Genomic DNA, 72089 nt, shown 5'->3' with positions numbered 1-72089 from the left:
TTCAGAATTTTAGGTTCTGATAGAATTCTCAAAGATTATTCTAAATTTCAGAGCTTTAGAATTTTTCATAAATCCTACTTAGAACCTGTCTAAATTTTATCCTTTGTAAAACAGACATAATTACCACCCCACTACATCAGTTATGTATTGTCACAGTAATATCACTTCATAAACAGCCGCAAAATTTAAGTTGCATACAAGTACAAACATTTACTTAGTTCACAAATAAGCAAGGATCAGCTGATCTTAGCTGAGCTTACTCATGCATCTGAGATGAGTTATGCGTTTGCAAGGTGATTCTACTGACCTTGGCTGGGTCTCCTCACATATCAGTTGCTGCCTGGCTGTTGACCGATTTGGATGGCCTTGAGTAGGGCTATGGGAGTATTAATTCTGCTGTGTGTGTGTGTGTGTGTGCACGTGTGAGCGTGTGTGTGTCTGTGTCTGTGTGACTGTGTATGTGTGTGAAAAAGAGAGTGTGTGTTTTAGAACTTAATATTTTTAGAGCTGTTTTAGGTTCACAGCAAAATTAAAAGGAAAATACAGAGATTTCCTATATATCCTTATATCCCACACATGCACAGCCATCCCATTATCAATACCACTCACCAGAGAGTACATTTTTTACCTATATTGGCTCATCATAATGACTCATAGACCATAGTTTACCTAAGAGTTCATACTTGGTTTTATACATTCTATAAGCTTGGGCACATATATAATGACATATATCCATTATTATAATACCATAGAGAGTTTTGCCATGCCCTAAAAATCCTCTGTGATCTGCCTATTCATCTTCCCCACCATCCTGACCCCTGGCAATCACTGATATTTTTGTTGTCCCTGTAGTTTTGCCTCTTTCAGAATGTCATATAGCTGGAATCATATTGTTGTAACTACTTGGATTCATTTAGTAATATGCATTTAAGTTTCCTTCATGTATTTTCATGCTTGAGAGATTATTTCTTTTTGGTGCTGAATAATCTTCCATTGTCTAGGCATACCAATATTTCTTTCTTCATTCATGTACTGAAAAGCACTTTGATTTCTTCCACGCTTTGGCAATTAAGAATAAAGCATCTGTAAACATCTGTGTGGAGATAAATTTTCAACTTCTTTGGGTAAATACCAAGAACAATTGCCAGATCATATGTGAGAGTATGTTTAGTTCTATATGAAACTGCTGAACCGTCCTCGAAACTGGCTATACATTTTGCATTCCCACCAACAATGAATGAGAGTTCCTGCTGCTCCACATCCTTACCAGCATTTGGTATTATCAGTAGTCCAGATTGTAGCTGCTCTAATAGGTATGTGGTGGTATCTTATTGTTGTTTTAATTTGCATTTCCCTTATGACCTATGATGTAGAGCATCTTTTCATAGTCTTATTTGCCATATGTATACCTTCTTTGGTGAGTTAACTGTTCAGGTCTCTGGCCGACTTTTCTAATTTGATCATTTGTTTACTTTTGTTGAATTTTAAGAGTTCCAACTCTTGATCTTGAGGTAGTGAGTTCAAGGCAATGTTGGGTGTAAAGATGACTTAAAAATAAATAAATAAATAAATAAATAAATAAATAAATAAACTTTAAGAGTTCTTTGTATATTCTGGATAACAATCCTTTTATCCTATGTGTCTTTGGCAAATATTTGCTTCCAGTCTGTGGCTTCTTTTTTCATTCCCTTAACATTGCCTTTCACAGAGCAGAATTGCTCTAAAGCTAGTTTATCTGCTATTTCACAAATAGTCACCTAGGTTTCTCTATTTTAGCTTCTAGGAGTGTTATAGTTTTGCCTTTATATTTAGGTCTGTGATCAATTTTGAGTTAACCTTTGTGAAGGGTGTAAAGTCTGTGTTTAGATTTATTTTTTTGCATGTGGATGTCCCATTGTTCCAGCATCATTTGTTGAAAAGACTATCTTTGCTCCATTGCATTGTCTTTACTCTTCTATCAAAGATCATTTGACCATATTTATGTGGACGTATTTCTGGGCTCTCTATTCTGTTCCATTGATCTGTTCATCCTGGTTTTTTTTTTTTTTTTCCACCAGTATATACTGGTTTGAATTACTGTAGCTTTATAGTAGGTATCGAGGTCAGATAGTGTCAGTCCTTCAGCTTTGTTCTTCTCCTATAATATTGTGTTCATAATTCTGTGACTTTTACTTCTCCATGTAAACTTTATAATTAATTTGCTTGTATTTTGATTAGGAATGCATTTAATTTGTAGATCAGTTTTGAAAGAGCTGATGTCTTAACAGTACTGAGTCTTTTTATCCCTCGACATGGACTGTCTATTTATTTAGTTCTTTTTTGATTTATCAGCTTTATGTTTGTTTGTTTGTTTGTTTGTTTGTTTTTCAACAGGCTACCTCCATCATGTTCTCATGGTAACACTGAGGGATAAACACTAAGTGTAAACATTCAAGTATTTTTCAAGTTTCTGCTTGTGTCACAATTGCCAACATACCATTGGCCAAAGTAAACCACATGGCTGACCTCAGAATAAGGGTCGGTGGAATGAACTTCCAATTCTTGCTGTAAGGAGCTTCAAAGTCATGGCAATGGGTGTGGATACAGGGGGAACTGAAGAACTCTCATTAGGGTGACCTGTATGGGACCATATGCAATCAATCTACCACACCAACTTCTTACATTGGACCTTCGTAAAGATGAAATGATGTACTCGAAAGCCCTCAGTAAAAATTATAATACATTTTGTACATCCTGTTACAGAGATTCTCATTATCATCATGACATTTGTAATACAGCTGCCTTGACGGACATAACTTTAGAACAAGGGTCAGCAAACTTTGGCTCTTGGGCCACATTTGTCATATGGCGTCTCTTTATATAACTCACAGACTAAATATGTGTTTATATTTTTAAATGGCTGAAAAAGATAGAATTTTAAAAATAATATTTTATGTAATGTTAAAATTATATAACATTCAAATTTCAATGTCTCTAAAGAAAGTTTTATTGGAATACAGCCAAGCTCATTTATTTTATATATTGTCTATTGCTGCATTTGCACTACAATGGCAGAGTTGAGCAGCTGAAACAGAAATCATGTGGACCCCAGAACCTAAAATATTTATTATCTCACTCTTTACAGAGATGTTTGCTCACCCCCTGTTGTAGAATACTTAAATGGATCTTACATTTTTTTAACAGACATTTCTAAAGACGTCTAGCATGGTGATGTGGGTCACTCCTCTAAGATTCCTCAGTGAAAATTTGGAAGGTTGAAGAGTGATATTATACGATTTTGACTGGCAGTACTAATGTACCTTCTTTGTCAGCTTATCTTCTACATGTTTTTTTTTTTTTCTTCCCTCACTGCTCTTTTGCTTTATTTAATCTTTCAACATCACATTAGCTGGCTATCCCTCTGCAGTGTCCTTGCAGCTCAGGTTTGGGCAATTAACTGATGTGAGTCTCAGTGACCAGTTGTTCCCTGCAAAGTTCATCTCAAGGAGAAGTCCAGTTCTGGAAGCACCCTGCCAATATTCCCATCTGTCAGAAGTAGCAAGAACTAGAACCCCCCCAGCTGGAGCCTGCTGGCTCTGACCTAACATTTTAGGCTCCAACAAGGCAGAACCCCTCAGACATAAGTGTATATTTAGTAAAAGAAATAGCTTGATGGAGAATTCAAATATTCTGACTCTAAATATTAGAATAGTGCTATATTGTGCTATAGTCATGGTTCCTTAGATGTTTAGCTCATAATTACATTTTCTACTTTATGTTTATTTAACAATTTAAATATATAATGTTGTTGTTAAATAATTCCACGTCAGAATTAAAACCCCACACGTAAACATAACACCATGCTTATATATACTGTTTCCGTTTTTAACTACGTAGACTTACCTATGTATTTGATTTTATGAATAGTCATTAAACTAGTGTGAATAATTTTATATAACTCTGCTTTTATCCTCATGCTGGATTTTAAAGTTCCTTTCTAACTCACTTCCATTTCTTACTTTGGGATTAGCTCATTTTCAATGCTAACATAAGGTTCTGAGTGTTTAGTGCATTTGGGGATCAAAATGCCATCAATTTTGCCCAGAGCTACCAGCCACAAGGCATGTCCTCTGCCTTCGGAGATTTCCTGGCTCAGGCAGCAGTTGTCTTAGCACTGCTTTGTCTCAGAATTTGCCTTCCCAGTCATTCTCTCTCAACTGATAAAATAAGAAATTTCCATCTTATTTCTTCTCTTGACAGCGAATGCCTTATCTATGACTACTTTCTCCAGTCATAAGGAATTGTCATTCCAACAACCTGAATCAGTTACTTGAACTCTATACACATCTTTCCTTTCAAATACTGAAAAAGAGAGATTATAGTCAGGTAACTACATCTTGCAGCAACAGCATTCAACTGGCATTTCACAACCAAATATGAGTGAATATTTTCCCCTTTACTCTAAACAAAGTAGGAGATGTCTTCCTTCTGCCTAGTACAGTTCAGTGAATTGTTCTGATAAGTGGAGCTTGAAATGTAAAAACCTAAGTCAGCATCTAATACTTTTTTAAATGGTCGTTTGAATCATATGTGCTGAAAACTGATAGCAGGCCAATTGGTAGAAGAGCAATATTAAGGCATCGGTGCCCTAGAAAGAACCAATATGGATGTTTCAGAAAGTATAAATTAGTCTACTTCATAAACCTCTTGAGAATGGTTTGTTCATCTGATCCTCATTCTCTTTTGTTTCAAAATCATTCTGATAGTTGTCTATGTCAAGTTTTTATTATTTTAAACCATTCTGAGTGTAGTTTAGTAATGTCGTCACAACCACTGTTCCCTCGTGCAGCACAAAGATAGTTCCTCGGTCATCGAGAGCAAGAGGAGAGCAAGTGGAGGGCACTGAAGAGTACTCTCACAGAGCCTTTTGCCAGTGCCAGAGAACCGCTCTACTGAGAGGCGTGAAGGCACCATTTGGAGACGGCTAATGACATAAAGTAGGAGGCATTCTCACGAAGAACACCAACTCGTACACCTAGGACTGAGGGGGAAAGAGTGTGTGGCACAGAAGCACTTTTCTGTGATTGTCCACATCCACTCTTCGCTCTTGTTCAGCTGGCATTAAAGTTGTCCACTTTGTCTTTTTTTAATTCTAAAGATGTCAAACAATTCAAAGGCTGAAAATATGTTGGGGAAAGCCCTATTAGCCAATTAAAGTGGTGAGTGATAAGTCTGGTACAGAAGGACAAAATACCCTCTGACCAAAGTCCTCGGGTCCTGTTGGGGAACTTTGAAGAGAAAACGTACTGTCCTAAATGCACAACATGAAAAGGGGACAAAGGCAGATGGGAAAAGAGGGCAGGGGACTGCTCTCCTTTTGTCATCGCCTGACTGTTTACCCTTTCATATTTATTCCTTTAGCTTGTGTTTGTGTGTTTGTTTGGGCCCCTTCCCTTTCTCCTTCCTTTCCTATTGAAGGTAAGAGCTATTGTAAACCTGCAGGAACTGAGGCTTCTGTTGTGTTCTCCTTTATGGGAACAAAAAGACATTGATGGTGTGAAGCATTCAGAACTTACTCTGGCCTGTTGACTTCAAAGCTGAGAGCATATTGTACCCTTTCCAATATTTTGAGTTATGTTAACTGCTGAAGAGAAACATGACTTTTGGTCATCAGGAAAAGTTCCCGTGAGGTTGCAGGGGCACAAAGCTCCAAAGTCATTCTTTTAATGAAAGTAATATATATGGACTAATCCCTTTGAAACCTGTTATTGACAGTGCAGGATGGAGGTGGTGGTGGAGGTGGGGGTGGGGGGGAAATAGTGTGTGACTTTTTCTGAGCAACACATGTTACAAAAGTCTTTGCCACGTATAACTTGTTTCCCTGTTTCTCCCATTTATACTCTATCAAGGTATTGCCATTCAGAGACTGTTTTCTTAGTACCTTCCTAGCAAAGGCAGAGACTAATAGGTTAATGGTGGCAATAGCTGCTCTAGTGCAAGAGTTCTAAAAAGGTAGTGCCTTTCAAAATCTCTGCTGATACAGAAGACCCAGAAATGACATCGAGAATATTGCTTTAGGAAAATACTCAGCCCGGCTGGCATACACTGAATGAAATAGGGGCAAGAATATCACACAGTCTGCAGTTGCCCTTAAAAATCCCTGTTCCTTGCCTCTTGGTTTTCAAGCTTTGCCTGTTATTTTTAGATAAGGGTGTTTTTCAGCTATGCGCAAATAATAATTAAAAATATAATCATTATTTTTAACATCTTATAGGTAAGTGTTTTATATGGTTATTGAATTGAAATGACGCTGAAAAAAATCATTGTAGGAATCAAAAGCAAAAATTGCAAAATGGTGATGTGCGGGCCATATTGAGACCGCAGATGTGTTTGGTTTGATCTACAGTGTTCTAGAAGAATGTGTGTCAACTTTTTAAATCTTTGAATTTCACATGAAAAAGTCAAGGTCTCAACTTCTCCCCAAACCCTGGAAGATTTTGCTCTACTAGGCTTACATTCTCAAATGGCAAAATTGGCTGGCTCCAAAGGGCAGCTCTGACCAGTTTTGCCAGAATTCCTGACACCAGTCCACATCCTTACACAATGTATGTGCCTCGGACCTGCACCCCTCACTCAGCACGCATGTGTGCTCTCTGCCCTGAAGGCTTCCGAGTGTGTGATCTTCGTTCTAAATTTTTTTTTAAGTTTATTTATTTATTTTGAGAGAGGGAGAGAGAGTGAGCACGAGTCAGGAAGAGGTAGAGAGAGAGAATCTCAAAGCAAGCTCTGCGCTCCCTCTGCAGAGTCTGATGCAGAGTCTCGAACCCACGAACAGTGAGGTCATGACCTGAACTGAAGTCAAGAGTCAGAAGCTTAACCAACTGAGACACCAGACACCCATGACCTTCATTCTAAAAAAAAAAAAAAAAAATCCAAATAAAAGTGTGTCTTTTCCCAAATATGAGTGGATAATAGTGCTAACATGCTTGTACTTTCTGAGTTATGTACACATAAATACTGTTTTATGATGACACTTTGTGCAGTTCTACTGCAAGCTTCCCCATAGTATCAGTACCAAAGGGTTGACAGTAGGCATGGGTCATCAGCAAATCAAAAGGAAGAAAAGCAGAAAGTTCTAAACTTACCAGAGTTTTAGTCAAAAACATCTAGAAATAAACGAGGCTAATTTTATCATACATGTGTATGTCATATTTTCCAGGTTACCGTTGTTTTTGTTTCAAATTACTATGGTAGTTCCCATAGTCATTTTAGTGCTACAGTCCATAAAGGATTTATTGAACTAATTCTAAGCAACTGGTTATCAAAGTTTCTTTTGTATCCTGGAGATAATTTTGGATGTCAGATTTATGTCATGTGGCTATGGAGTGAAGCTATTTTAACATCTAGCCAATTCTACTCACCTAATTGGCAAATCTTTGGTTGTCGCTTTTGAAAACTACTGTATTCCTATTCACTCTTTTCTCCTTTTTATCTCATTATCTTCTTTGCTTGATGACCGTGCATGTGCAAAAGGGTGAGTTCTGTCCAAAATTCACTCTCAAATGATGCCATTGGTTTTATAGTTTGTTTCTTTATTTGTTTATTGATTTATTTGAGAGAGAGAGAGAGAGAGAGAGAGAGAATATATGAGTGGGGGAGGGCTGGAGAGAGATGGACAGAAAGAATCCCAAGAAGGCTCCACTCTGTCAGTGTACAGCCTGATGCGGGGCTGGATCTCAGGGACTGTGAGATCATGACCTGAGCCCAAATCGAGTCGGATGCTTAACCGACTGAGCCACCCAGGTGCCCCTCAAATGACCCAGTTTTATCCCTTCAACATCTACTATTGAATAATCAAACTATCTGCCTTCATAATTTTAGCAACAATGTGTACTTTAGGGCACATTTTATGTAGGTTCAATAAACATTCAGAGGGAAGATATTTAAGGGATGGAGAAGGTAGAGAAGTACTTAGGAGGGACTTGAATAGAGCATTAGCAGTAAGTAAACTAGGCAAAAGGTATTCTAAACACAGACAACGAGAAAAACAAAGGCTCAGAGGAAAACAAAGGCTCAGAGATAGGGTGTGCTTTGAGATGTAGGGTATAGTATAAACAGATTGGTTGGCTAGACTAAAGTCTGCAAAAGAAGTTAAGGGCAGAATGTGGTGGCCCTTGAATTCCAAGGTTAAGAGCGCAAAGTTTATTCTGTATGGATAAGAAATAACCACAGAAAACTCAGACGAGGGAATGATGCCATAGCTCTTAGGCAGCTAATTGGAAACGGTGTTTATTCATGTAACATTTATTAGGTATATGTTATGTACTTAAATGTGCACATGTGTATACACACACAGTATTAAAATATATAAGCAAGAACAGAGATTAAAATATAGAATTAATCTTAGAAGAAGCAAGATAAACACAGGAAGACTAGTTAGGATATTACTATAATATGCAAAGCTGCTACTTGTGCAGACGATCCCCAACTTATGATGGTTGAACTTTATGATGGTGCAAAAGCAATACATATTCAGTAGAAACCATACTTCGAATTTTGACTTGTGAGCTTTTCCCAGGCTAGCCATATGTTTGCCATACTCTCATGATGCTGGGCGGTGGCAACACAAGGAGCTAGTGACCCCAGTCAACCCTGTGATCACAGAGGTAGACAACCGATACACTTACAACCATTCTGTACCTGTACAACTATTCTGCTTTTCATTTTCAGTACGGTACTCAATTGCCTGAGCTTCTCAACACTTTACTATAAAATAAGCTTTGTGTTAGATGATCTTGCCCAACTGTAGGCTAATGTAAGTGTTCTGGGCACATTTAAGGGAAGCTAGGCTAAACTACGCTGTTTGGTGAGTTAGGTGTATTAGATGCACATTCAGTTTCCAATATTTTCAACTTGCGATGGCTTTATTGAGACATAGCCCTATTATGAGGTGAAGTAAATGGCCTTTTCCATTTCAGACACACATAAACACTCACGTGTACGCGCGCGCGCACACACACACACACACACACACACAATTTCAGTCATACTGAAATGTTCTGACAGCCCCACTTCACCTTCTATGCAAGCAGTCAAGAACCTCTGTTCTAGTGCATCACTCTTACAGATGGTTACCATCTTATCCATCAGTTGTTGTAGGGGATGGAGAGCATGATAATAACCCCTGGATCAGGAGGTTTGGTTTTCAGGAATTTACTCAGTCACCACCAACAAAGGAACCAGGACCCGGATCCGGAGATTCTCTACACTTCACTATCACATTATGACTCCTTAAAGCCAACACTTACACTGTGCTTATTCTAAGCCAGACCTTATTTTCGATGCTTGATCTTAAATTTATATCAGTTTTTAATACCTCTTCAAATATTCTTTTTTGGTCTCCAGGATCAAAATGGATTTTATTTAATCGCCATGGTAGATATAGGATGTAGGTACTAGTATCATCTTTATTTTGTAAATGATAAAATTAAGGCATATTTGGAACGTTGCAGATTATTAGAGCTACACACCATTTTAATGGTGAGTTTCAGCGTATTACTGCCCCACTACTCTCTATCACTGAATCTAGGCTGGATTCTTTCATCTGCACGATTACTTAAATTGTAGCAGCAACAACATAAGAACAATCGTTTATTGGGTGCCTGCCATGCGTTTCCATACCATGTGTTGAATATTAGGTGGTTCTAAACATATACTCACTTTTTCTACTTCATGGCTGTCCCACCTGTCATTCTGCCACTCTGATCTTCCTTGTCCCTAGGCCTGGATGGCACCCACAGTATTTCTTTGTCTTGTCTTTCTCAAGGATGACAGGGAGTGTACATAAGGTGGCTGATTGACTGTTCTATGGGTGCATATTATACACTTACGAGTTCTCACTACTCCCAAAAGGCATTCTACTCATCTCCGGTAATTCTCTTTTGCACTCTACTGAACAGCTATTCTCAGGTTTTACCCTCCCAGAAGCCCCCGGTTTCTGCCCCTGCATGCTTCATTCTCAGCTGACAGCCATGGAAAAGGTGAGTTTCCTCAGCTTTACTTTTCTCACGCTGACAAGTCCCTTTTTTATTCTCACCTAGCTCTTTCCTTTCCTTTGATCTTGTCTTAAAGGATGAGGTGTTCCCCTAGAGGAAGCTAATTGGTCTACTTTTGCTTCTAAGCCTGTGTCCTGCAATTCTTTCAGGACTTTGATCCTCAATGGGTTTTTTTTTTTCCTTAATTCTTTTTTTCTTTCTCTGGTCCCTGTCTCATATTCCTTGACCTTCAGATATGTTTAAAACATATCTTAGATTTTAGTAAACCAAGACTTTCTCTGGACCTTGATAACACTCTGCCTACTATCTTAAAATTTTAAATTATTTTGTCTTAATGACCCCCACCCTACAGTAGTCAATGCTTCATTTATTTATTCAACAAATAACTGTGGAGTGCCTACTATATGCTAAGAACTATCCCAAGCTGTAACAAATTAACAGTAAACAAAATAAAAGTTCTTATGGAGCATAGATTGTAGGAAGGAGACCGGTAATATGTAAGTAAGAAAATACTATACTATGTTTGAAAATAAGCGCTAAAAAGAACAGGGCAACTGGGTAAATCAGTCAGTCAAGCATCTGACTCCTGATTTCAGCTCATGATCTCACGGTTTGTGGGTTCGAGCCCTGCGTCAGGTTCTGCACAGAGCCTGCTTGGGATTCTCTCTCTCTCCCTCTCTCTCTGCCCCTCCTCCACTCATGCTCCCTCGCTCTCAAAATAAATAAATAAACTTAAAAAAAGAGCTAAGAAAAACAGTGAGTAGGCAAGGACAATGGGAAGTGGGTAGGGATTTTGTCATTTTAAATAGGGCAATGAGGGAGGGTGTGAGGAAACATTTGAGGAAAGTTGCGATGAAAATGAGAGAGCAAGGTTTATGGTTAGATCTGGGCAGGAAAGGAAGCAAGTGTAAAGACCCCAAGACTGAAGAGTATCTGGTGATTCAACAGATCTGGAAATTCAAGATTAGTCTGGCCAAAGCAGAGAGAGTGAGAGAGGGACAGTAGTGAGAAATGATGTCAGATGTATCAGATGATGTCACTTATCTGCTTCTACTATATTCCATCCTACCTTTTGCCTCTTTTGAATACTCATTACATATTTCTTTTATGTCAGGTATATCTATATACATGCCCCATGTCTTTTATTTGAACATCACCTTCTTTTAATTTTTTTTTGAAATAGTTTTATTTATTTTTGAAAGAGAGACAGAGCACGAGTGAAGGAGGGGCAGAGAGAGAGGGAGGCATGGAATCCAAAGCAGGTTCCAGAATCTGAGCTGTCAACACGGAGCTTGATGTGGGGCTTGAACCCACGAACCATGAGATCACGACTTGAGATGAAGTCGGATGCTTAACCGACTGAGCCACCCAGGGTCCCCTGAACATCACCTTCTTTAAACAGAGTTTAACGTTGTTTACCATTGGATCCCTCACAGACCGTAGTTTTGTTCCTTTGATACAATATATGTTCTTGATCAATATTTCTTTAATGGAATTAAGTGAAATAAGTGATGACTTTTAAAATAAGGCCTTTCTTTACGAACGTATTTTAAATTGTTTAAATTATTTTTTAGATGATGGCTGCTATAAGCCACATAGTTCATGGTAAAGACCATCTAATTCATACCCTTCTATTTTAGGCGTAATGATATCTAAATTTGGCTGTTACCAACTGACGTCAGAGCCTTCTCCCTTAAAGGTTAATAATCCTAGTCCTTTTTACCTTTTTTGAATTTATGAATTCTGTGCTTGCTTTTTTAAATCTAAAGGAGCACCAAATGCGACTTCAAATTCGTGGCCAAGATTAAAAATCCTTAAACAAAAATAAAAATCAATTAGATGTTTTATAGTCACACAGATTTAGATTCTCGTCCTTTGATTTCCAAATGCAAGAAGGAGAAATAATGTTCTGTAAATGCAAAACCTCTTAAGGGAAAAATATGGACTGTCAAGAGATGTGTTAATAAGTTGTGTCCTTGAGCTTAAGTGAATGCACATTCTAGTGTACTGTGAGGGAACACCATGAAACTGGAGATGTTCCTTGGCTTTCAGAAATAGAAAGCTTCCCCACTCCAACTGTGCTCATTAAAGGTCTCAGTAACACACATTGTAAAAAATAAAGTGCTGGTTTAAATGACCAGAACAACCTCTAACTGTGGTTATTACCTTCTTAAGTACGAGAGGCGGTTTTAAGCAGTTTTTATTTCCTATGTGGACGAGCATTATTTCCAGCCTCTTCCCTCCTACAGGCAGCTGCATTTCGATGGTGGCTGACATGACTTCTCTGTGGGTGAAAGCAATTACAGGCAAATAGTTTATCAAGCACTCTGAAAACTGTAGAAATAAAAAAAATATTTTACAGGGATACCAGATAGTATATTTTTTTGGAGGGCTTTGAACATCCTTCATTATACAAAATGGATAATTATGGATAAAAACTGTGGTAAGGCATACCTGAGCTCTTGACTGGGCCCAGCCACATGCCTGCTGTGACCTTGTCAGTTTACCTAACACGTCTGAACCTCAGTCTCCTCTTCTGTAAAAGGGGGGTAACAAGGGTCCCTGCTGTATGAAGACTGAGTAATGCATGTGAAGGCCGTAGCAGACACTCATGCCGTATATAAGAACTGCTCCTATCATCATCATCGACAATATCATCATTATTCATGTTAGCATCATGATCATTTCTGCTGCAGCCGTTTTTCATGGAGATTACAGCATCTTCCCCCACTGTTTCATTTTTGAAAACAGTTTTGGTTTCTTAACGTTTCTGTAGATTCAAAGGTGGACTTTAAATGATTTCCAAGGTTTGTTAATGTTGGCTAAGTCATCCTAAGGGCATCAAAGCCCTCCCTGAGCCCTCCTGTCTTTGGGTGATGGAATGCAAAAGATTTTTCATTTAGCAGAGCACTTTTCTGTGACTCAAAAGTGTACCTCTGTGGGCATACACAGCAGAGGCTTAACTGAAATATCAAAAACTTTGAAATGTAAAGTCTGACTTTCAAATCAAGTACATTTGTGTAGAGTGTGTTTTCTTTCCAATGTTCTAATTTTATGGCACCATGAATGCTCCAGCTGGAAGCACTGGCTGACAGTTGGTTTCGAGTGTGTTAACTTAATTTTTAATGCATTTTTAGGATTTTCCCTGTTTGGTACCCAGAATTCATTGATAAGAAGAACATTCACTGACTTCAACCCTAAATACCAACTTTTTGCTGGATGTGCTTAGCGAGGTTTTAGCTGTGTGAAGACTAATTTAAAATCTAAATCTAAAATGACCTGAGTTTGGTTTTGCTAGTCACTCATAATACAACACAGTCCATTTTATCAGTCCAAGGATCATAATGGGTACCATTCATTGGACAAATCCCTGAACACCAGTTTAGTGTATTTTCGCAATTTATACTATAACAAATTTACACCTGATGAGACACAAAAGAGTTAAGTCCAGGCATAATTTCCCTTTGAGGCATGAGGCAAACAACGTGAATCCACTTCATTGTTTCGATGATCTGAAAAGGCAAATGTTACATAATTCTACAGCCTTCCCACAAGTGAGAGGAGAGCTCAAGATTTATAAATCTTATCTGTTTGAGTAGGTCCCTAAAGATAATAAAATTGCCACTACACCCGTTAGTTACTCAAATTTGCTATTTTTAAAATACTTTTAAAATGTGCCACCTCTGACCTGTTTTCATTTAAACAGATATTGTCTTTAGTTTCTAGATAAAGAAACAAGCATAGAGAATGTGCCCATGGTTCTGGTACCACTCTGTTATTGAATAATCTATGTGACGTACATGTAAATTCTATAATACATACACCAATTTTGGGTGTTAGATTGCTTTGGGATAAATTACCTAAATGTTATGAGATGTTCATCAGTTTTTCTCTTGATTCTAGTATTATTTAATCATTTACGTATAGCTTTTCAGTTTGTAAGTAGAATGTATGATAATAGAAATGAAGTATGATTTATAAAAAAAATCCATAATGACAAGCTATTTAAAAGTACTAAGAATTTTAACTCATTTAATTTAGTTTTTTTTTCTATTTTAATTTTGTCAAAGCACAGATTTACAAAAATATGAAAACTTTTTTTGTTATGAGCTTTTTTCCCTTGAATGTATTTTTCTTTATCTCCAACTCTACTTCAAATCAGACTTTGACTAAGAGGCCGTGGGGGGGGGGGAAATATTTGTGTAGGTTTTTGGTATCTTTGTATACTCTGCCTGGCCAGAAAACCATTTTGTCTTCAGTCACCTATAAAGGCTAATTGGAGGTCATGATTTTCTGAAATCAATTGACTAATTCTCAAGCTCAAAACAGCAGAGAATCTGGAGAGGGGAACCGAGAAAAGTATTTCTCCCATTGCGTGGTTTCTCCTTCTGTCTCATGGAGCTGGAAAGAGAAACTCTAACTGCATGAGGCTGGGAATTTTTTTTTATTTAATCAAATATTTAAAAGTAATAATTCTTCCAAAAGACACATCTGAAATTTTGACCCTTACTTTCAATCTGAATCAAGGCATACAATTCATAAACAACAGCCTATAATTTCTGTGCAACCAAATGTTGCATTTCAATTCAGTGTTAACTCATGGGAGAAAAAATAATGTCCGTAATGTCTTTCCCTGAGATTTCAATAACTTAATTGCTTTTCTAATTGCCTTTTTTTTTGGTTGACCATATTAAAGTAAGAATAATGCTTTGTCATTACTTTTTATCTTTTAATTATGAAATCTATAAACACCTGACTACCCTAGAAATAAGTACATTTCTCTAGGGGAACAAAAATACAGAAAGCATTCTATGATTTAGTCAAAGTCAAACATAATTTCAGTGATTAGAGAGGCATAACAGGATATCCAAAACTATATTTTTACCTTGGAAAATATTATCTTAATATTTTTCAGAAAGCTCACCTATATTGTTTTTTGCTAATGTTATAGTTTTCACTGCAACCCTTTAAAATATATTTTAATAGCAGAAGTCATAAATCGATATTACCGTAAATTGGTATTTTACATCTTTACATTTTCCCATGTTAATAAAAAGCTTTCTTATATTCTTTTTTCTGTTCTTTCCCGAGAAACTCACATATAATTTTGAACATTTGGCAGGTTGCTTACTTAATTAAAGCACCTTCTACCATTCCTGTCATTTTCTTAAAAGTATATAGGGAGCCTCAGAAGTGCTAGAAGTTCTAGCCACGAGACACTTGAGTTACCATTTCAAATGACTTCTGTCATCCTCCCAGTACCATAATGACTATGGTAACAGGCTAGTAAAAGCCAGCGTTAGTCCTAGGCCAAATGGTGAAGTAGTTAAATTTAAATTTTATGCCGCTTTATTTCTTATATGTGTTTTAAAATCCCTACTGGCTCCTGGGTTGTTCAGTCGGTTAAACATCTGACTCTTGATTTCTGCTCAGGTCATGGTATCATGATCATGAGATCGAGCCCTGCCTAAGATTCTCTTTCTCCCTTTCCCTCTCCCTCTGCCCCTTCCCTGCTCTCTCACTCACTCTCTCTCTCTCAAAATAAATAAATAAATAAATAAATAAATAAATAAATACTTCTTAAAAAGAGATTGCTATCATGTAGACTTTATATATAAGGTTTAACATCATCTGTGTTTAAATATAGATGTGTCATTTGGAACTGGTTATTTTAATGCAAAAACTATTATGAAATAATAAAATAGATTACATAGTGATCCAAACTGTCTATCGCTCTGATATGTCATATTTCTGTGAGTTTTTGTTGTTTCTCTCAAGTATACATGCTTAAATGCTTGAAGTTTGCTTACATTCTCCGTGATTTAGGTGACCCGTACATAAAGTAGAGATAATAACGTTAGCCATTTCATGGGTTGTTGTGGGGATCAAATGAGATATTACATAATGCATGATACATAGTAATAGCTGTTACCAGCTATGATTAGCTATTGTGATTATTTACCTCCAACTACTGTCATAATGAGCTATGAAAACTCTTCTTTCTTCTGACTGTCTATCATATGCAATACTTTTTTTTTTCATCATTCATACCACCCTGACGATGGTTCAGGTACTTGCAGCTTCCTGAATTAGTGCCACGTAACACTCTTCGCATGAGCGTTATTAAGTTCCTACAAAGACCTAAGGTATTGTAGGAACCCTATATTTCCAAAGATGAATTAAACATTATCCCTCAATAAACATTTGGGCTAATTAAGAAGAAAGAAAATAGGCAGAGGTTTATAATTAATATGACTAAAGAAGATAAAAAGAAAAGAAAAAGAAGAAAAAATAAACTGGCAAAGAAACCGTTAGGAGTGGGTACTCCAGACACAGAGATCAGCTTGTTGTTAAGATCAGCTTACCAGAATGCTAAGAAAGAAAGAACTAGAGATGCAGTTCTTTAAATTCATGAATAATAATGTAACTGGGAATTTGACTTTTTTTCCCTTCAGATATTGGAACACATGTCTTGGGTTTTCTTATCACATCTACAGTACACTATTTGACACATTATCATGGGATAATTGTTGCGATTATTTTTAGAGTATTTTTAAGCAATCCAAGCAAATGATGAGTAACATCGTCTGAGGCACAGTATTTCAGTTGATTGCACTAAAGTGATAACACATTATATTCAAGGTGAGAACCAGATGTCTCTACCTGATGGTGTGTCATTTATTTGACAAAACAAATTGATATCATACAACTTATTTTACTACCGTGCCTAATCTATGCACAATGTAGTGTAATAGCCTCAGGATTTCAATACTCTGGCAGGATGGAGGGAGATACTGAATAGAGATCTAGATTTGTCTGATTTCTGAAGAGAATATTGTGTTTCTCACAATCAGTAGTAACACTGATGATGGTAATAATATATTGAATTTGTTTATGGTTCATGTGGGCTGATATTTCTCGGTTCTTGCTTTGAAAGGACTTAACGTTTGGAAGACAATATTTTATCACCTTGTAATGCCTTTTAAGAAATTGAAATAGGCTAAACTATAAAATTCTGTTGAGCACCAGGATATAATCTTTAATTTGATTTTAAATGTTTATGAGGTTAAACTCTAACCCTTAAGCCTAATTTTAGATTGTGTAGTAAGAGGAGTTTAGAGGTGTTTTGGAGCGTTATGAGATTATATTTTAAATATAACATTTTCTACGTGCAAAATCACTGTTTCTAGCAGAATCTAGCCTATCTGGACCCTTCTGTCAGTACCATTTTTTCTAGGCACTTTGGTGCTGAGAATAGTAATAGGTAAAATAATTTTTAAAAGATGAAAATACTATGTTAATGGATTTCAACCAGGATTTCTTTTGAAATTGTCTGTAAGCACTTTTTGAGCGTTTCCAAGTAGATTAAATATTTATTATATATCTAATATTTATAATTTATATATATTTATCAAATGCAATAATTTTCAGATAACTTATCGATGATATACAACTGGCAAAATTTGTATTATACATACCCTACGGAAAAAAATTCAGATATTTACAATAGATAGACTATAAATAAAATCTGAACCACAAGAATGAGAATGCCCTAATTATTTATATTTGACAATATTCAAAATAGCTTTCTTTTTCTCATTCCCCAAAGCCTCCTTTAGAACCATTTCCTTTTGACAGTGTCCTTAGTAACAATTCATTGACTGTATTATAATAGTTCTGCAGGTTCCAGGAGTGCAGTATACTTGTCATTCCTTATTAACAGAGCACCTGATTATGTGAAACTCTATTGGTCTAGCTGGTTATGAAACCAGTGCTCTGGTACATAGGCCAAACACAAGAATAATTTTATTATGAAAGAGCAACCCCAAAGCCTTAAAGAGAGCAACCAATATTTAACTATTTTAATAAGCCAAAACTCTGATTTTAAAGACACCAAAACAGATTTGTTGTATCGTGTTCATCCAGGAAAAAAAAAAATCTAACTGAATGAGCAACAATCTTCCAATTTGTTAAAAGCCTTTGACAGACTCAAAAAAGGAACAGATTCTTAAATGTTAAGGAAAAAACTGAGAGCAACAGCTTTTAAACCTCTGACACAATCACTAAGAAACAGATTCTGTTAGCTTCAAAGAAATTGGAAAGGATCTTTATTTTTCAAATATGCTGACAGTCATAAAGTAATGGATTTTTTAAAAGAAGAGACTCCTTGCAAACATTTACATTTTTTACATGTAGAATTCTGGAGTAGTTGTCTACTAGAGCAAGGATGGCAGTTTTGTCATATTTAATTCAGCCCTCTTTCCTTTCTCATGCACACCAAAAATAAGTATTTCAAATCATGATCATTATAGAGGAGAAACTTTCCCACTGAAAGGAAAGCAGAGAAACTGGCCAACAGGGATCTTGGGGACATCTGCAGAAGGTCATCAGCTTGTGGGATGACTGTGGATTCGGAAGAGCACCTCACAGCTTCATAGCAAAAGTGTAAATGGATGAAAAGTGTTCGCTTTTGGTCTTTTCCTTACAGTAATATTTGAAATGTCTTCCTCTTCCTCTTGGCTGGGACTTTGGAGATGGTGTACCTCATCATGCCTCTGCCCCCAAACTCACCACTCCCTTCCCATTTACAACATCATGTCACTTGCTCCAGTGGGGAGGGTGTGGGGTGGGGTGGGGGAGAGCCAGTTGCAACTTTGGATATATTCAGATATTCATTGGGAACTCTCAAAAAAAATTTTTTTGAAAAGGAAAGGAAATATGTGATGCTTTATTGAGCTTAGGGTTCTTTCTACCACCCCTGGAATTATACTATGGAGGCAAATATCAAGTTAAAAATGTGGTCATAGTTCCAAGGTATCACTGTTTATTTTACTGGGGGGAAAATCTATCTTTCCTTAGTTTTCTAGGCCATGTTATTTGCCTTTCTTTGTTTCTCTTCTCACTTACATACTTAAGAAAAATGGACAGGGGAAGGTAGTGGAGGGGGGAGGGGGCACATACTCTTAGAGATGTAGAAGTTGAATGGCTCTTTCTGTACTGTTCAAAGTGAAGACTCACTTTATTTTCAATATTATGAGAGGAAGTTGTGATCACCAGGAACAGGAAAGACCGTTTTTTAGAGGTGATTATTGACTGTCCATTTGTCAGTTACTAAATTAAAAGCAAATATAAAGGAGGCTGTAAGGGGCGCCTGGGTGGCTCAGTTGGTTAAGCGTCCGACTTCGACTCAGGTCATGATCTCAAGGTTCATGAGTTTGAGTCTTGCGTCGGGCTCTGTGCTGACAGCTCTGAGCCTGGAGCCTGCTTCAAATTCTGTGTCTCCTTATCTCTCTGCCCTTCCCCTACTCTCTCTCTCTCTCTCTCTCTCCCTCCCTCTCAAAAATAAAATAAAACATAAAAAAATTAAAAATAACATTAAAAATATATAAATGTTTGAAAAACAATTGAATATGAAATAAAGGCAAGAATCCATCCCTTAGGAATATTACTGAATAGTAAATAGGAATAGTAAATTACCGAATGCATATTGATACAGTTTCAGCATGTTTTTGATCAAAATAAATTTGGGGGGGAATAAGGTTAAGATGTTTAAAGTTTAAAACTGCAACTATGGCAGCCATTGGTTTGTTTTCTGGATTTATAGCCAAAGGGAAGGGAGGCAAGGGAGATGGGCAAATTGGTAAAGGGAGAGGGAGATACAGATTCCAGTTACGGATTGAGTAAGTCATGGAACAGCACAGGAATTATCGTCAATGATACTGTAATAGTGTTGTATGGTGACAGATGGTAGCTACACTTGCCGTAAAGGTAGCACGGACATATAGAGATGTTGAATCACTATGTTGTACACCTGAAACTGATGTAACATTGTGTGTCAACGCTACTGAAAACACAAAAACAAAAACTGACAATTTGCTTGGCCAAAGAAAATATTTTCCTGCCCAGTAACTGTTTCAGAATTAAATTCACTCTAGCGCAAAACATAAACTTGAGAGTGTAATACTTAACAGGTGAGGAAGAGTAATTATCATCTAAAGGGTATCTGAAATGCACTAAATATTTAAGATGCATTTTTTCCCTTAACCTTTACAACAATCCTTTGATATTTGTCTCATGGTTTCCATTTTATAGATGAAGAAATTGAAGTTTCTGGAGATAAAGTAGGTTCTCTCTAAATAAATACAAAGCCTGGAAATGAAATACAGGTCTGTCTGACTTGAAGCGAGTGCTTATTCTAATATCCAATTCTTTGAGTTTTGCTCAAATGCAACTGATTCTTAAGACTCTCTAATTTTGAGCTATTATAAAAAGAAATGGGAGTCATATTAAGTACGAAGCTTTTCTTTTGAGAAAAATATGGCATATTAATAATAAGTCTTGGAGAGATAAAATTATGCAATGATAGTAAAAAAAGAGGTAGATTATAGTTATCCTATGAAAACTTATATTCACTGACCCAGAGAAAAGGCAAAACAAATCATTATAAGGGAGATAGTGCTCACAAGTTGGCGTGGCTTTCTATCCATAATCGTAAGCACTAGAGTGTATACTGTTTTCAGACAGAGGCATTAATTTCACAGGATAAAACACTCTCTCACTGCTATCCATTCATATGTGCAAAATGTCATCTTGTAGCAGTTAAATGTTTCACGGGTCTGATTTGTAAAAACAGAAGAGTAACAGGCTCAAGAGTTGAGAAGAGGGAATTAGGAGAAAACTGAGTGAGAGGCTACGGTTTTCAGGTCACCTATCCCAAGTTTGTGAGCTTTGCATCCCGTCCATAAGTGCTATGAACACTGTGTGAGTAATGAGGTGGCATTAATTTTAGGAACCCTAAAATCTTGGGGCACCTGGGTGGCTCAGTCGGTTGAGCAGCTGACTTCAGCTCAGGTCATGATCTCACCACTTGTGAGTTCCAGTCCCACCTCAGGCTCTGTGCTGACAGCTCAGAGCCTGGATCCTGCTTCGGATTCTGTGTCCCGCTCTCTTTCTGCCCCTCCCTCGCTCCTGCTGTGTGTGTCTCTCTCTCAAGAATAAATAAAACATTTAAAAAAATTTAAAAAGAAACCCTAAAATCTTGTAGTCAAACTATGAACAACGTACTTTGGGAAAAGTAATATTCTTATTGTTCATGTCCAGAGATTGAGACACAAATAATATGAAGCTGTTTTTCACAGAAAGAAACTAAGAGATAAGAGATTAAAATGGCAGGAATAGAAGATGAAGCACCTTGAGGTACACCAAAGCTAGTTGTCCACTCATTAAGTCTCCCGAGCAATAGATTGACAACTGGTTATTACTATCTTTTTATGTTTATTGAAACATTTTGAGAGAGAGAAGGGGATAGAGAGTGAGCAGGGAAGGGGCAGAGAGAGAAGGACAGAGAGAGTCCAAGCAGATTCCGCACTGTCAGCACGAAGCCCAAGACAGGGCTCGAACTCACGAATCATGAGATCATAATCTGAGCTGAAACCAAGAGTACAATGCTTAACCGACTGAGCCACCCAGGCGCCCCTGGCTATTATTGTTTTATTTTGTAACATCTTATTATAAAACAATAAAGCACAGATGCAGAAAGTCACAAAAAAGTATAGCATTATGAATTGTTGTAAGACAATTCTTCTCTCCCACCAATGACAAGAAATACAACTTCTACCACAGAAGTCCTTTCCATGTCTTGTATGAACACCATCCTCCTCCCTTCTCTGTTCACTAAGTAACCATTACCCAGACCTTAATCCCTAGAATTTCTTTTTAGATTTATCATCCAAGTGTGCATCTATAGAACACATAGTTTTTAGCCTTGCCCATCCTTTTTCAATTTTAAGTGTGTTTCAATCTATAGGTTTTTCCTCCGGCCCTCACATTTTCTTGTATTTATTGATATTAGTTCCCAGGACATTTGACCTGTAACATTCTTGCAGTCTGCATTTTGCTGATTGCATGCTCGTGGCATAGTACAACATGAGCCTCTGACCTCTGTATTTCCTGTAAGTTGGCAGATAGATTCAGAGACTAAATTAGACTCTGCTCTATCCCTTTGGCAAGACTGTCAGCGGTGGTATATTCTTTCCTCAGGAGGCACATAAAGGCTGGTTGCCTCTCTATTTGGGATATTAACAGCCATTGATGCTCAGTGCTTAGATCCGTTAATTCATTGGCAATTACAAACTCCTGGCATTTCTTTTTCATTTATTAATTGAAATAGTTTTCTAAAGAGACATTTCCCCCATGTTCTATTTAGTTAGCCAGTGGTGCAGTTCATATAGAAAAGGTTAGCTGAATGGAAAGAACCAAGACTAAAGTTTGACTTCTTCCATTTATTTATCAGTTTTCAACCTAAAATACATTGGTTTCCTATCATCTTCCAAAACCCAATTAGATTGGGGCGCCTGGGTGGTTCAGTCGGTTAAGCGTCCAACTTCAGCTCAGGTCATGATCTCACAGTTCCTGAGTTTGAGCCGTGCAACTGTGCTGACAGCTCAGAGCCCAGAGCCTGATTCAGATTCCGTGTCTTCCTCTCTCTCTCCGCCCGTCCCCCACTCATGCCCCCTCTCTCTCTTTCAAAAATAAATGTTAAAATTTTTTTAATATAGATTTTTAAAATATAGTTATAAGCTTATAAATTTGAACATATTTGAAGAGTTTCAATCAATTGCAATTATTATTCTCTTTGAAGATCAGATGTTCCAATTTTGGGGAAAGGAAGTATCTTTACTTTGGTTCCTGCACCCTTCTGACATGACACTAGAAGTAGTTGCTTGCTTCTTCAATACCTGATATGCCAAGATTTTTAAGGCTTATTTGTATGGTTTCTGCCCAGACCTGGAATTAGACTTTTCTTAAAGAAGTCCTGGTTTCTTTTAATGGGAAAGAGGATTTTAAAGCCACATCTTGGTCAAAGAATTCTCACTTTTGGTACATTAATCACTGTTTTCCATACCTCTTCAGTAGACAGCGTTAGAAAAAATATTTTTAAAAATAAAATGCCGGGGCGCCTGGGTGGCGCAGTCGGTTAAGCGTCCGACTTCAGCCAGGTCACGATCTCGTGGTCCGTGAGTTCGAGCCCCGCGTCAGGCTCTGGGCGGATGGCTCAGAGCCTGGAGCCTGCTTCCGATTCTGTGTCTCCCTCTCTCTCTGCCCCTCCCCCGTTCATGCTCTGTCTCTCTCTGTCCCAAAAATAAATAAACGTTGAAAAAAAAATTAAAAAAAAATAAAATAAAAATAAAATGCCTTATGAATTTTTATGGACACTTCCTATTCTTATCAGGACTCTGGGACTTATGTCATTATTTATTCTTTAACCACTTCTGTGTATTCCACATCAAAAATTCTAGTATTAAAGACTAAGGGGATAATAGAATTCAAAAAACCTGTAATTGTTTGGTGTATACCATATTATACATGTAATAGATTCAGAATAATAATGTTACATATATGTAATGTCTAAATATATATTGCTATAATTTTAAAATTATAAACATTTAGAGCAACTAGATCGCTCAGTCAGTTAAGTGTCCAACTCTTGATTTCAGCTCAGGTCATGATCTCAGGGTTCATGGGTTCGAGCCCTGCTTCCGGCTCTGTGCCAACAGTGTGGAGCCTGCTTGGGATTCTCACTCTATCTCCCTCTTTGTCTGCCCCTCTCCACTCACTTTCTGTCTCTCAAAATACATAACTAAGCTTTTTTAAAAAAAGTAATAAAATAAAACAATAAACATTTATAAAATACTTTTAACATTATTTTCCCCCTCTTCTTTTCAGTAATGCTATATTTATGCTACATATGTACATGACCCTTGATCCCCTTTTTAACTCTCATTTAGTCTTAGTTCCACATATAACCATATGCTTAATTATCTCCTCAGTCCTCACCTCTTTGCCTCCTTTGGTCATTTGACTTGTTTCAAGATCATTCTCTTGTGGATTCTTCAAGAAGAGCTTGTGTGAACAATATTCCTTTATATGAAATTTGTCTTTCTAAACTTTTAGGAAGAGGTGGGGTCAAGATATCTTTTCTAAATACATAGAGCCCCTTTTTTAGTTGTTTTCTTGTAGTGATATACAAAAAATTTGGTGGCTTGTTTTCCAGTATCTCCTGGAGCTGTTTCCCTCACCTGCTTTTATACGGACCTTCTTTCTGCTTCATTTCCTTTTGCCAATGGCTTATATAGTTTTGACTCTTCTCCCATGGTTTTCTCTTAGAGTGGGCTCTGGGATGTCATTGTTCAGAGATAGAGAGCCTAGACTGTGGTGGTTCTTTGTCCTCTGGAGACATAACCAGCTTAGATCTCTTACACTCACTGACTGTTGAGCTAAGCAAAACCACTTTGATGTTTCAACTGCTGTTTTCAAGGTGGCCCACTGTGCTTTCCAGTAAATACCTCCTGAGTATTTGAGGGTTGTCAAGATCATTAGATGTCCCAGTAATTTCCTTTACTTATTACATAAAGATTCAGGTAACCCACAGCCAGTGTCTGGCAGTGGTTTGTCCTCAGAAACCTGTACTTTGGGGTTTATGAGAATATTTTATCAGCTAATTTTGTCATAACTGTTGTCCATAGGTTCTTGGTTTTGCTCTTTTGTAAGTCTATTTTTTAATGTTTATTTATTTTTGAGAGAGCACAAGGAGGGGAGGGGCAGAGAGAGGGGGACAGAGGATCCAAAGTGGGCTTTGCAGTGGCAGCAGCGAGCCCAGTAAGGGCTTGAACCACGAACCTTGCAAGATCATGCCCCGAACCGAAGTCAGACACTCAACCAACTGAGCCACCCAGGTGCTCCTGTAGGTCTATTTTTGTTGACATTCAAACAAACTGATGCCATCACCATCCTCCCAAATCCAATAACTGGTTATTATGTAACACACATAACAGTACTACAGTTAAGAGCCAAAGAAAATTAACAGACTTAGATAAATAACACAGTCAATAGGATCACAAGTTTTTCATTAGAAAAACATGAAACTTTATTCTTTCAAATATCATTACTATCTAAAAACACTGCAAAGTAAGGATGTCTAGATTTAGTAAAAATCTCCACTCTTTAACATATATGTGTGTGTCTATATATATATATATATATATATATATATATATGTATATTTTACTCTAAGCAGTCTGGGAGTTGTGCTCCGGGAATCTCTTGGCTGCAAGGAGTGTTTCTACTTCCTGACCTCCTCGTAGTTATTTTGTCCTCCATTCCTGGGAAGGAAATTTCAGGAAAGAGTGAGAACCCATAACATAACCTCTGATTATGCATCTCACTCCCAGACTATAACATCACATTCCCAAGTGAGAGGCTTAAGAATCATAAGAGGTCTGAGTCCCTGTGTTTGTACTAAGTACACACACACGCACACACACACACACACACACAGATACACACACACAGATACACGTACCCCATATAGTTTCTGAGTGGTCAGAACTCCCACTGCCTCTCTGCTGGAGCGAAAATAACTGTAGAAAACTGAACTGTCAGGATGAAGAAAGAAATCTGATGTATCAATGACTTATCATAGATAGCTTTCTCAATACATCAGATATTTTCTCTGCATCATTTTTAAAAGCCCAGCCTCCAATTCACTATTTCCCAAGTTCTGACGTGCTAATGAGAGTTTTCAATAATGCACTTGGTAAATTACTGAAAGATACACTCTCAGAGAGTATATATCATTAAAATATATAGATAGTTGTTAATGACTAGACTTTATACTTGTATAACACCTTTCTCTAAGGGACCTTGAAAACATTATCTTATTAATCTTCACGGGCTTTTCTTAAATTAAATTATGAAATCGCTGCACCATTCAAAATTAGAACTAATGGAATAGTGTTTCTTCTACCCATAATATCATAATTGACTCCTTATTATCTGTAATATCCCCTGAGATAACAGCCAGCCTTTCTTTTTAACATGAAAAAGGTTTAGTATTTGCGTTCAGCTTTTATTGCCACATAGACTTCAGCGATTTGGAAATTGTCTTTTTTTTTCTTTTTACTCATTACATCAGCACTGTCATCTTCCTTTACAAGGCTTTTGTGTCATTTTCTCACCCACATGCTCAACAGTCTTCTACCCCTCAGTAAACTTTTCTATGAAGAGATGTATGGTGGGTATCCCCAAGCACCATGTAGCCTTCTACTCCCTGCCATCAGTGGTGATTCTTGTCCTTAACTGTTCTGATTTGCAGTTGGATGTATGTGTTCATGGCATAGCACATTGCACATTGAAAATGACCTTCCACTGACTTGGGGCACCTGGGTGGCTCAGTCAGTAAAGCGTCCAACTTCTGCTGAGGTCATGGTCTCACCATTTGTGGGTTTGAGTCCCACATCAGGCTCTGTGCTGATAGCTCAGAGCCTGGAACCTGCTTTGGATTCTGTGTTTCCTTCTCTCTCTGCCCCTCCCCCCACTTGTGCTCTGTCTCTGTCTCTCAAAAGTAAATAAATGTGAAAACAAAACAAAACAAAACAAAGAAAAGAAAATGACCTTCCACTCACCTGATGCTGTTTAAACATGGAATAATTCTTCAGTGTTACCTTACTTATTTTTAATACTTCCCAATATATGACATTCTTCTGATGTATGATTAGAACTGATCCAAAGGAAAGGAAACACAAATTGCACGCTATAGCTGAAAATTACTGGGACACCTGGGTGACTCAGTAGCTTATGTGTCTGACTTTTGATTTTGGTTCAGGTCATGATCTCACTGTTTGTGGGATCAGGCCCTGAATTGGGCTCTATGCTGAAAGCATGGAGCCTGATTGGGATTCTCTCTCTCCTTCTCTGCCCCTCCCCCCCAAAGTTAATAAATAAACCTCAAGAAAAAAAAAAGAAAAAAAAGAAAATCACTGATTTAACCTTACCCACAATATTTCCCTTCAAATTTAGCCACATCCTTTTCTTTTCTAATTTTTTTTTAATCTTTAAGCTCTTTTTAGGTGTTACAGAAGAATGTGTGCTGAATGTGGTCCTTTTTGGTGGTCAGTTTACTCAGGAGCTCCTTTAAAATGAAGAATCAGTGTGAAGCTAAAGGGCCCTGGGGGTGTGTTTTTCAATGAGCAATTTTAACAAGTAAATAGTCAAATGGTCCATGTAAACAATTTAGAGTCCCTTCCTCCACAACATCTTTTTCTTACTTATTTAGCATATGTGTATGTGGACGATACGGAATTTGTACCTGTGTAGATGAAATCTAAATGTGATCATTTACAAATTAAATAAATGATCATGCAAATTCTCTTTCATTTACTTATTTCATTTTTTGTCCTCTGGATTATTTAAAAGTTTTCTTTGTAACTCTGGTACATTTTTTCTTATTATCTGTCCCATTCACACTTTCTTTTGCTAGATGACTTGCACTGGGATGGCTACTTTACCAGTGTTTAGTTTTATGGAACAATTGTTTGTTGCCATATAAGTTTCATTAGAATTTGGAGGTGGAATGACCTCTATGGAAACTATAGGGACCAATACAGACTGATTACGTAAACTGGATTACACTTGTTTTAGAAGTGGCTTCCAGATTCTCCCATATGGCCCCTAATTCTTCAACAACAACACTTGTTTTCTTTGCCAACAGTTGAAAATAAAGCCCAAATATGAACTTTTCTCAACCCTTACCACCTGACCTCAAGTACTGCTTTTGTCTTTAATGGTGTTATAGCAGCATATACTCTAAAATATCAATATATATAAAATCTAATTATCTAGAGACTCCCTTATCCCTACTGGATTTGTCAATAAAAAAATGAAGCAGGAAGCAATCTGTTCTTGTCCTCACACAATCTTTTCAAAATTTGGTATAATATATTTTTATTAAAGTACTCAAACTCAGGGCATCTAGATGGTTCAGTCAGTTGAGCACCTGACTCTTGATTTTGACTCAGGTCATGTTCCCATGATCATGGGATCATGGGATCGAGACCCACGTTGGGCTCCACACTGAGCATGGAGCCTGCTTCAGATTCTCTCTCTCTCTCTGTCTCTCTCTCTATATATATATATGTATGTATATATATATATATATATATATATATATACACACATATATATATAAATATCTATCTATCTATCTATCTATCTATCTATCTAGTACTCAAACCCATTAACTGACATTTCAGATGCAAAACTGTGTGTATGTGTGTGTAGGAGGGTAGGTGAGTATGCATGTGAATGAGTTTGTGTACATTAGGGGATTTTGTTTAAAGAAGCTTGACATAGATTCTAAGACTCAAAATTCAGTGTAGCTATGGTGTAACTTTGATTATGAAATGTAATGCTGTTCACATCAACGTTAATTTCCCTTAGATAACGCCAACATCATGGTTTTAACGATAAGTAGATGTGAGTTATATTTGCAGACCTAAACACAAATGATCATGTTACGATTCCAATAGATCAGCAGTAGTAGAAATCATAGAAGGGAAAATGTTAGGTTTTTCTTTCAAGCTATAAGAGAATATTATGCAGTCTTTTTTAAATTTTTTTAATCTTTATTTATTTTTGAGAGAGAGAGAGCGTGAGCAGGGGAAGGGCAGAGAGAGAAGGAGACACAAAACCCAAAGTACGCTCTAGGCTCCAAGCTGTCAGCAAGAGCCTGATGAGGGGCTCAAACCCACGAACCACAAGATCATGACCTGAGCTGAAGTTCGATGCTCAACCAACTGAGCCACCCAGGTGCCCCAAGAATATTATGCAGTCTTAGCAACCTCAGGGGCACTGGTGTTTGACATCATCCTCAAAGGCCAGAATTATTTCATGTACTTTAAATGGCTGATATTATGTTTTAATCAATTAATTAAAAAAAAAGTCACAGAATAGCAGCATCTGACTTGAAAAACATATAAGATTATCTGTTAAAATAAAAGATACTTTTCAAGGCCGTTGCCAGATTGTATTAGTAGTCTCTTCAGTTGAAGGATGGGTGAAGAAAATGTAAGACCAAATAGTTTTGAGCCTTATTGCAAAGGAATTTTAAAACAGACTTCACACACATCTGGAAAATACAACCTCTAGTCTGTCGTTTTCCCATGTAGCTATGACTTACCAGTCATCTTACTCCTGAATTGCTAGATTGGACTGACTCTGTCTATAAAGAGTTTCCTATAAAATATTTAATATTTACTATGTAATTCATCATTTTTAAGAGTTTGCTACTGTAAAAAGTTTTACAGGAAAATAAGTTGAGTTAGTGAGACTCCTGCATTTAAGTCTCACAGAGATGAGGCCAGGATTCTTACTTTACCTGTTGACCAGTGTGCCTCTTCTTGCCCTCTAAATTGATCTTAAAGATAAAAATTCACTCAAAGTATGGTCTCCACAGGTTACAGAAAAAATAACCACCGGCCTAGAGTGTCAACAAACAGCATATACAACTTAAAAATAAATAGCAATGGTCTAGGAAGTAAATTACTAACAATGGTCCCAGAAAAATAAAATAATTTAAAGTAATTCAGAGGAAGTGTTCACTTCATCTTCTCTATGAATTTAGACATATCAACCTGATATGATATGTTAAGAGGTATTTTAATTTATTCTCAAATCTGATATGTAAAGAGATTTTAAATTTGTTGTTGTGGTTTTGTTGTTGTTTAATTTAGAAATCTATCTTTACCATTCATGGGTGGAAATAATACTTCTGAGTGAAGTTTGTGGCCAGGAAGCAGGTAAATCTCTATCTCCATTAACAATCAGAAGCCGGAGCAACAATAATGGAAACTGACCTAATATCCACCTATCTGAAGAGTGCAGAAAACCAACCAGGAAATTCCACCAAATGGGTAGTGCTAAAGCTGGAATAAGCAATAGGCTTGCTTCCTCAATGGAAATAGAAAGTGAACTTGCCTATGAAAGTTTCCTCTCCTTAAAGGAAAGTGTGGTTAAAATGCCAATTATTTGAGACAATAATATTGACAGAATTCTACTATTGAAAGACAGGCATTGTTTCCTTCTTCTCCCCTCTTGTTGGATTGTATAAAAAGAAGTCCTAGAAGGTAGAGTATTCATCCAGCTACTCATCTTCCTCATACTTCTTGTCTACCTTATCCTTCTCAGATATTTGTACCTGAAAGGTATGTTGAAATATTTATACATTTCCTCTGTAAAACAAAAACTCTAGAAACCATTTAGTTTTAGATTAAACAGTGCATACGACAATCCTGATGGGTAAACACCAGTGTTTCCTTTGCTTGATACAATAAGGCCCTACAGGGCACTAAATGCATTTTAATAGGAAACAATACAAGCAGATTTAACTGAACCTTGCATATCATAGCTATTGAATTTAATTTACTTATACTGGGCAACATGTTTGTCTTTTCAGAAAAAAATATTTTTGTGATTCCTGTGTTACTAAATAAGAGAGAGGCCTAAATAACCATAACAATTAAATCTAATACAATAATTATTAGTATTTTATTTAGTATCACAACAGTATAATAATAGATACTGTTTATGTAAAATGAACTATGTGCTATACACTGACTTGGGAAGATGAGAGCATTATTGAATACTGCGTTACTCAGGTTGACAATAAATCTGGAAAAATGGCAGGTGATATAACCCATTTTATAGATAAGAAAACAGAGTCTCAAAAGTTATACAGCTAATAAGTGGCAGAGAAGGGATTCATTACAGATCTTTCTGACTCCATCTCTGGCTCTTTGCATTATGGCAGCTTATACAACTCTGGGACCTAAGACACCTACACCCCCTGTGAATAACAATGGACATAGCGTGTCATTAGATAGCAGTGTAGACAGCAGACACCAAAAAGGAAAAACAGAAAGAAAATACCTAGACCATGATTACAATTCCTAACAACAAAAGGATGAGTTGTACTGGATTGCTTGGTAAGCCATAACTCCATCATTGGAAAACTGTGACTTCACTTTAAATGGAGTGTCCTAAATAGCATTAACCTTATATTCCTATCTAATATGATGTAGTAGCGTGGCAGGAACTATAAGTCTCCTAATTGCTTAATCAGTTTTTATTTCATTCTGAAAACTTGAATATTAGCCCTACGTATCACTAGTAATTTTTTTAAAATTGTTCCCCTATACAGTGAAATACAATTAGTGAAAAACTTCTTGATGAAATGCTTGATAAAACTTGGATTGTGCACACAAGTAGTTTTCATTTACTAGAAAGTTTCTTGGGCCATCTTTTGAATGTATTCTTCCAATAAAAAATCAGTCTGGTGGTTATCATGCACAAAAAACTTGAATTTTAAATTAACACACTCTTTGTTCTGCATGGCTCAGCCTTCAAAATGGTGGGTCCTTACTAGAGGTGTGCTAGCAAATGTTTAACAGGTGATCTACTGCAGGGGGAGGGGAGCCCTGATTTGTACTCTCTGACAATTTTTGTGGTAAATACTTCAACATGGCTGATCTAAAGCTACCAGTGTGATAGCACTGAATGTGGAGTTGTGAAGAAATGTGCACTGATACACCTTGTAAAGTGTTTTTACCATACAGTTAGATACAACAGCATAAATAACTTCAAGAGCACAGAAAATAATAACATGTTGTAAAATTATTAGAAAGTGAGAGTTTTGTATATTTGTTAACTTCATTTTTATTTTTTTATTAAAAAAAGTTTTTAATGTTTATTTATTTTTGAGGAAGAGAGAGAGACACAGTGCAAGTGGGGAAAGGGCAGAGAGAAAGGGAGACACAGAACCCGAAGCAGGCTCCAGGCTCTGAGCTGTCAGCACAGAGGCTGATGAGGGGCTCAAACTCACAAACTGTGAGATCATGACCTGAGCCGAAGTCGGACACTTAACCAACTGAGCCACCCAGGTGCCCCTGGGGGAATCTTATCTTAACCTCTGGGCCATATCTTTACCAAATGGAAAAGTCTTTTTTTTTTTTTTAAGTTTATTTATTCTGAGAGAGAGAGAGAGAAAGCACAAGTGGGGGACGTTCAGTAATAGAGGATTGCACTGCCAGTGTAGGGTCCAATCAATATGGGCTGAAGTTGGACAGTCAACTGACTGAGCCACCCAAGCACCCCTGTTAACTTCGTTTTGAAAATGATTTTTTAATGGTTGATTTATGAAATTTAATTTTTAATGATAGCTTTGTTTAACTGTTGTGTCACAAAAATCCTGAAAATGTAGGTCACTTCTTGGGAGTCTTTATAAACGGTGAGGCAGTATCAGTCAGCTCCAGCAGGTCACTGGTACCAGGCATATAATTTCCTCCATACATAGCAATGCAAAGCATCAAGGTTTTAAAAATGAGACAATGAACGATGAAGATAGTACTTCCTAGAAAATGGTCCAAAGTTAATCAAGGTCAGTTTCAAAGCTGAAGTTGTTACCAGCCATATTCTTCCTAATGGACATTTTCATTGTTGGGTAAAGATAGCTGGGCACTACTTTTTTGGCTTCTTCCTGCTCAAGATGACCATGATAGGTCTAGACAAGGAATCTTGGGGACAGTTAATAACCACATCTATTGTGTTAGAAATACCTTCTTCTGGAGAAACAAACTAATAAACAAACAAAAATAACTTTCCCATACTGAACATGGGCTTTTCACAGGATCTGGAGGATTCCAACGAATAGAAAATTGTTCACTTCTAATGAAGCACCTGTTGAAACTTCATCTGAGACTGCTTGTATGCCAGGCAGACTGGACACCCTCAAGAATTTGTACTGGTCTAGGCGGGTTTGTAAAACTGATTTGGACCTATAAAGCATAGGCACGTTTTTTAAAAGGGAGGAATATGGAAGAAAATACAATATTACAGAAGGGATTTCAGGAAACATTTCAAAGGAGAAAAGTAGATTGTTCTTTTATGGCATGCAACTTTGTTCTGATGTGTAGATAAACTTCTTCCAGACCTTTTAAGGCCTGAACTGATTTTGATCTCTTGTAGACTGAGATTTGCAAAACACGCTCACATTGTCTCCCTGGGTACCTTTTAAGACAAAACTATGACAAACATTTACAGCATAACTAGCCAAAGTTGGTAATATTATTTCTGGCAATGAAATAGTTCGCACTCACTAACCATAGCAAACAAAAATTACTGGGCTTTTTTAGGAGATTATATTAGCAAAATCTCAGGATTAAAAATGAACTGGTATAGTCACTCCTCTGGTTGACAGAGAGGTTAACTACCTTGGATAATTTATTTGTTTAAACCCCAGCTAAAGAAAGAAGCAAACATGTCTTTAAGTTTGGGTTTTAAAATGGGATATTGCTTTTAATGTTTAAACGCTTAAATTCCTTGCTATGGAAGGGGAGTATATAGAGTGACAGCAAAATCCCATAAAACCGTTGTTATGTCCATCAGAAGGTCACGTCTTTGCCCCACCACACGCTAAACTGTTTTCAGTATTGCAGTGAATGCACTTTCTCTCTTTATGCCTCATTCTTCTTGACCTGGTTGGCTTCTTCCATTAAAACTAGCTTATGGTATGAGCAGTAATGTCAGAGAACCGCTGTTAAACTGAGGTGTTTATTTCCACTGGAGTCAGATTATCAGTCACCTGATTAGAAAAGAAAGGCCTAGGGGCGCCTGGGTGGCTCAGTCGGTTAAGCATCCGACTTCAGCTCAGGTCATGATCTCGCGGTCCGTGAGTTCGAGCCCCGCGTCGGGCTCTGTGCTGACAGCTCAGAGCCTGGAGCCTGCTTCGGATTCTGTGTCTCCCTCTCTCTCTGACCCTCCCCTGTTCATGCTGTGTCTCTCTCTGTCTCAAAAATAAATAAACATTAAAAAAGAAAATTAAAAAAAAAAAAAGAAAAAGAAAAGAAAGGCCTAAAAATTCAGTAAGCTCTCTTCTCATTTTAGAATGAGACATCCGTTTTATCATTTTGTTCTGCTTTGTTTTTTCTTCCCTGACTGGATGAGTTAACAATGAGTCATTATTAAGGTTTGAGTAAATCGATATGTTTTCATGTCCTTTCTTTCCCTTTCCCTTGATTTTTTGTTTGCCCCTTTTTTTCTGTGCTGTGGTCCAGACCCTGGCATAATCCCCCCTGAGTGACTCATTAGCCACTCATGGGCACCTCTAACTTTCCAGTCTGGCCTAACCTTATTTGTCCTAATACACCTGAAATAGCCCCTCCCACCAGGCACTTCTAGTACTGTCCCCCAACATTTGCTTCTATTTTTTGCCAAATAACGTTTCTACCTTGGAACTCTACCAGTCTCCGAGTACCAGCTCAGTTCTAGGTGCATCACAGAGCCATTCCCTATAATTCAAACATTTCCTTCCGGCCACCCATAACCACCCACATCTTACTACACATTCTGCCACCAGAATATATTCAGTTGGCCTTCTGTTGTATGCTATTTTATACTATACCAGTTTTCTAATTGTACGTTTTATCTCCTAAATGAGCTGCTAGCATTCCTGAAGGTATGATCCTCAAATATTTTTTTATATTGATTTTAGTGCTTTACAATTTTCTAGGTACTCAGCAAGTGCTAAAAACTTACTTGTTGACCAGAGAGTATGATGATTGAATTAGAGAAATACTATGTCTAAATTAACTTGAACATGCTGGGAAGTTCCTTTTATTCTAAGGAATTAGACATGTTTCCTAATGTGACTTCATGTCTCTGATTAGAAATGTCTTCACTGTGTCTCACATAACTAAGTAGTGTATTTGAAAGCTTGGAATGTTCTCAGTGAGCCACAGGAGGTCAAATTAAGTATGAATTTAGGTGTTCAAATAAAAAATAAAATCTAAGGGGAAAAATACTTGTAAAGAGTAAGTTGTCAAAATGATATAATATGTTGGTTGAATGTTTAAAAATCATTTCCAACAAGATTAACAGAAAGATATCAGGCTAGAGATAGAACAAGGTACAGAATGAACTTTGCCTTTTTCCATTTAGGTTACTTTGAATAAGCCACCGAATATTCTATCATCAATACCTTCATCTCAAAAATAAGGAACTTGTAGTTGGTGACTCCAAAGGCTATTTTCAGCTCCACAATACTATAATTTCTAAGTGAAAAACTTTTCTAAGTGAGGAATTTTTGACTTGGAGATCTAAAACTATTAAGTTAATTTTTAAATATCTGCACTATCTGAATAGAAAATTGTATGCTTTGTTTGAATATCAAATGGTATACATACATTTAAGAAACTAATATTCCTGTTTGCCTTACAGAGATGGATGTAAATCTCTAAATGCTAAAATTCAGTATGTCTCTCAGTACATAAATAGACATCATCACCTTGCCGTGCCCTGCAATAAAGAGTTCTGGTGCATTCAGCAGGAAAAACCATTTCTGTATTATACTTTTCTCTTATCACAATGCTTAAAGTTTCAACCGTGTCCTTCAACACTTTCTATTTCAATATTATCTTTCTTCTCTGCCTATTTTTTGATCCATGCCCTTGAGAAGAGGAAGGTGAAAAAAAATCTATACTTTCGTATATTAAGCGAGCCAAATTCGGTGCAAGCCTCTATGTAAGACAGTCTTGTTTAAGCTGAAATGTATTGATTGGCAAATCATTTATTGTCTGGGTTTCTTCTGAATGAACATTCAAGGAAGTGATAGTTCAGTGTGGTTCTGTCTCAACTTTGCACTATCATTGCAGGTGCAAGCAGGTCTATTAGTATAGTTTTAAACTCTGTTTCAAGGTCTGTACGTTACATTTCAGTGTTTCCCTGTGATTGCAAAAACAATTAATGTCTCTTTATTTAAAATTGTAAACTATAGAAAGCTCAAAGAAGAAAGTAAAAGCATATATAACCCTACCACACAGAAATAACCATGGAAAGATAACATTTTGTCAAACATTCTTCCAGTATTTTTTGTTGTACTATCTATATCACCTGAAAAATAAATAAATGGGTAATAGCAACAGCAAGTGTTTATGCTTCTAAAAAATGGCCCTTCCATAATGGATTTCCATCATATACATCACATATATGTATTACCATTTCCAACTCTCCATTGCTTAATATAGTACCTGCCACCTTTTGGCACTTATATAAATATTTCCTCAATGAATTGGTACATAATGTATTGGAAGAAAGGCTGGTCTGGCTATTCCATTCTGGCTGCATGGAATCCTGTTCATTGCCATTGGCAATATATTCTTTTTTTTTTCCTTTTTTAAAAGTTTTAATGTTTATTTATTTTTAAGAGACGGTGTGAGCCAGGGTGGGGCAGAGAGAGAAAGGGAGACACAGAATCTGAAACAGGCTCTAGGCTCTGAACTGTCAGCACAGAGCCCGAAAACGGGGCTCAAACCCACAAACTGTGAGATCATGACCTGATCTCAAGTTGGACGCTTAACCAACTGAGCCACCCAGGTGCCCCAACCATTGGCACTGTATTCTAAGACTTGACCCATCACTTCACAGGGTCAAAAATACAGTTTTATGACTTTACTTTTTAAAATAAATTATGGCAGGGCACCTCGGTGGCTCAGTCGGTTAAGCATCCCGACTTCAGCTCAGGTCATGATGTCACAGTTTGTGAGTTCGAGCCCTGCATCGGGCTCTGTCCTCACAGCTCAGAGCCTGGAGCCTGTTTGGGAATCTGTGTCTCCTTCTCTCTCTGCCCCTCCCATGCTCATGCTCTGTCTCTCCCTGTCTCTAATAAATAATTTTTTTAAAAAAACTGCTTAAAATAAATTATGGCAATAAATTCATTTCAACCAATTCTTATAAGGAAAAATTAATTTTGAAAGCAGAAGAAAAATTAATTGCTAGTAGTAGGAAGCAAATGACAAATGCTAAAGAGCTATGATTTTCTTATACCTTTTATTTTTAAATGCATTTTATCACATGTATTTGTATCACATCATACAGATGCATCAAAGCAAATAAATAAGGACCTTTTTTAAAGGGAAAAAAATCACACTTCTAAGTGTAACTACTTTTATGTTATTTAAATGTGTCTTTACTTAACACTAACCACAAACTCTGGCTTTTAGCTCACATGTAATTATAAAATCCAAATTTAAATTGACTCCAAATAATACTACAGAACTAGGAACATTTCAATAAACAACACTAATGGGAGATATTTTTTTTTGTCCAAAAATTAACCATTTTCACAGCATGAAAAGCATTCATATGGTGCTAACGGCTAAAGCATGAGCTTTTAGGAAAGACCCGACGAAGAAGTCTGCACCTTCTTTATTTTCACTTAAATTATTTAGTAAAATACACATAGAGAAAAGTGCCCAAATCATAATAGTACAGCTTTCTGAATTATCACAAAGTGAACATACCCATATAATCATCACCCAGATGAAGAAATGGAGCCATCGACCCAGACACCTTCCTGTACCCCATTCCAGTCTCTGTGCCCTTCCTTTTTTTTCCTAAAGACCACCCAGCACTAGTTTGTGTGGGTGGCGTGTTTATACTACTGCATTCCCCATGACTCTTCAACTTCTATCCTCTTCTGTTTTTGAAGTACAGATATCCCTCGGTTTCTGAAAGTAGAGCATTCCTATGAAAACTTTCATAAACCGCAGTGACCTTAAGTGAAGAAGCAATCACCATTAATTTCTATGGAAAAGTTTTGAGTGTTCCCAGACCTAAAAATAACCTCTCTTAGGCTTTTCTGATACCTTTGGACACATCTTGCTAAGAGATTCAGAAAAAAATCAAACTAAAGCACAGAGGTTCAGGGACACAGTTTAAAGCTATTGCGGCTTGTTGCAGACACTGAGTGTATTTCTCAGGGAAATACACTAGTGGGACCGGTGTCTCTGCTCTGGGTGCAGTCTGCCTCTGTAGTGGCTCACTGCAAAACAAATGCTGAACGCTTTTATTGCCTTTTGCCTTTTTTCATAAAAGTGAAATCCTTTTCAGATTTCTTTTGGTTAGGGAAAATAGGTTACTAATATAGGTCTTTTTAAACAAATATTTGAAAAGTAGGGGTCACCTGTATTGTGAAACTTTTGTTTTGATAGCACTTTGTGGCATCATTTAGGTTTTTTATGTTGACACAAATTTATTATTTATGTGTTAACTCCACATTTTCCTCACTAATGATGATAGCTAACGTGGTGTGCTTACTATGTGCTGGACATTCTGTTAAGCGCTTAACTTGAAATAAACTTACTTAATCTTCAAATAAGACAACAAAACAGGTTTATTATTATTGTTATTTATTTACTTTAATATCTTTAGGTTATTTATCATTCTCTTATTATCTTTTTATAAAAGAGGAAACTGAGGCACGCGGCAAGCAAGTAACCTGCCCAAGGTCATATAGTGTGTAAATTAGGGTTCTAGGATTCACACCCAAATGGTTGGACCCCAGTGTTCAAGCCTTTAATTACCTAATCTTCTATGCCACTTAAAAGTTTTTTTTTTTTTTAATTTAAAGGTTTTGAAAAGTACCATGTGGTACCAACTTCATGAAAAACTCCAACATCCACAGAGGCATGCGTATCTCCTGGCAGTATAGCTACAAAATGGTACTCCACATCATACAGCATAGATTATCATTGCAGTTCAAAGTTAATTTTAGAAAAAATTTCCAAATAGAAATTTTGGAAGCTGTCTTTCCCCCATATACAAACAAATATGTCTGTGAATCCTGTTTGAGGGAAACAGTATAAAAGAATGAGAAACAAATTATTTTTCCTTATGAACGGCAATTAACGAGAGAATAATCACATAGACTAATCCCTACACCTTGCCTGCTACAGAGTGATTCACCAAATATCAGTAAAATAAATGATTAACTAAAGACAGGTACTGCCTGTTGTCATTCAATATTGTTTTGTAGTTGTTGGATTATATTAGATGAGCTGCACCTGCTGAACACAAAAATGGGTTACAAGTGTTTTGACTACTTCTTTTGTCAAACATGATCGACGATTTGGAAGGACTGTTACTGGAACATGTTATAGATGAGCTAAGCTGCAGATGAGGGACCTTAGAAAGTCACTGAGAAATGCAAAGTAGATACCAAAGAGGTACCTTGAGAACGACAGTCTTCTCCTCTTTTGTAATGAAAATTATTAAATTCTCCAGACTCTGATTTTTTCCCTATTGGTGTCTTCAGTTGGATACTGATAACCCTATCTCTCTCAATCAGTTTTGACCTCTGTCCTTTGGCCTACAGCAGTGGTTCTTATGCATGACTTCAGAGATGAAAGGAGCCAAGGAGCACTCCAAACTGAGGTGATGGTGCCAGTGCCACCAAATAATATGGCACTCATAGTTCCCCTTTGTTTTTAACTTTCTGTAACGATCTTGTTAAAATTATTTTTTGTTTTTTCGCTTATTTGTTTTAAGATTTTATTTTTAAGTAATCTATGCCTCCCATGGGGCCTCTAACTTACAACCCAGAGATCAAGAGCCACATGTTCTACTGACTGAGCCAGCCAGGTGCCCCCTGTGTTGATATAAAATGTGGATTTCCTCCCATTGACAACATTATCCCTACCTAGAGTGTGCTGATATTAAATACATGAAGATTTCATGGTTTACTCGAAAAGCAACGGTGTTAAAAAAACATGACTTCCAGTGCATTCTTCCATTAGAAAAACGTTAGAAAACCTTTGAGTTTATGAAAAAAAATTTTATAGACCTGAATCTCTTCTCTGGACAGAACTTACCAACCAGTTCATTCTAATCAATTTGGCACTTACTTACAGCCACCTGTTCTTCTCCTCTTAGAGACCCTATCTCATCGGAACTTGACTTGGCCAACAAGGTCCTATGACCTGCCCTCTCTTTACTTGGCAGCCCTCCCATTGGCCGCTCTCTTTTGTGTTCCTAAGCTTTAGCCATACCCTGGTCTTTAAAGTTCCCAGAATAATCTAAGCCCCCTTGCTTAGGCCCTTCACTGGAATACTCTGGGATAAGCATTTTACTTTTGCTCTCTTCTTTATTTATCTCTCTTTCATCTCTGTGTCTTTTTAAAAACAGATATTATATTGGGGTGCCTGGGTGGCTTGGTCGGTTAAGCGTCCGACTTCGGCTCAGGTCATGATCTCATGGTCCATGAGTTCGAGCCCCGCATCGGGCTCTGTGCTGACAGCTCGGAGCCTGGAGCCTGTTTCAGATTCTTTGTTTCCCTATCTCTCTGCCTCTCCCCTGCTCATGCTCTGTCTCAAAAATAAATAAACGTTAAAAAAATTAAAAAAAAAACAGATATTATATGTTCATCTTCAGAAATTAAAAGCATTCAGTAATGTATAATATAGATAATCCTATTATCCCCCATAATCCTATAACAGAGATAACTGTAAAAGTATTTGGGTATCTTACTTCATTGAAATTGTTTTTAAAGGCTGTATATAAGGAATTTGATAAACACCAAATAATACATGTGATTAAATATCAGCATGATAACCATTAGTCATGATCCACCATGCAACTAGGAAGAGTCACATTATCAATACAAAAGTCCTATGGCTTATGATTTTCTCTCCCAACTCCCCTTCTTTATAGTACTATGTCTTTACTTTCTACAGAAATTTTTAAAATAGAGATCAGTATTATAGTCATTTAAAAGTTAGTACCCAGAGACTTAGTAAGTTTGAAAGCAAAGAACCATGTAGCCAGCAGAGGAGCCAAACCTAGGACTCTCAGACTCTAGAACTCAGACTCTTAACCACTAGTTCACATTCTTTTTTGGACTCCCATACCAGATTTGAGATCTTGATATATGCTATCATGCATGGCACTTAGAAATTTACTTTCATGGAAGATCATGACTATGATTACTAAGTATTTGTATACCTGTTGGCATAATGGTAAACTCCCACTATGTAGTTAGCTCCATGAAGGTAGAACACAGGTGTGTGTGTGTGTGTGTGTGTGTGTGTGTGTGTGTGTGTGTGTGATTATCCCATTACTGCAGCTCAGTAGGTATCTAGTGAATGGATGGGTAGATGGACTAGGGGGTTACAGATTTCATTGATGTCTGCAGTCAGTTGAGCATCCGACTCTTGATTTTGGCTAAGGTCATGATCCCAGGGTCATGGGATCAAGCCTGTGTTGAGTTCCGTGCTGAGCATGGAGCCTCCTTAAGATCTTTCTTTCTCCCTCTGCCCCTCCCCTGCTTGCACCACTCTCTCTCTCTGTCTCTCTCTGTCTCTCTGTCTCTCTCTCTGTCTCTCTCTCTCTCTCTCTATATATATATATATATATACATATATATATATATAAAATAATAACAATTTTGTTGATGTCTAGCTGGTGCTATGAAAAATGAAAAAGACTTGAGTTTCTCCTATGTGGTATATCTACACTATGGAAATCCAACTTCTTTTATTCCTCCAGCCCTACTCACTCGAACAATGAGTAGCCTGTCCAGCAACTGTGTCTTCCATTTCTGTTGTTTCATATTTCTCGGATTGTAGGTTGCTCTTTTCACTGTGTCCTCCCTGCCTTCTCTTCCCCTTCAAAACTTGGAGACTGCTTTTACATGAATGACATATCATTAGCGAGAGGATGGCCCACTACGTGACCACCACTCTGCCATCCGCTCTCCTCAGAGAATCATTGAAGTACAGTCCTAGTGAACATTGCTTCCTTTTCAGTTTTGATCCTTAAAAGTGAATCAGCACAAAATACTGAGACTGTAATGTCAAATACCATAAGCCATTAATGTACTCAATTAGCTACATATTGCCATTCTTTATCTAGAAAGATGCCACATTCTTTACTGGTTTTGTTTCTGTAATAGGTTTAAATATGGCATGTTTTCTGCTTCCGTAAATAAAACTTTGATTTCTGTATCTTGAATTTTGTAAATTTGAAAGATTCTATATACTTTACATGTTCTCGGATAAGTTTTTGAAATGAATTTTCAAAAGCAAATTAAGTCAAATTTAGAAATATTTCAGAAGGTCATGAAAATTGAAAAATATGGGGTACAGACATAAGGAAGGCGTAATACATTAATTAACACAAAATGAAATCCTGCCTTGGTTTTCACCCTGAAGTAAAGAATTAAAAACCCTGTGAAGTATTTTTCATATGACTCCTGGGTTACTGAATGGATCAGAAATAAAGATAACGATATAAAGAAAAAGTTGAATGTGAGACTCATAACATAAAAGCAAGAAAATGTAGTTTGAGGCCGTTGTTCTGTATTTAACTCTGTAAAATGTTCCTATATTTTAAACAACTGCTCAGAATGTTTCGGTAATTAGCACATCAGGGATGCATTAATAGAGAGTAATGGGCTTAACTCTGGGAGTTTTTTAAGCTTTAGTAATCTCCCTTTCCCCAAAGTATAATATGCAAATAATTTAAATTAAAACAATATATCTCAATCATCTACTAATGCACTCTAATATATTAAATACACACAAACACATTAGCTTACACATGTAAACCTGAAAATGTTGCAATATTACTTGTTGAACATTTCTCTGAGAGGACTGCAGATATGGCTACATGATAACAATTCATTCCATTCTGAGAACCATACAAACAAAACTACTGTTCTGGGAAACTGCTGTTTGCCAATCGTGTTGTGCAGGGCTCTTCCCTTCCTTTAACATCTCAATAGCTTCTTTTCAACTCAAAAGAGCCACTCTGTTTCTGAAAACTTGCACTCTAAGACAACTATGTGCTGCTGTTGTTTCCAGTTTCACACCTGTGACCTGTTATTTCAAATGTTGCTTTGGCATGTATTTACAGTTCTTGAAGTCTGTGTTGAAATATATAACTACTACACTCAATTATCCTGCAAAGGCATCCAGTGCCTATTGTGCTCACCTCAAACACTGGTCAACTGTCGAGTGAGTGTGTAACCATCATCTTCTTCATTCAGTCTCAAGGCTCTAGACTTTTGTCACTCTACATTGGATAAATATTCTACATAAGCCTAATATTACCCCCATCCCTAATATGGCCACTGCCTGCTAGGAAAATATGCTTTACTCCAAGAACTTTGAAAGGGTCCCTTGGCTATGATCAATAGGAAATTAAGTCATTCAAACCAAGCACATGTGTCCAACATCTGTTAACAGTGAAGTGAAAGAAATCTCTTACTCTTTGCTCTAAAGCAAAATGCACACAGACGAAGCCCCCAGAATATAGTCATTTGAGTTTGATATGTTGTGTAATGATGTCAGTGAAGCCATAATGCCCAGTCTACCAGTCTTCCCAGAGCATTGAAAGGTTTTTGGTAGACTTTAGACTTTGCCACTTAAGCCCAGTGTGTGCACAGTTACCATGAAGAGATTGTTATTGGAAATGAGTCTTCATTGTTGATGAGAATTTCTTATCAATTGTCATTTCTTTTACCATTAGTGGGATATCGAGTCCCATCTTGTTCAGGAATATCGTCATTCCTTAGCATTCTTCTTAATACCTCAAACTCAAGTCAAATAATGCAATTATAATGACAGAAGCTATTACTTATTGAGCTCAATTAGTGATTGAGTACAAAATGCCATATCATCTTCTGAGGAACCTCCATGTATAATCTCTTATTTTCATAAAAATAAGAGTTATTTTATTGTTATGTTATGTTAGTGGGTGCCTGGGTGGCCCAGTCAGTTAAGTGTCCAACTCTTATTTCGGCTCAGGTCATGATCTTAAGGTTCATGAGTTCAAGCCCTACGTTGGACTCCACACTGACAGTGCAGAGCCTGCTTGGGATTCTCTCTCTACCCCTCTTGCTCTGCCCCTCTTCCCGCCTCTCTCTCTCTCTCAAAATAAATAAATAAACATTAAAAGAAAAGAATGTTGTTAGGAAAGCTTACAGCCTTCATTCAACCTAGAAAACTGCAGTCTTCCAGTATATCTATATATCTATATGTATAACTGTCTATCAATCTATATAATTAACAATAAATACGCTTTACATTTGTTCAGCACTTGCAAATGTATAAAGATCTTTCATATGTAAGATCTTACCATACTCTCAAGATAACTTGATGATGATCCAATAAATAAATGAACCAGAAAACCCAAGTAAACACTTTAAAAAGAGGATATCCAAATGGCCAATAAATGAAGTGATACCAATCAGAGCAAGAAAATTAAAGCCATAAAGTGATACTACTAGCCACCCACCAGAATGGTTAAAATGAAGATGGAAAATACCAAGTATTGGTGAGAATGTGAAGCAAGTAGAACTCTCTAGGGATGTGACTATTAAATGGTAAAACCAGTGTGGGAAACTGGCAGTAACCACTAAGCTAGGCACGTGTATACGCTGTGACTCAGTAATTCCACTAAAATGCAGACTATGTTTGTCTAAAGAAATGCACAAGAATGTCCACACCAAGTATTACTTGGCAATCAAAAAGAATGAAATCTTGCCATTTGCAACTACGTGGGTGGAACTGGAGGGTATTATGCCAAGTGAAATTAGTTAGCCAGAGAAAGACGAATATTATATGACTTCACTCATATGAAGACTTTAAGACCAGATGAGCATAAGGGAAGGGAGGCAAACATAATATAAAAACAGGGAAAGGGACAAAACATAAGAGACTCTAAAATTTGGAGAACAAGCAGAGGGTTGCTGGAGGCGTTGTGGGAGGGGGCATGGGCTAAATGGGTAAGGGGCACTAAGGAATCTACTCCTGAAATCATTGTTGCACTATATGCTAACTAACTTGGATGTAAATTAAAAAAAATAAATAAAGAATGTCCACACCAGTATTATTCATAATGATTCTGAATTGAAAACCGCACATATGCTCCTCAAGAATAGAATGGATAAAGATATTGTGGTAAAGTATGGAATATTACACAGCAATAAGAAAGAGCAAATGACAGCTCCCTACAGCAACATGGATGGCTTTCACAAATGTAACATTGAGGGTCGGAGGCCAGGCATAAAGGGTACCTGTGGGGAAGGTATCTTGAACATGCTCCAGTGGTACTGGTAACATTGTTTCTTAATCTGGGTGTTGGTAAAGTGAGTATGTTCAGTTTGTGAAAATTCATTAGGTGGTACATTTATAATACACTTACTCCTCCATGTTATATATCTCCAAATAATGTTAAAAAAACCACATGATGACATTGCCAAAATGAATATTAATTAATTAATTAATGACAAAACAATAAGACATTTTCAGAGTGCATATTCCCATGTGTCTACATTTTCTGCTATATAATCTGTCAAAATTTAAAAGAACTGTGGATTCTAATGATTTCAGTCCTTTTTACTAGTATTTTTACATTCAGTTAACCAAGTTGATTGGCAGAATCAAATAAATTAGGAGAGTAAAATGCTAATTTTCTGTTATAAAGTAATATTTTAGAAAACTTTCTACATTTATATAATTTTTTCATATCTTTAAGCAATGGTACCACAGGATTTTTTTGTTTGTTTTTGTTTTTTTTTCATAAATGATATCCTTGCAAATTCTCTAAGCACAGGTAGTTTTTCTCAGGGAAACATCAGGTACGTGAAATAAGAATGTGGATTCTCTATCACAATATGAAGCCATGTGTGATGGTACAGAATATAAAAAGTTTTATGTGAAGTTACTTTGGAAGACTTCATTTTTATTTCAAATTTAAAACGCATGGCAGTAGTAACTACTGGAGCTTTCCAAAGTACTTCTGTTTGCAACATTTAGTTTGGGAATTCTTATAAAATTACTTCAGAAGCTCCAGAGGATGTCAGCTATGGCACTTACAGGTTTCCTACACATAGAAATAAAAATTGGAAGTGCCTTCCTTTCTAGCAAATGTTCAATTTTGTTCTTTCTGTGCTATCTCTCCTTTTTTTTGGGGGGGGTAGATACTGTCTTATGCAACTATGTCAATAGAAGCAGAGGAACTGAAACATTTGGCATTTCTCTTGGTTAGTTTCCTAAGTTCTATACCTTAAATGCTTAGAAATTGATCATTATTTCATAAATGGGTAAGAACATTAAATGTATCCATTTTACTGTACAATTGCTTCCTGCTTAAGTGTAACAGAGATTTGTAGGTGCCTTCAATGAGGTGTCTTACTGGATTACTTAATAAGCTCCATTGTTGTCTTCAACATCTTAAGAACTTTTACTAAATGTTAGCATGCTTTCCTGTAAGTGGAACAGAGCCTTGGTGATAAATCTTCCTGCCTACATGGAAGATAGATTTTAACTGCATCATTACTGTAAGATATTCAAGCTGACATGATGTCTACTTTTAAGCACTCAAGTTAATTTAAATTTGGAGAGGGTGTGTTTAGAAAAGGGCACTGGAGTTAATACAAGAAGATTAAACACTGATTTCTTATCTATCTTTATGCAGTCCTTCACCTTTCCCATTGTGGAGACTTATTGGAGACATACTTAATATATTAATGGCATACTGGTAGTGAACAAGTATGATAATTTCAAAGAACTGATTGATATATATTGTTGATTCTAACACTTTGCACACTATCTTTATAATGTCTTTCATAAAATTTTACTTAACTTTTTGTTTTATTTCTTAATTAAATGATTAACAAGTATAAAATATTTTAAGGTATATATTATCAATAATAATAACCCAAGTATCCAGTATTTAGCTTAAGAAATAGGACGTTTGAAATCTATTTAAATATATCCCCTCCTCCTTACCATAATATTACTATGCTTATTATTATTCTTATTTTCTTTAAAATTTAATAGCTTTTTGTATGTTTATTTATTTTGAGAATGAGAGAGAGAAGTGAGAGAGAGAGAGTGGGGAGGGGCAGAGAAAGAGGGAGAGAGCGAATCCCAAGCAGGGCTCTATCCCAGGAACTGTCAGAGCATGACCTGAGCCAGAATCAAGAGTCGAACACTTAACCGATTGAATCACCCAGGTACCTCTTATTTTCTTTAAAGTTTAAAAGAAACCAGTAAACCATACATTGTTACGTTTTTAATATTTTTTGAATTTTGTATTAGTGGAAATATCCTGCATGTTACTTTTAACCTGCATATTCTTCACTCAAAATTATGAATGTGAGATTTACCTTGTGTTGATGCATATATCATCATTCATTCATTTTCACTATTAAATGGTATACGTTGTATGAATATACTATGATTTATTTATCCAACATTGATTTAATATATATTTATTTTTTTCTAACATTTTGCTGTTGGAAACAATCTTCCATGTTTTAATTTTAATAGATAATTCAAAATTATTCCTTTTATCTACCCTAAATTAGATTAATTTTGACTTTTTAGCTAAATAGTCACATCTTTTGCTATTTTTAGAACATTCTCCAGCTACAAACTCTATAATTATTTTCTACTCATTTTTCTCTCTCATCTCCTATTGGATATCTAAATGAACATATATTACAACTTCTCATGCTATCCTCTATAGTTCTTTGTCTCTTTCAGACCAAATCTCTGACTCTCTAGGCTACTTTTTAGTTATATTTTTCATACCTTTATTTTAATTTCTTTTAACAAATTTCTATTTAGCTACCCTAACCCATAGTTTAAATATTACATTTTTAATTTCTATAAAACTTTTTCTTAATGTATTAACCATTTTTAGGTTTTCTATATTTTCATATGTATTTGTGATGCTTTCTTTCCTTTTGTGCATAGCAACTTAGTTGTTTTATAGTTTTTGTCTGATAATTCCAATACTTAATATATTTGAAATTATAAATCCCATTTTTTTCCTACTGCTTCTCATTCATGGTACCTTATTCTTATGTGTGTCTTATGATTTCATTATATACTCATTGTCAATAGAACTTTTATCTGTGAGAACATTATGAAGGCCTGGTTGAAGATTTATATTCTTTTCCAAAGAGAAATAGCTCCTGATTATGTCAAGCACTGGGGAAAACTACAAACCCTGGATCACTTTAATGTTGGACTTGTGGTTTTGAAGATGGCTCATAACTTAATTTGGACTCCAAGCCTATATCAATCTTGAGGTTTTGAATTCTCAGTGAAATTTTCCCCTCTCCTTACCAAGTGTAGCAAGTTTAAGGCCGAATTCATTACCATTGAGTAGAATTGCCTCTATTTCTATTGAGTAGGTTTCACTGGGCATGCAGTCCTTTGAGTTTTCTCATCATATCTTGTCAGATTTTCAAAGTTTGGTAAATCCTAGACTTTATCTCTGGTTTTTCACATATTTAAAAAATGTTAAAACTTAAGTTCTCCATCAACAAGAATTGATAGATGCACTCAAGGTAGCTATCAAGTTTTGACAATAGTTACCTTTTAAGATTCTTGCTTTCCCTCACTTCCACTTTTTGGATTTTTTTTACTTGTTTGATAGCTCAGCAATAAAATTCAACTTATTTTTCAATAACTTAATGAAGATTTTTAGTTGTTTTGAAAAGAAAATATTAATCAGAGAATTTTTCTAATATATACTGTAAATGGAAGTTAATTTCTATTTAATTTAAAAATACTAGTTTATAAATAAAATGCCTTTATATAAATGAACTCAAGTCAAAGAACGCTATCTACTTGATTCATCCAGTGAATATTTATTGAGCATCTACAATGTTGTAATCACTGTTTTAAGCATTAGAGATATAATTTGAATAGCACAGAATCCATGCCTTCAAAAAATTCTTATATTCTAATGAGAGGGAAAACATAATAAACATAAAACAACCTGAAAAGAATAATTCTGGACACCAGTGAGTGTTGTAGGTAAAATTAAGTAGGACAATATGATAGAGCTATATGGGATGAGGGACCTGATTTACCTAGGGATTGGACCAGTTGCTTGGAGGAAGTAAAATACTGGTTGAGGCCTGAATGATGAGAACTAGATACTTACTCATCCAAAGGTGAATGGCATTCCAATCTGAAGGAACGGCAATTGCAGAGGTCTGGAGATGCTAATTAGCTTGAGTGTTTGAGGAAAGAAAGATCGCTAGTTTAAGTACAGAACGTGAGATGAGGAGAAAGAGAAGTTTAAAGATAAAGGTATATGACAAATGGTAAAATGTGTAGACCATAGGGATTAGGTTATTTTAATAAGTGGAATATGGAACCGTTGGAGGCACTTTTGCATGGGAGTGACTGATATGATTTACACATTTTTTTAATTAAAGGCATTATTTTAATTTTTAAAGTTTATTCCAAGGGAGAGAGATTGAGAGAAAGAGGCAGAGAAGGAAAGAGAGAGAGAGAAAATCTCAAGCATCTGCACTGTCAGCACAGAGCCTGACATGGAGTTCATTCTCACAAACTGTGAGATCCTGACCTGAGCTGAAATCAAGAGTTGCTTAACAGACTGAGCCCTTCAGGCACCCCCTGGTTTACATTTCTAAAAGATCCTCCTGGCTATTGTCTAAAGAATGGACTAAAGAGTGCAAGAACAAAGGTAAACTGGAAAGAATGATTTTGTCATCCATAGGAGGTTATGGAAAAGCTTGAATTAGAGTTGGAGAAGAGGTGGTGATTAGAAGGGTTGGCTTGGGATACATGTGGAACTGTAATAAATTGAGTATATGAGAAAGAAAGGAATAGACGCTGACTCTAAGGAGAATATTTACTGAAATAAGAAAACTTTATAGGCAAACTTTTTTTTAAACACAATAGTTATTTTGTTAATTTTTTTAAGTTTGAAATTCCTTTTAGATGTCCAGTTATATATATTAAGAAGGCAATATATATTACTGGTAATATTAACTGGGTAACAGTTTGTTAAGCATCTGACTATAGATTTCAGCTCCGGTCATGATCTCAAGGTTCATGGGATTGAACCGCATGTCAGGCTCCATGCTGACAGTACAGAGCCTGCTTGGGATTCTGTCTGTCACTCTCTCTGACACTCATGCTCTCTCTTTCTCTAAAAATGAATAAATAAAATGAAAAAAAGGAGGCAATTTCATATTGTGGAACTAGAGAGAAGTCCAAGATGGAGATAAAATTTGAAAGTCATCAAAGTTTTGTTGTTTAAGGTAATGAATTGAATGAGATTTCTTTAAAAAAGTTTTTTTTCATGTTTATTTTTGAGAGAGAGACTTGAAGGCAAGCAGGGGAAGGACAGAGAGTGAGACACAGAATCTGAAGCAGCTTTAGGGTCTGGGCTGTCAGCACAGAGCCCGACATGGGGCTCAAACTCATGGACCGTGAGATCATGACCTGAGCCAAAGTCAGACGCTTAACCTACTGGGCCACCCAGGTGCCCTGAATGAGATTTTTTACAAAGAGAATGAGTGTAGGGAAGGGAAGAAAACTAAGGACAAAGAGCAGGAGTAGTTAAGCAATTACTGCTCTGGCAAAGAAGATATCAGTAAAGGGAAATGAGGAAAACCAGGTAGGGAGTGTACTTTCCAGATAAGTGTTCATGAAATTAACATGAGTCTTGTCAATCCATAATTTCTTTACCAACTTTCAGCTATAGTGGTACACCTGTTGGTCTTTTGTTAGCAGGTAATTGAGTTAACCAGAGTTGAGGTTTTACTAGGCAGTTTTGACAATGGTAGAAAGAGGTTAGATTGTTATGATGTTTGCAAAGGAGTGAGTATAGTATTGGATCATAGAATGTACTCTAGATAAGGAAGGATTTGCCTGAAGTGTGGTCACAGATTAGGAGACTCACTGTGCTCAGAGGATTGTTGGATTGGATGTACTAGAGAAGAATAACTGGAGGAGAGGAGATGAGTTTCGGTGAGAGGGATAGCAAAATCTATATATCGAAGGAGGTGCAGACATTGGAGTGAGAATAAGATCTATGGGTATGGTTCTTACAAAAGAATACAGTAGCTGAGGTATTGGAGGTGAGTGTTAAGTGAGACATGATGGACCTGAAAGTCTGAGGATGTGGTAGTGACTAAAGATCAAAGTAGAGAAGAGATAATTTTTTTCAAGAATGAGAGGAACCAAGAGACTTAGTTTGGGATGGGTCTTTACGATAGCTGAAATCTCCAAGAACATTGGAGAAGAAGTCAGGAAATAACTTGCTGACATCAATAGTAAATGATATAAAATTACTAGGAAGACAATAAAGAAGAGACATGACATAATGGTTGTTAAAATTTTTAAAAAATGTGCTTTAATGGAGTTGAAGTTTTCTAGCAAGGAAGGAATGGAAACAAAAAGCACCAGTAGAGAGCAAAGAAGACACTCATCATAGCTCCAAGTCCTAAGGCACATGAAGTATGGGAGGAAAGAAGTGAGGGAAGAACTGGAGTCCGTTTGAATATTGTAGGAAAACAATGTTCTCAGGTAAGAGTGAGGTTTCACTGCCAAGGAAATCATAGAAGAGCTTGAAGAAGGAGGAAAGTGTCCTTTGGATGCAATGAGAATTCTAAAGTCACTGTGGAATGAAAGTAGTGGTGGGAGTGGTGAAGTGCAAGAATTACTAGGGATCATACAGAGCATTCAGAAGATTTGGAAAATGATTATCAATAAGATATGAGAGAATCTGAGAAGGTGCACTTGTGATGCTGTTGGACATGAACAGAAGTATGAGGCATAATGACATAAGCACTGGAAGTTGCAGCGAACAACAGTGATTTAAAACCAAGACATAGACTGCCTCCCTATTTGGCTTAAATATAGTGCCCTGAAGCACAAGGCAATGGAAGATACTGAGGTGGTTGGTCATTCTAAGCTCATTGTAAACAGTAATTTCTGTGGAAGAAAATGCTGGATGTGATAGTTCTTGTTTTCTTTGTTTGTTTAAATGTTCACTAAAATAAAGATAGAATTTTCAAAACAAAAAATGTTCCTTTCTATACTTTTTATATACCATTATTTATTATACACATCCCATGCTTTAAGAAATACTGATTTCCAAATTACCCTGTCATGTTCGTAAAGTTTTCAGGCAGCAAATTCCAGGAGGTTAAAGGAGAGTAAAGAGGCCAGTTAAAATCAGAGAGAAAAATACTGAAAGAAGTGAAGCCTGCATGTTATGTTATAATTGCATCAGAATAAAAAAATTAATCAGGAGATAGGAGTCAGGTAGCAAAACACTTGATTCTTGAATCACTAGGTAAGAAGAAGTAGAAAGGGAAACAAATTAAATATTTTTGGTAACTATTCAAAATTGAATTGCTTCCAGATAAAATACCAGGTTAGAAACAGCTCTATGTTTGTTTTCTTTGTTTGTTTGTTTGTTTGTTTGTTTGCTTTACCTTGTAACAATTTCAATGAGCATTTGAAATACGTTTCTTTCATCATTTTTTAGATAGATAGATATTAGAAAATGATCTCTATTTCTAAAAATAACTAATTCTGTTCCTCCCTTAATATCTCTTTATTTAGAGCCAAACATAACTTTTCATCAAAAGACATGATAATAAATATATTAGTGGTTTATGTTTAAAATTTTATGTCCTTATTTAAAGCTTAAACAGGTTTTAAAATTCTCAATTGCAGATAAACTCTAATTAGTATTTAAGCCAAAAACTTAATTGTAATTTTGGATTTATTCAATATGCTTACATGAAAATTAGAATTCTGTTTGATTTTTACGTTCAATAGTGATAAGTAAATGAAAGAACACAATTATAATTTGAGATGACTTTGACAATATTTTTTCAAGACAATTTGAAATCAATTATGTCCTTATAGAATTTGAGGATAGAAATGAAGAATTTATGATATTTTTCCATTTTTCATAATGCATTTCTAAAAATAGAGTACACTTTCAAAGATATTCATAGGAGATGAGATATATGAGTTGAATATGACCTGCAAGAAAAAGAAGTAGTTAAAGATTAGAAGGAGGAACTGGGCAACTTATTTTATTTTCTGTCCATAACCAAATGATATTCAAAATATTTAAATTCTACAAATCTGAGCCAGTCATTGCTGGGACCATGCCATGACAAGCTTAAACACCTAATTGCTGGGTATCCTTCGAGAGGGGCCGGGAAGCCAGATCGTCCAGAAGAATATTTAGGGAACTTAAAGCTGAATATTTTTCTGACTCTTTTCAGTACTCTTTTCAATATCTAACAACCAGTGTGTATATTCTGCTGCACACTAGCTGCAAAACAATATTGTCCATCATCACCATCACCTTTATATAAAAAGGTGCTATGTCTGTATATGGAATAACTATCCATACTCTATAGTTATGTGGATATGTTAGATGGATAGTTATATGCATTTGGAATAAGCGATACACTATACAAACTCTACTTTATTACCTGTAAATCTCTGGCGTTTCGATTGTTTTTCTTCTCTGTGTCTCATTCTTCTCATCAAATGTCACAAGGTGGTGGGGTGCAGTGGAAAAAAAGTATATAATTAAGATTAGACTTCGATTCACACCCCGGTTCCACTACAGATGAGCCATAATTTTGTGCAAATTATGTAACTTTTTTCTCATTCAACTGCATCTTCTGTGAAATGGGGTTCGTGAAGTTTAGAGACAAAGAACAGAAGACACCCAGCGCAGCATCTGGCACGTGGCAGTTACTCAATAAATGGCAATTATTCCTACTGCTTTGAAAATTGGAAGGAGGTTGCTAAAGCAGGTGTTTTTCACCTGGAGTTTATACACGGTTAGACCTTGCAATGTCTAAGAATTCCTAAAATCTCAAGTAAAACAGATTGTATGTTTTATACACTCTTCTGGGGAAAGAGTCCATAGCATTTGTAAGATTCTTAAGGGGTGTTTTGAATTTAAAGCGGTTAAGAAGAAAAAGTGATTGAAGAAAAGTTGGTAGAAAAAGGAGAAGAATGTCACAGAAAGAGAAAAAGATGAAGAACAGGGAGTAAGGACAGCAGCTAAACAGGGACTCAACTTTAAATGGAAAACTAATGTGAAGAATTCACAGAGGAAGGAGCCCATAGCATTGATACGGTCTTGGCACAAAAGTAGAGTTGGCAGAAAAGAGTAGATGAGGTCAGACAGAATTAATAAAGCCAGGTAGGAAACATTGCAGCTTTGTGATGGGGTCTGTGGTAAGGGCAGCGATTCTTAACAGATTCCTGGGAAGCTGTTATATTCCAAATTGCTTCTGTTTTATCTTCCCTTGTTACTCAAAACCGTTTACGTGGTTCAGTTTACTGTATTGTGTGCTTTACATTGATATTTCCACCCAATTTTGAGACATTGAAGCCATCCCATCACTGTTATACTGTCATATTATCTGATGTTACTTTTTCTGAATAACTGATAGTCTCAATAACTGGTTTGATGAAGCTTTTTCAGTGAGATCTTCCCTTCGCAGGTTAAATGTTTAAATTTGCATTTCAGTTTCTATTCTCTCTGACAGTTGATTATTTGATTCTCTTGAACATTTTCAGAGTAGGTAAAAAATGTTAAATGATGCTTTTCTGGAAGAGCAATCTAATCAATTCTCTCTTAAGAAAGAGAATGTAGTGGTAATCAAAATTATGTGTTACTCTGAGAGGAAAGTAAATAAGAGAAATCGCACCTGACTGGATTGTCACTAGTAAATCATCAAAAGTTGCCATCAAAACTCATCTTGGTATAAGAGTAAATATGAAAAAAAAAACATAAATATTGGAACAATAACAAGCAAAATTTCTGCAAGTGTAGTACTTTTTCCCAAAAATGTAAAATGAAGTTATATTAGGAGTCCAGGAGTCGGTATGAGAGAATATACTTTCTGAAAATATGTATTCAACAAATGCCTACTGTGTTTCTACTCTGTGTGAAGAACACAGCTTATAGGAATCATATTTTAACTTTCACAATGACTCATTTACTGGTTTTGTAGATGAGTAAATGGCAGCTCTGAAGGTTATGACTTACCCAAGGCTATAAAAAACCCTAGCTACTATTTACCAAGTGCTTAACATGCACCAGCACTGTTCGTTCACTATCTTTAATTATCTAAAACACATGTAAAAGAAGCCTTATTGCTATTATTTATATTGACAAGTGACAATTAAGGCCTAAACAAGTTAAATAAGTCATCTTTTTAGATAGAAAGGTGAGGTCTCTTCACCTCAGTTCAGTACTTTCTACTATGTCATACTTATTCATTTATTTATTCTCAGAACAAATATTGATTGTGTACTTAATCTTTGCCAGACATTTTGTTACATGCTGTACCTACAACCATGGCAAACAAAACAGTTGTAGTTCTTGTTCTAGTGGAATTTATAGGCTATTATGGGAAACATTTTAAACATCTAAGCAAACAAGGACTATAAAGGAAAGAGAACAGCTTACTGAGAGTAAATTAAGGAGATGATCAGAGAGGCTCTTTGAAAGAGTCAACAACAAAGAGAGGGATATCCCAGACAGATGGCAAAGCATGTGCAAAGGCGCTGAGGTAGGAAAGAGATTGAGTTTATTAACTCCCAATGAACACAAAGATCAAAGACTTTTTTTTTTTGGGCACACAGGATGAAATGTACTTACTTATTAAATAAAGGGATCACATAAATTGATTGGTATGTCAAGTATCTGCCATCAATTTAATTTAACAAGATAGACCAAATTCTAAACCATAAAACACATCTTAAATGTTTTAAAAGAATAGGAACCATACAATGTATTTTCTTAGACCACCATGGAATTAAGCTAGAAATTGGTAGTAGAAAGATAGCTAAAAATCTCAAGATACTTGGAAATTAAATAAATCAGGTCAAGGCTTACTTGAGAATATTAATATAGAATATATGTATTAGGAATACAGAATATATATATATATATATATATTCCATAGTGAATGGGTATGAAAGTGTACAATGAATGCATTTTAGCTCAGTTATCAAGCTTTACATAGAAAGTCGGAATTTTAAATACAACCAATTTTCTTTAAAAATTTTTTAAATACGATAATATAAAACTTTTGAAATTTTCACTTATCTACAACTAAAACCACTTAGTGTCAGGACCCATTATAACAGTGTATGCAGACAACAAAAGAGAGATGATGCAAAACGTTTTTGGAAACATCTTTCAGTATCACTAGACCACTCTTGCTTTTCATTTCCTTTCTAAATCTGGAGTATCTCCTTCTCAGTAGTACACAACATTTATCCCATAAGATATATAAGGTTTACATTACCTGAAATAGCTTCTTACAGGATGATTTTTATCTATTACAATCTGCAGTTCTCTGTTCTTACCAGAGATTGAGCCTCCATGATAGCAACAATCAACACTCATAGCTTACCCAGAATTTCATGAATTGGATGACTAGAGATGTTTAGATTCTCAAAGAAATAATCTCCACTATATACAATGACCTTTTTTTTTATTTATTTTTTTTAATTTTAACGTTTTATTTATTTTTGAGACAGAGAGAGACAGAGCATGAACGGGGGAGGGGCAGAGAGAGAGGGAGACACCGAATCGGAAACAGGCTCCAGGCTCTGAGCCATCAGCCCAGAGCCCGACGCGGGGCTTGAACTCACGGACCGCGAGATCGTGACCTGGCTGAAGTCGGACGCTTAACTGACTGAGCCACCCAGGCGTCCCTACAATGACCTTTTACGTTCTTAAATACAAATAACATTATCTGAAAAAAAAAGTTGAAGATTCCCAACCATATTTATTTCTTCATTGAATTTTGTTAAAAATACCATACTCTAGTTTCTGTTTAACATCTGGTTCATCTTTTACAAACTTTTTTTTTATTATCTTTCCTTCAACTCTGAATTCTCCACATTTCCAAGTTCTTGTCTCAAAGAGCAACTTTTAGGCATTTTGGTAACCTTCTGCAAGTGTAGGCAGTAACAATTCATTTTGCCTTTGCTAATAGGTAAATATCCACAGTGATTCCATTGATGGAGCACTTTTCTGTGTGAGCTGGTGCCAGCAGGAGGTAGAGAATGGACTGTAACACCGTATGTTTGGGGCATCAGGATTATAGTATTGTCATATTCAGTCTTGCCTGGAAAATGTCTTTCTTTGGAGCATGTGGAGAATAATTTTAAATTGTCATAGTTTCTTCAAGATATTAATAAGTCAAATTATTGTTTTTATTTTTTTCTAAGATATATCCCTTTGCCAAAGAAAAGCACTATATTATTATACAGAACTTTTTGTTAAGAATCATCAGGAAGCCAGTCATAGTAGAGACAAGACTACTGGTGTCTAAAGAACTAAGTCCTTGTCTCACTCTTAAATAACTAGAGGACATCAGATTTTTACCTTTCCTTGGTATTAATTTCTATATACACAATTAAAATTTAAATCCACATCGCAATATTTCACAGGATTTTTGGTTTGCCATTGTATAAAAAATAATTTTTAAAGTGAAAAGTTGGGAGTTTGGGGTAGATTTAGAAGGCAGAAAATCAGGAAGGATGTAGTTGAATTCAACAGCACTATCAATCAATTGGATATAATTGACATCTAAAGAATGCTATATTTAACAACAGCAGAATACACATTCTTCTTAAGTTTGCATAAAGCATTCACCAGGATAGACCACATTCTAGACCATAGAACACATTTTAAATGTTTTAAAAGAATAGGAAGCATACAGTGTCTTTTCTTAGACCACCACGGAATTAAGCTAGAAATCGGTAGTAGAAAGATAGCCGAAAAACCTCAAGATACTTGGAAATTTAAAGGAATCATAGTTCTAGGATAAACTCTCAGAAGAAATAAAGAATAGTTTGAACAAAATTAAAATATAACTTCCCAAAATTTGTAAGATTCAGCAAAACAGTGTTGAGAGGGAAATTTATATCATTGAATACATACATCTAAAAAGAAGAAAGATCTAAAAATCAGTGATCTAAGCTTTCACCTTAGGAAACTAGAAAAAGCAGAGAAATTAAATCCAAAGTAAGCAGAAGAAAAATAATAAAAATTAGAGCAGACATCAGTGAAATTGAAAAAAAAAGAAAATCAATAGAGAAGAATCAACAAAACCAAAAGCCGTTTCTTCAAACAGGTCAATAAAACTATAAAGCCTTTATTTAAGTTAACCAAGAAAAAAAGAGAGAAGACACAAATAACCGTAGCAGATATGAAAAGGAGACATCACTAGAGAACCTATGGACATTAAAAGGATGATAAAAGAGGGGCACCTGGGTGACTTGGCTAAGCACCCAAGTCTTTATTTCAGCTCAGGTCATGATCTCAGTGTTGTGAGATCAAGCCCTGCATCAGGCTTCACACTGGATATGGAGACTGCTTAAGATTCTCCCTCTCCTCTCCCCCTCCCCTACTCATGCCCTCTCTCTCTCTCTCTCTTTCTCTCTCTCTCTCTCTCTCTCTCTCTCTCTCTCTCTCTCTCTCTCTGTCTCAAAAAATAACATAAAATAAAGGATGATAAGAGATTATCATGAGCAACTGTATGCCCACATATGTGATAATCTAGATGAAATGGACCTATCCCTTGAAAGACTCAGTCTACTAAAACTCTTGCAAGAAGAAATGGACAATAAGTCTATATCTGTTAAAGAAATTGAACCAATCATTAATAATCTTCTAAAACAGAAAGTACTAGGCACAGATGGATTCACTGGTGAATTCCACTAAACATTTAATGAAGAAAGTATATATACTATCTATAATGTCTTCCAGAATACTTCTGGAAGTTAGAGGGAATATTTCTAACTTATTCTGTGAAGCCAGCATTACTCTAATACCAAACCAGACAAAGACATTACAAGAAAATCAGAGACCAATATCTTTCATGAGCGTAGATGCAAAAGTCCCCAATAAAGTACTAGCCTATTGCATTGGCTGATATGTAAAAGGATTACACAGCAGTCATTTGGGATTTATTCCAAACACGCAAGGCTAGTTTAAAAACTGAAAACTGATTAATTGAATCCATCACATTAACAAGCTAAAGAGGAAAAATCACACGACCATATCAGTAGATACAAAAAAAGGCTTTGACAAAAGCCAATGCCTATTAATGATTGAAAGTTCTTATTAAGTAGGGATTAGAGGATAACTTTCTCAATTTGGTAAAGTATATTTACAAAAAACCTACAGCTAACATCATACTCAATGGTGAGAAACTCAGTTTTCTTGCTAATATCAGAACAGGCAAGTGTGTCCCCTCTCAATTCTTCTTTTCAGTATCACATAGGAAGTCCTAGGTAATGAAGTAAGACAAGAATGGGAAACAAAAGGTTTACAAGTAAGGAAGGAAGAAATAAAACGGTCTTTTTTTTGCAGATGACATGATTGTCTATGTAGAAAGTATAAAAGAGTTGACAAAAAAAAAAAAAAACTCTTGTAACTAATAAGCTATTACAGCAAGTTTATAAGATCTGAAACTGATATACAAAAGTCAGTCATTTTCCTATATACCAGCAATGAACAACCGGGATTTGAACTTTCCAAAGCCATTTATGTTGGCACCCCCAACAATGAAATACCTAGATATAAGTCTAACAAAACATATAGATGATCCATATGAGGAAAACTATGTAACTCTCATGAAAAAGGTAAAAGAACAAACTAAATGGAGAGTTATTTCAATGTTATAGATAGGCAGGCTTTCCAAATCAATCTATAGATTCAACACAATCCCAATAAAATCCACAAAGTTATTTTGTGGATATTAACAAAATGATTCTAATGTTTACAAGGCGAGGCAAAAGGCCCAGGATAGCCAACATAATATTGAAGAAGAGAGAAGTCCGTGGACAAACTATGCAGCTTCAAGACTCACTATGAAGCTGCAGTAGATGAGAAAATGTGATACCAGTGAAAGAACAGAAAAAATAGATAAATGGAACAGAATAAAGAGCCAAGAATTAGACCTATGCAAATAGAATTAATTGATCTTTGGCAAAGGAGCAGAGGCAATTCAATGGAGGAAAGACTCTTTTCAACAACAGTGCTGGAACAACTGGACATCAGCACGCAAAAAATAACTGAATCTAGACACAGATTTTACCTTCTTCAAAAGATTTAACCAGAATAGATCACAGATCAACATGTCAAAAAAATAATTATACAATCTCTAAGGATAAGTAACATAGAAGAAAATCTAGATGACCTTGGGTTTGGTCATGACTTTCAAAATACAAAACCAAAGGCATGATCCATGAAAGAACTGCTTAGTTGGACTTATATAAAAATAAAATCTGCTCTGTAGAAGACATTATCAAAAGACAATGAGTAGAGACTACAGATTGGGAGAAAATATTTGCAGAAGAAATAGGATAGAATACATAGAAAATATGTAGGAAGGCTTAAAACTCAACAATAAAATAAATAATACAATAAAAAAAAGTGAACATAAGGATATCTTTTACCCACTGAATATACACCTTGCCTAAAAAAAATATAAAGATGGAAAATGAGCAAATGAAGAATTCTCCACATCATATGGCATTAAATAATTGCAAATTTAAACAACAAAGAAGTATAAGTACACACCTATTCAAATGATGAAAATCAAAATGCTGATAACAATAAATGCTGGCAAGGATCTGGAGCAATAAGAACTTTCATTTATTCCTGGAGGGAATGCAAAATGGCACAGCCACTTTAGAAGACAGTTTGGAATTTTCTTGCAAAACTAAACATACTATTACCATATGATGCAGCAATCACATTCCTTGGTATTTATCCAAATGAGCTCAAAATGTATGTCCACACAGAAACCAGCACATGGATGTTTATAGCAACTTTATTCATATTTGCCAAGACTTGGAAGCAGCCAAGATGTCCTTCAGTAGGTGAGTGGATAAATAAACTGCAGTACAACTATGGAGTGGAATATTATTCAGCGCTAAAAAGAAATGAGCTATCAAACCATGAAAAGACATGGGAGAATCCTAAATGCATATTACAAAGTGAAAAAAAGCTAGACTAAAAAGCTTATGCACTGTGTGATTCCAACTATGTGTCATTTTGGATAAGACAACTCTATGGAAAAAGTAAAAAGAGCATGGTTGCCAGAGGTTACGGAAGAGGGAGGGATGACTAAGCAGAGCACAGAGGATTTTTAGGACAATAAAACTTTTCTGTAAACTACAATGGCAGGTATACATCATTATACATTTATTGCAACTCAGAAAATGTACAACGCTAAGAGTGAACCCTAGTAGAAACTGTGGACTTTGGATGATAATGAGATATCAATGTTAAGTTCATAGATTGTAACAAATGTACTCATCTGATGTGAGATGTTAGTAAAAGGAGAGGCTGTGTGTATGTGGGGGTAGAGGGAATATGAGAACACTCTGTACTTCTTGCTCAATTTCATTGTGAACCTAAAACTGCTCTAAAAAATAAAGTATATTTTAAAGAATTGGAAGTTTTATACACGTGTCCCTTTTTCCAGTGGTGCTATGCTACAGCTGTCTAGCATCTTCAGAGAGGACACATGCCCTGCAAATTGTCACAGTCCTTCCCAGTTTATTTCCCAGTTCTCTTATCTGTAAGTCATTTGATTTTGTAACCCTTGAGCTTGGTGACTAATCATTTCTAACATTCAGTGTTTCTTTTAAGCCGGATCTAGCCCAACAAATTTTTGAAGATTTTCTGTATATTCTTCTACCTTCTCTTTTGATGCTCCATAATGAACATCCACATGCTTCACCATTGATGCAATCTGTTCATTTATTGGTTTTCTGCCATGTCATCAAACATGCCAACAAGGATACAGTATTCTACAAATAGGCCTGGCTATAGTCTCAGAGAAATGAAAAGGAAAAGAGATGATTTGTAGCCTTTATGCTCATCTTTCCTTCCTTATCATTATCACTAAGGCAGAATAATACCTTTTCACCCTTCTACAATGCCCTGTAAGCTTTTAGTCTATGATTTCTTTCCTCATAAAAATGATAGATAAGAAGGAAGGAGAAGCCAAGCAGGAAGAGCAACAAGAGAACTGAATTCAAGACCCACCTCTAAATGCTCAGTCCTCATGCACTGGGTATTTCAATATGTACATTTAGACTGTTATTTTCTGTGTAGACTATTTTATAGTCTGGATAGTCTATCTGTATAGATCTTACATAGAATTTAGAAATTTTAATGTTTATTTATTTTTGAGAGAGACAGAAAGAGAGAGAGAGAGAGAGAGTGAGAGTGGGAGGGGCAGAGAGGGAGGGAGACCCAGAATCTGAAGCAGGCGCCAGGCTCTGAGATGTCAGCACAGAGCCTGATGTGGGGCATGGACTATGAGATCATGAGTTCATGACCTGAGCTGAAGTGAGATGCTTAACTGACTGAGCCACCCAGGCACCCCAATCTTATATAGAATTTTTATAAAAAGATTGACACTAAGGTTGCATAGAACTTGAGTCAGTGGTTTATTGTTTGTTTCTGTTTTCCAGAGAAACTTGTCAGGAACAAAAAAGGCGTCATTTTAGACTTTCTAGAGTGTTTACAAAAGACCAAATTCCAAGAAGGAATATTTAAAATACATTAAAATACATATTTTAAGAACTTTTTACGTATTATAATATAATCTTTTTTTGAAAGTCTTCCCGCATTACCTTATTTTAAGTGATTGTAGATGTGTACTGTTGTATCTTTTTCTCTGTGTTATATTGTGTTTGTACCAAATACTTGATCAGGTACTATCTGTATGTTATTTATTATGCTAAGAATTTACATGTAATATGTCAATGATAGTCACAATGACCCTGTGAACTAGACATTATTATCTTCATTTTACAGATGCAGCTTTAGATTATTCAAGGATTCTTAACATACAGCAGAGCTGGGATTATAACCTACTATATTCAGCCTTTAGGACTTCAAATCTTGGTGCTTTAAAAATATTAAAATTGCATCAATAACACTTGTTGAGTTCAACAGAGTATATGTGTAAATACACAAAGAGCAGACACATAGTTTTACTAGGTCCATCACCTTACACTCTAAACCCAGAGATTTGACATTGCAGTTGCCAGAAATCTACTAAAACGAGGTTAAAATCTGTGATGTTGGAGTCAGGTTTGTCTTGTAAGCCTCCATTTCTTTCAAGTGAAGTGCAATTATAACTCTGGGTTTTTGTGAGGATTAGATGAGATAAAGTAAAGCTCTTGGCACACAGGAATCACTCAATGATATCTGCACATACATTTATTCCAAAGACACAGTGAAAGGTGCTGTCCAGATTCCTTGACATCTTTCTTCAAATGGTCTGTATATTTTAAGAGACTTAAAATAATGTGTTTGCTATATAGAGAAAAACATTTGATAAATGCTTATTGTTATGAAAGTATTGAAATTGGAACTAGTATTTACAAAATAGCTACAATGCAAAGTATTTTATTTGAAATATCTCTTTTAAGCCTCAAAATGCTCCTGCTAACTGGTATTATTATTATCTCTATTTTGAGAATAAGTTAAAGGCTTAGAAATTTAGGAGCTTCCTCCAAGCTGGTGTGGTAGATTGTAAATTCTCAGCTCTTTCCACTACATCAAAAGCTTAAAGTTCACTGCTTTTGAGTTTTCCTAATTAAAACTGAAGGTAACTATGAAGTGCTTAGGAGACAAAACACTTTCTTGTGCTTAAGACTTTGTAAAAAAAATAAATAACGCACTAAGCTGTTTCTCTCCTACATTTTGTAGGTATTCATATTTCAGAATTTCTCTTGAGCATACAGAAAAAATGCCACTGTTTATTTTTTAATACATATAAAGTAGTCAAAATGCACTTTTGAATAAACCAAAAGTAGTCAAATGTTTCCAAAAATTAGCAGTGCTTCTTAAGTATAAAAGCATGCATTTTTCAAGATAATAAGGAATTATTTGTTTATTTTATTTTGAATTTTTGTAATGTTTATTTATTTTTGAGAGAAAGAGAAACAGAGCACAAGAAGGGGAGGGGCAGAGAGAGAGGGAAACACAGAATCTGAAGCAGTTTCCAGCTCTGAGCTGTCAGCACAGGGCCTGATGCAGGGCTTGAACTCATGGACTGTGAGATCATGACCTGAACTGAAGTCAGGCACTTAACCAACTGAGCCACCCACATGCCCCTATTTATGTTTTGTTTTGTTTTGTTTTGTTTCTAATATGCTATCTTTGAATGCTATTCATCGTGTGATTCATTTTAGAATGTTGTGGGGGGGGATGGTATGGCCTCTGTTATATGTATCTACCTTGTAAGTGAGAGGGTCTCAGTTGGGTCTTCATAGGCTCTTCTGTCTGTTTATTCACTTATTCATTGAGTATTGATGGAGGGCCTCCTCCATGCCAGGTCTTATGCTAAGAGAGTGACTACAAAAGCACACATGGCCCTTGTTTTGGTGCTGAGGGCCTAGTAGCAGACACAGGCATCACATAAGTGAATGTACTAAAAGATAAAAATTGGCAATTGAGGTGAGTGTCATGAGGCAGAGATACATAGTGCTGTGAGAATACACAGGAGAATTTCACCCTGTCAGGAAGGTTGGAGAAGGCTTTGCTAAAGTAGTGACATTTGAAACTGGACCTAAGGAAAGAATAGTAGTTGACCACGTGAAAAGGGAAGAAAAAAAGTTGCCTTCATGGTAGCAGCCTATACCAAAGCTTCTTGTTAGTTTCTTTCATACTAAATAGATATTATATATATTGAGACAGAGCCCTTAACATAATTGAACACTTGGTTCTGAATTGTGAAAAAAATTGAAAAGAATTAAAGGTTCATAAATGAACTGCACAAGTCATAAAAAGTCCTTGTTTCATACACAGCTTTATACACAAAAAGAGATTTTTAAAAACATACTATCATAGAAACAATTATGAAGCATTTCCACCCGTGTATGAGCTAACTATACTGTCCACTTTAGGGATGTGGAGAAATGAGCAAAATCTTTGGCCGTGTGAAATTCATTAAAAACCTCGCAAATTACCATAATGGGCCAAGAATTGTGCTAGGCTTTAGAGACTCAAAGAAATATAAGATAATATTCTCATGCTCTGAGAGCCCATAATCAAACCAAGGATCCATACGAGCATTGAGCGAAATATTATCTAATTATGTGGAAGATCAAACTCTTCAGTTGATTTAAGTGCTAGCAGAACATGCAAGTGGGAGGGAGTAATTTTTTTCTTTTACAACTTACTGCATTGTTTGGCTTTACCTAAAGGCCCAATATATTAGGAATGTATTAATTACCTTATATGAGTAAACATTCAATCAATCCTGTGTCATTAATATAGAACATATTGTTATTGCTGTATAATTGTACAGATGAATGCAAATGTAGCTATGTTTAACTATACTCTGTTACTGACCCAACAAAGAGAGAGCAGAATCCATGTTAATTTAAAGTAAATATTCTGAAGGGAAGGGGAAAAAAATAATTACACAGATGAAGGGAGGCAAACCATAAGAGACTCTTAAATACAGAGAACAAACTGAAGGTTGAAGGGAGGCTGGGGGAGAGGGAAAAATGGGTGATGGGCATTGAGGAGGGCACTTGTTGGAATGAGCACTGGGTGTTGTATGGAAGCGATGAATCACGGGAATCTACCCCCAAAACCAAAGGCACACTTGGTACACAAGAGCATACGGTATACACGGTATGTTAGTCAATTTGACAATAAATTACATTTTTAAACCCACAAAAAACAAAAAAACGTAAAATATACATTAAAAAAATAAATATTCTGAGTTGCAAACAACATATGAAAATTTCACCCTCTTTTTTCAAGTATTCAATGGCATCTCATCACCAAAGAAGACTTTGAATGAATGCAGAACTTGAAAAATAAGACCCAGGATTTGTTCTCAGGTTCTGCCATTGTCTCATTGAATTCTCGTGATGAATCTCCTAATGTAATAGTGCCCAAACAAGAAAATGCATGCTGTACTACTATGCTCAAGCAATGTGACTTCTCAGGAGAGACTTAATAATATTTAAATGACTTCAAAATAATAAGTGTATATTTCAAAAAAAAAATCTATTGAATGCAAAATAGCACTAGATGGTTTTTTACTACAAACCTAAAAGTAAAAATCGTTTTCAAGTTTTTCTGGCATCCTTTTATTCTCTGAAAATTTACCATGTGTGTAGACTTGAGCTTTTCTTGAAATAAAAAGCCCTGTGATATAATTATTGATATAATCTCTAAGAAATCTTCAGCATACGAAAAAAAAAAGGGCTTTGGTGCTTTATTTCAAAATTCATTCATGCATAACAAAGATGTTCTTCCTCTGAGAAGGTTTTGTCTCGAATAGGTTACGAGAAGAAAACACTCAGGTGAATTTATTTAATAATTGATAGTGGAAATAGCGTCTTAATGAAATTCCCATCTTCCTGAAACATGAGCTCTGTATTTATTAGTTTTTATAATTATCTAATACTGATGTGTACACTTATACCTGACTGCCTAACTAAAACTCCTATTAGCAATATAAAGTATCTGTGTTGGAAAATTTTTTCAGGCACTAATCTCTCTTCCTTAAGCTCGAATAAAACCCATATAAGCAGTGGTGAGGAGAAAATTCTCATGACAGAAACATGTGTTCTTATTCAATACATTTTAATTTCAATGAGTGTCTGTTTTTCAGTTTCAGAGACCGGACACTGGTAACGGTAATACTATTTCATTGGAATTGATTATTATTTCTGTAGGTTCATTGAGATTTAAGACTACCGCTTTGAAAGTGGTTAAATTGACACTTTTATTAAATAAAATTGAGAAAATCATCCTTCTTAGGATCATAACATTTGGAAAGAATCCTCCAATATTAGGGTAATTCCCATGCCAAAACTTTTTATTTTACAAATCTAAAGATACTCAGGCCCCAAAATACTGGAACTTCAATTGCCTAATGTTCTAGAGCCACTAAATCAGAGACTAAAAATGAGCAGTGTTCTTAGCAGCCCGTCATTCCATCAAAGTAGCAACCTAACCTGACAGAAAAATTATTGTCTGGCTTCTACTGGAATTCGGCCAAGGACAGGAAGCCACAAACTAGTCCCAAATTGTCTATCCCATTTATGAACAATGCTACTTGTAATTTTTATTTATTGGTCCTTATTCCACCTTCTGGAATCACGGGAATTCTTTTCTCTCTTCCAGAACTTTCAACTTTGATTGCGGCTCTCATGGCTTTTGGGAAATCTTCTCTTTTACCCAGTCTTGATATTTTCACTCCTTCCTCATATGAACTTTCCTTCAAACTTTATATCTTGTTGCCTTTTTCTCTGAGGATTTTATTCTACCAATTTCCCTTCTATAAAATGTAATACCAAGAATAGAGCCTATAAAAATCTGATTAGGATCTCATTGGACACTATAAAGTTGAGAGGCTATAAGGCCACTAAAATTTATCTTCTCACAATGTATATTATATAATTAATATAAAATTATATTACATTATTTTAGTATTGTCTTGTTTGTAATTTTTGAAATACTAATCTTAAATACTCTAAAGTGTGATTATTAATGATAATATCCACATTAAGAACACATTCATAAAATTCATTTATCATATTTTTTCTGGGGATTTGAGACATTTGCAATAATCAAGAAAGGATAAATTTAGGAAAAGTAACCAATTAACTACTTTAAGAATTGTAGGACTTTAATATAATTTAAATCATTCTATAGCAATGTGTAAAGTAACAATTACGCAATTTATGCAATTTTCTCAGTCCATGAAAACAAAAAAAGCCTTTTTAAGGGGCCAGATTATTGGCACTTCCTTCCTAATAAGTAGGTCAGACCTTAGCTAGAGGCGTCACAAAGGCTGTTAAGCATTCATTAACTTTATATGAAAACACGGCTGCTGTAAGGAAACCATACATTTCTAAAGAAGATACAAGTATTTATTAGGAGATTATTTAGGAATGACTACCCTCTCTTCATCAGGGATTTTTAAATATTAACAAATAAAATTAACTGAATGCTTACTTTAGCCAGGTACCATACTAAGTCCTTTATGTGTGTTATCTATTTCTTAGAATGTTTTGATTCACATATATACAATTATTGAGCCCATTTTATCTGTAAAGAAAAAAATAAGGCTTCTCTAAAATTATTTGCCAAAAGTCATAACTGTAGTTAGTGACAAAGACAGGATGTGAAGTTAGGTATGTCTGACACTCAAGCTTTTGACTGCTCTGCCATTATCCATTCATTACGTGGTTGCTAACTTACTTAATCAAAATAAACTTGACCCTAATGCTGGCAAGACTTAGAGATGTTAATATAACCACTAAGTGCTGGGTCTTAATTAACATTCAAGTGCTCTGAACTTCTGACCCAAAGCCTATGTCTGGTTAGGTACTGTTCTGGCAAAGCTGACACCCCGCAGTTCTAAACTACATATTATATTTAGCTCTATTTGGACTTCGTATTTTGAAAGTCAGAAAAGCCAACATATCGTCTGATCTCTATATCTCTTCTCCTTCATAACTTAACTCCTTCACAACATCTAAAGTTTGCTCACTGAAATGTGCCTAATGGCAAAGGTTGGTGAAATGTATCCTTGCAAGTAATTGAAAAAAAAAATCCCTTGCACAAACTATACATATCGTAGAAGGTTTTTTTCAATTTAAAAAGTAATGCAAGTCTTATATTTTACTGAATAATACAGAATTGTTTTATTTCCATATTTTTTATCCAAATTTGTTTTTAACAAAATTGAAGCTTTAGAAAGGAGCACCATGTGACTTTTTGTGCCTTGTTACCTTCATGTATCTGTAGGATATCCATACCTCAATTTGAGTATAAGCATGGTAAAGAGGTTCATTCAAAATTTATCAAATCATTTTTCATACTCTCATTTATTTAAAAAAAACTTCTTGGGGTGCCTGGTGTCTTAACCGGTTGAGCATCCCATCCAGCTTCGGCTCAGGTCATGATCTCACAGTTCATGGCTTCGAGCCCCACATCGAGCTCACTGCTGTCAGTGCAGAGCCCCCTTTGGATTCTCTGTCCCCCCTGCCTCTGCCTCTCTCCCACTCATGCTCTCTCTCTCTCTCTCTCAAAAATAAACATTTAAAGAAAAAACTTCTTGCCTATCTACTTTTAAAAACATTTATTTATTTTGAAAGAGAGAAAAGGAGAGAGACAATACCAAGCAGGTTCCATGCTTTTGGCACAGAGCCTGACCTGGGGCTCAGTCTCATGAATAGTGAGATCATAACCTGAGCCGAAAGCAAGAGTCAGATGCTCAACCGACTGAGCTGCCCATGTGCCCCTTGAGTATCTACTTTTTGCAAAAATGATGCAGACAGGATATGGAAATAAATAATATATACTATCTGCCCATGAAAACCTCAAAATCATAGCAGGGAAAATAGCCTACCAAATAATTCTAGTACTTACTCACCCTCTAGTAATAAAATCTGCTGCAGTAAGTCTTAATAGTTATTAATAAAATATTAACACATTCTCTTTTTCTAGCTATGTATTTGAAACTCATATGGGCCATTTCCAGGCAGTGAATTGATATTGATGCCACAGATGCAAATGCCATTTCAATTGCTTACTTACATTCTCTGGGCTTTTGCTTTGAGTGTCTCTCCTATGAGCATCTTTATATGGGAGAGTAGATGTCTGAGACAGCAGGCCGAATAAAACTTTTGTGTAATTACAGGATTTCATGTAGTTATTTGATGTGTTCCAACATCTCTTAGTTGTAACAAACATTATTTTCCATATCACGGCCTTCCATAATAATTGCAATTTGTTGATAATTGACATCCAATACTTCTGTCTGATCAATATTAAGGAGTTTCACTGTTCTCATATTCAACTACCTTATTTATTTTTTAACGTTCTTTTTCATCTTTCCTGTCCTCTCATGAGATGTTAGGGTCATTGTCTATGTGGTTTCTCAAAGTTCTTTCAAATGGTTCAGTCATCTTTACACTTTTAAAATATTTAAACTGAATATTGGGGCGCCTGGGTGGCGCAGTCGGTTAAGCGTCCGGCTTCAGCCAGGTCACGATCTCGCGGTCCGTGAGTTCGAGCCCCGCGTCAGGCTCTGGGCTGATGGCTCAGAGCCTGGAGCCTGTTTCCGATTCTGTGTCTCCCTCTCTCTCTGCCCCTCCCCTGTTCATGCTCTGTCTCTCTCTGTCCCAAAAATAAATAAACGTTGAAAAAAAAAATAAATAAACTGAATATTTAGATATTCTCAAAAGCACACAAAATCATTAAATAAATATTCATAAATACAAATATTTCTTACAATTTTACACTATTACATTAAAATATGTAAAGCATATCAATAACATGTACTAAATTCTAGGCCTAGTTTTAGCAATACTATATAAAAAAATAGAGTATATACTATATAAAATACTATATAAAATACTATACTATATATATAGTATATATATAGTATATATAATATATATATAAAATACTATACTATATAAAATACTATATAAAAACATAGAGAGTTTATAAACATTCACTCCTTGTCACCTACCAATCATACTCATGAATTAATAGCTTTGATATTCAAATGGTTCCTATATGTTTAATTGTTCAGCAAGAATGGCATGTGAAAACCGTATTTATCCAAAACCTGGAAAAATGTGCCTGAGTGCTCTATGTGTAGAGAAAAGCAAAGCAGTTTTGTTAAATAGCTGTTTAAGAAAGTTGTAAGCAATCTATTGAAGAGACTTAAGACATTTCCTACCCACCTGGAAGAATTTAGTTTTCATCTAAACTGGCATTTAAATTGGACTTAAAGCAGAAATGAGCAAACTTGTCTTATAAAGGGCCAGATACTAAATATTTAAGGTTTTGCAGGCCTACAAAGAAAATCAAAGATATTAGGTAGGCACTTATATGACCACTTAAAATGCAACTATTTAAAAATGAAACGCCCAGGGGAGCTTCAGTGGCTCACCCTTGATTTTGGCTCAGGTCATGATTTCACAGTCCTGAGATTGAACCCCATTTGGGGCTCTCTGCTGGGGGTGGAGCCTACTTGACATTCTCTCTCTCCCTTTCCTCATGTCGGGTTCTGTGCCGACAGTGTGGAGCCTGTTTGGGATTTTCTCTGTCTCTCTGCCCCTCCCCAGGCTCCATCTCTCTCTCAAAAATAAATAAATAAACTTAAAAAAAAAAGGAAAAGAAAAAAGAAAAGAAATCTTATAAATTGACTTAGCCTCCTTTGCAAGGGAACTCAATCTCCAGGACAGTAGGTGAGAAATCTGCATGGCTAATAGCCTCAGAAAATCTAGATACATTTTTTTCTAAGATTTTATATACCTAAAAAGAGCACTGTCCTCTTTTAACAGTCATAGAGCAGGTCATATACAGTATATGCTCATTAAAATTGCAAATGAGCTCAGCCACAGAGAGTTGTTTCCCAATTACATGGTAAAACTTAAATAATAAAAAATTACAGATTATAAAAATGCTTCAGTAAATATGAACTCAATCAAATGGAATACGCAGTAATACCATAAGGATTCTTTTTTAAAAAATAAATCCTCTCAAACTTAGATTGTCTTACTAAAATAGACTAGGAAAGTTTCACTAATCGTGAAGTGCCACAAGTTAAATATGAGCAAGCAAAGTGGTAATGATGTGTGTGTGTGTGTGTGTGTGTGTGTGTGTGTGTGTGTGTGGAGAGAAAGAGAGAGGGAATGAGAGAGACTAAATTGATTTATGAGATTGTTATTTTCTAGGGTCAAGAAACCTCAGTTGAATAGATACTCCCTACATTTAGCAATATTTGACCTTTAGTAAAACAATGTATTGAGTGTAGTCTGTGTTTGCTGTAAGGATGTTTCAAGTTTTTCAGAGGAGAAAAATTAAAATAATTAAAGAAGAAATTGGACCTCTGAGGAAAGCAATTTGTGTCAGCTTATTTAGAAAAGCAAAAGCAGAGTGATTCTTTCCTCCTAGGTATATGATATATTAATATCAAACAAAAAAGTAACTTATTTTGGGTTATGACTTTGCTTAAATGTAACTAATTATTAAAATGAATACTTATTATTTTTCATTATAGAGATACTGAGAGCTAAAATCTTACATTTGTTCTACGGATAAATGCTAATATTGCTAAGATTTCAAATCACTGAGCTGCCTTTCTGGTGATACTCAGGACAGGATGGCTTAGCTCACCATTTGTTGAGGAAAAAATTGTAGATGTAGTGTCACAGAAACCAAGGGAGCTTTCCAGCTGCTAAAAACAATGAGAGCCTATATAATATAAAGCTATACGATATTGTTTAGGAATCATTAGTTGCTATTAACTATTTTATTTATTTGGACAACTTGACTTAAAATTGGAACGTTGCCACAGTGCAAGGATGTGCCATCAACTATTTCCTTTCACGTAAATGACTTTTTACATACTGAAGTTTCCTTTCAGAGCCAAGGCTATGGATACTTAGTGAGTCATTTTAAATACCACAGATGCCATGCATTTTCTCAAGCCTACTTTTCCTGTAGTTACTCAAATGTACT

Source organism: Lynx canadensis, chromosome C1, assembly GCF_007474595.2.
Source record: "Lynx canadensis isolate LIC74 chromosome C1, mLynCan4.pri.v2, whole genome shotgun sequence".
Lineage (NCBI taxonomy): Eukaryota > Metazoa > Chordata > Mammalia > Carnivora > Felidae > Lynx > Lynx canadensis.
Note: the sequence above shows the minus strand (reverse complement) of the source record.